Consider the following 63901-nt stretch of genomic DNA (forward strand, 5'->3'; position numbering starts at 1 on the left):
GCAGAGAGAGAGAAAGGGATGTAAGGAACTATTTCCCAAATGAGACATTGGGTAACACAGCAGACAGAAAACCAGGCATTTTCTCTACTCACAGCATTGCAGCCCATCCCCAGCTGCCTTACCTTATCCAGGTCGTAGTAGAAAGCCTGAAAGAGAAATGGCACAGGCTGAGGAGGAGAGCACCCGGATTGGCACCACCAAGGAGACCCTCACAGGTGCTGCCAGACCCACTAGGAGCACCCTAATTCACACTCAGTTAGCATTACAAACACTGACCAGTGGGCAGACACCAGGAGATGCAGCCCAGTAAAGGAACAGGACCCAAAGGGCACTGCTGGTATTGAGAATGAGACGTTTCAAGGTAAATTCTCACATCTGGGACTGCCTTGCTTGGGACATTTCTGCTCGTGCTGCTTTGCTGGATCCCACCCCAGGGTTCTAACTGGACAGCCCCTGGGAGTCCCGGGTGGGGGAAGGACCTGCTCCTGTGATTTTTATTTCAGTATTTAACACGGAAACCACCTTACCAATCTAGAGTTCCTCTTTGTGTCTTTGTGCCGCCCAGAGAGGTAATCCAGCTCAGCCTGGTGTGCTTCCAGGTATTCACTGGAGGGAGAGGAACCCATGTTAGACCCTGGGGCATCATCAGAGATTCCCTGGGGAGGTGCTCCAGCAGAACAGGCCATGGGGAGGAGAATATCAAGTTCTAACCCACTCAAATCACAGATCTGCCTCTCAGGGTTCTCCGACTGCTCCCAGCTGGCCCATTCCTGTGAGGCAGCAGAAAGGTTCATCTGCTCAGTGCCTGAGGAGGAGGAGGAGGCCACAACCAGCCCCAGCTCAGGGAGGCAGAGCCTCCCCACGGAGCCCTGCACGCCAAGCCCAGCTCACAAACCCTGCCCAGGTGAGGGGCAGATGCTGCCCAGGGCTTCAGCAACACAGCTGAAGGCTGTGCCGAGGCAATTCTTCATCCTTTTTCCTGGATGAGATCTCTTTTGCAAGGTGTGAAGCACTGGGTGCCAGCTGGCTCCTCCAGAGCTGCTTGCATGCACGGGCTGTGCCTTTGGGCTTTCCACAGGGCCTGAAGCCTTCTCAGCTGGGACTGCTCCAGCTCTGCTTTTAACACACAGCAGACTTAGGTAACTTTTTCCTGCAGTGTTTAAAAGGCACCAGAATCACCTGGTAAACACTACATTCTTAGCCACAGTCTCCAAGCAGTGAAAATAACTTCATTTTAGACAGCTACACTTCCTCACATTGGCTTTGATGCATTTCATTTTCCTGCTGTTCCACAAGCAGCTCCCCAAGACATCCCACGTCTCCAGCACTCAGCTGGGGCTCCAACACCTGCCCAGGAGCAGCCCAGGGCAGCAGCAGCCAAGGCTGGAGGCAGAAAAGCATGCACTCACCTTTCAGAAAAGCTTCATCGCTTTTAGCTTTAAGGCTGTTAAAATTATCAGCTTGATGGAATGGCAGCCAGATGGTTAACAGAATAAAGAGGCATTTTCTACAGCTATAAAGAAACAGGCACGTAAAATATGTTCTGCACTGAGAGCTCAAGTCACTCCAGCACCGAGTGGACTTAGTCTGCATTTACTTAAAATTTGGCCTCTGCCTTGCTATTTGATACAGCTGCTTTCTGTAGGTTGCTCAGTCAATTAGGCACCACTCACTGCTGGCAGGAGGCTGAGCATGTGGCACTCAGGCAAAACTGGGAACAAATTCTGACCCACTTTATAGTTTCTCCTCCCTAAGCTCAGATAAATTCTCAGCTCTGCAAAAACATTTGGTTTCCTTGTTTCTTTTAAATCTAAATCCTCTAGTAAGACATTGGTGGATATTTTTAGGGCGAAGACTTCATAGTGTTTTATTGGACTAAAAACGTGACACATCTGACTTTATGAAGTGTTTCTCCAGTGCATTTGATGTCCTTTGCTTAAGAAATAAAACCATGACCAAAATGAGGACAGTGGCAAAATGTGGGGGACAGCAGGAACCCACTGCAGGAGCTGTCAGGAGGGTGCCAGCACAGAGAGCTCCAGGGCTCACAAACCCAGGGAAAGGGATTTTATCTTCTGAGAGCAGCCGCAGGCTGTAAATGAAGTTCCTGTGATAACAGCCCCAGAACATTCTGGGGAATCAAAAAGCTGAAGTTTTCAGGTGAACCTGCTTGGACCTTTGCCTCACAAGGCACCCAGAGATCACAGGGTGATTTTGCACTTCTGAGTTTAATTCTATTAGGAGAGGGAGAAAGAAAATAAAGAAAAAAACCCCAGAAGACCCCTCCTAGAACAGCTGACTCTGTAATTAGTTCAGTAATTAGCACAAGCAGAACTGAAGTGCTCGATGAGCCAGGCTCCCCGCTCTGCCTTTGCAGGGCGCTCTCTTCCAGGCTGGGTTTTAAGTCAGCTTTTTGGGCAAGGCAAACACAGAATTCCCTCTCTTCCAGGCTGGGTTTTAAGTCAGCTTTTTGAGCAAGGCAAACACAGAATTCCCTCTCCAGAAGGAGAACTGAAGCGCTTGAGCCAGGCTCTCCCCTCTGCCTTTGCAGGGCACTCACTTCCAGGCTGGGTTTTAAGTCAGCTTTTTGAGCAAGGCAAACACAGAATTCCCTCTCCAGAAGCTCTGTGCCAGTCTCTCCCAGGTCTGGCTGTGCCGTGCCCACCGAGCCAGCCTCAGCTGCTGCCAGGAGATGGGCAGTGCCACTGTTCAGCCAGGAGCTGCCAAACCACAGAGCCCTGCACGGGGCTGAGAGGGAGTGAAATGCATTTCCCAGGGCTCAGCACAGTGCCCAGGGATGCCAGAGGGACACAGCACAGTGCCACACACACCTCAGCAGCACGACGGGAGGGCAAATCACAATATTGAAAAGGTCCTTACTTAAGTCCTTTCTTCAAAGCTTCAAAAATTTTCTTCACCTGCAGTGGCTGTGGATCCCAGATGAGTGCCCCCTTCTGCAGGGAATTGTAGGCCTTGGGGGGCTTCAGTGACACCCTGGACCTCACCGAGCTCCTGCTGAGGGACTTGCTGCGGGAAGAGAAGGAAACTCAGGAGAGGTGCAAAGGGAGCTCAGAGATGCCCGAGGCACTTCAGGGCACAGTTCCACCATCCCAAACACACCCACTCCAAACCCCCACGTTCTTGGGCACCTGGCAGAAGGAGAACCCCACAGTGCTGGCTCTGTGTGCCAGCAGGGCAGGGCAGGGCAGGGCTGTCCCCTCTGGGTGACCCTCAGAGCCACCCGGGAGCCCTGCTGACCCCCCTGCAAGCCAGACAACCAGCTGTGGCTGCCCAAGGTCCCAGGGCAAAGCTCCCTTACAGAGCCCTCAGGAGCTGCTGTTTCTGCCCCCTCCATCCATTTAAACCATGGCTCAGAGCATTGCTCAGTTTCCAAAAGCCAGGTCCAGATTGCACACAAAATATAGTTATCAAGGTTTCTTTTCAGCATCTAACACCTCATCTAATTACTTTTAAAAGCAACTGCAAAGTCAAAATTAAATGTTGTTTCTACCAGAAGTCCCCCACTTTTTTATTAGCAATTTTTGTGCCACCCTAAGGAGTTAGAACACCCTGAACCATCAGTTAGAAACACCTTTAAAGCAGAAAATGAGCTCTCTGCAAATAATTCCTGCCTGACTTCCCTCTCTCCAAAGCCTCCCCTAAGTGCTGGCTATTTTTACATAGGTTTGTTAATAATCCCTCTAAGTAAAGCCTCTGAAATAACATTACCTGCAGAAGTTTCCCATCTCCCAGAGCAAGCCAGAGCAGCCAGTTGCTCTCTGAAAAGCTTTCTACCTTCTCTACCATTTCCATCCTAAATTCTACTCACCTGGAGGAATTATGAGCTCCATCAGGCTCAACAGTTCCCCCCTGGCTGCTTTCAGTTCCAGGTTTAGCTGAGGCCTGAGGAGATTTTTGTGCTGGTGATTCAAGGCAGGCCCAGCACACCTGAGAGCTGTCCCCAGTCCTGTTGGGAAGCCCTTGAGTACCTCCTTTAATTATCCTTGTCCTAAATTCCCACTTAACTGCAGTTTTTAACAGCTGTTCCGCAAAAGATCTGATAAACTCGGGGTTGCCAAACACTGCTGGATACTTAATTTCTTCTGATTATCTTGGTTTTTTATGATGCTTTAATTAACCAAACCATTTGGAGCTCAGGCTCCCCACAACAAGGAACATAAGTGTTAAACATTAATATCACTTTACTGTGATAATGTATCTTTGGGAATTCCATGCAAAGTGAGAGTTTCAAAGGAATAACACTGGAAGGGGCAGTCTGACCAATAAGGGCAGTTGAAAGAGTCTCCTAGAATGCTCATTGCTTAAAGTTCTTTCATGCTAAGAAGAAATAGCATCTAATTCCAAGCTCTAGAGTACTCTAATTAGCAAGACATCAAATAGAAGAGACAAGATGATTTTGTTTTGAAATGAAAACCCCAAATACTCCTGGGTTTTGTTTCATTGTGGAATTTACCTCCAGATTTTTGGAGTGCAGACCCTAAATCCTGGAGGTGGCTTCCCTTTTACAGCACCTCAGTCGTGCACACAGGAGCTGGGATTTCCCTTTCTGCAGCCCATCTGAGCACTGCTGTTAATCCCATTTCCATGCATTTCACACTAAAGTGCAGGAGCTGACATGGCCTGCAGGGCCAGTAGCTAAAAGCTGGATGTTCTCATGCTGCTTTCCCTTGTGAACCTGGTCATTTCAGGATCAGATTTCCCACTTTCCAGATAACAGTAATAACATTTACTTCCTGTGGAGACCCTGGTGGGGGAATACAAAATCGTGTCTGACTGAGAGACCCAAGGGGAAGTTGCTGAAGAAAAGCAAAAGTATATTTAGCATGTGGAGAAGAATGTCCATGTGGGCCTGATTTGTGTCTCGTCTTGGGCAGACCTTGCACAGGGCCCCTGCGAGCTCCTGCTGAGCTTTGCAGCAGTGCCTGGGGGAGAGACAAGGCAGGAAAGGGTGATTCAAAACCTTCTGCTCTGTGCCAGGGCAGGCTCCCATGCTCACTGGGCTGTGACTGAGGTCTAGGGCAGAAATCTTCCCCACTGCAGTGATTCCTGAACAACGCTGTGTCTCGACACTCAAATAATGAAAAACAACATCCTAGAAGGGCACAAAGAGAGGTGCTTGGTCAGGAAAGCTTTGCAGCTAGGACAGCCCTAAGGACGTGTGAATTATTGTGTCTGCAGCGCCGGGACCCTGCTGGCTGTGCCTGCTGGAGGAGCAGCTGCTCAGCACTGCTCCTGTAGGTCCTTTCCTGCAGGATTGCTGCTCTGACTGCAGCTCCAGCCTGTCTGCACCATCCTCTGACAGAGCCTGTCTGCACAGTCTGACAGAGCTTTCCTGTACAGTCTGACAATTTGCTATACAATCTGACAGAGATTTTCTGTACAGAGCTTTATTCTATACAGTCTGACAGAGCCTTTCTATACAGTCTGAGAGCTTTTCTGTACAGTCTGACAGAGCTTTTCTATAGTCTGACAGAGATTTTCCATACTGTCTGACAGAGATTTCCATACAGTCTGAGAGATTTTCCATACAGTCTGACAGAGTCTTTCTATACAGTCTGAGGGCTTTCCTGTACAGTCTGACGGAGCTTTTCTGTACAGTCTGACAGAGCTTTCCTGTACAGTCTGTTATACAATCTAACAGAGTTAGATTTCTAACTCTTTTCTATACAATCTGACAGAGCTTTTCCATACAGCCTGTTTTTCTATACAGTCTGACAGTTTTTCTGTACACTCTGACAGAGTTTTCCTGTACAGCCTGTCAGAGTTTTTTACAGAGTGTTGTGCCAAAGTAGCATTGTGTTTTTCCTTTCTCTGATGTTCAGAGAATGTGAATCCCAGGGGTCCTTGGGAGGAACTGTGCCTTGCTTTTCTGTGTGAAGGGAAGCGTGGCAGCAGCTGCCGGGCAGGAGCAGCTCCCGTGCCCGGGGCAGTGCCAGCCTGCTGCCCAGGAGCAGGCTCTGCTGCTCTTCACTCACCCCAGCTTCCTGCTCTGCACGGTGCTGAAGCCGGTGAAGGAGCAGCTCCTGCTGATGCCCCCGCCGTCCCCAGGGGACACAAAGGTGAGCTTCACCGACATGGCTCCTCAGCGGGTCTGCTGCCTCCTGCAAGGGAGCACAGGCACAGATGAGGCTGGACCTGCCCTTCTGGTGCTGCTGCAAGCCGTGAGCTGCGGGGAGGTGGAGAGTCAAAACAACACACAGCAGAGTCAATTGGAAAAAAAGCCTTGTCTGCAATTCGCGTTTCCTGTGTTGCCATCCACGGTGCAATTCATAAAGGATTGAACAGTCCAAAATGAAATCTCTCATGCCCTCTTCAATTTCTGATTGATTTTACAAACTCACTGTGCAAAAGCCAGAATAGCCTCAATGCAGAGGCGCTCTACATTTCTGACTTTTTAAAAACCCTGTAATTGTCCCAGTGCTTCAGGAGAGGGGGCCAACCTGTGCATTTCCAAAGCAGGGTGGGTGCCAGAACAATACTTAACTCCAGCCTCAGCTGGGTCCCAAAAGCAGCTCCCTGCCTCTGTGCAGAGCCACACTGCACTCATGCTAGGATTGGCTGTGTGCTGCTTAAGCCCAAGGCAGAAGTCTGGTTTCTACAGTAAATTTCAGGTTCATGCTCCTCCTCTGGCAGGGTTTCTCTTGGATTGCTCTCTTGTTTTCCATCAGTCAAACTCTTTTGCTTTGTGGAGAATTGTGTTCTCTGCCATATGTCTACAGAATCCAAGTCCCAATATAAGTAACAGACACATCCTTCAAAGCAGCTGTAGAAAATCACCCAGACAGTTCATATACAGAAAAATTCCCTTCCTTTCCCCCTCAAGCTGGTGTAATGTAAACACCACAAGTGAGTAAATCTGGGTATAACAAAAAGCTGGAGGATGTGTTTGGAGGGAGAGGTACGAGCTCCAGGAGGGAGCTCTGCAGGCTCCATGCAGAGGTGTGTCCCCATCACAGAATGCTCTGGGGAGCACCCTGAGTGCATCAGTGGGTGCTGGGAGCAGCTCTGCACCGAGCCTTGTGATGCCAGGAGCCCTGGAGCTGCACCAGCCCAGAGGGGTCAGAGCAAGGCTCCTTCCTGGCCCTGCACCCACGTGGAGAGCAAACTCCTCCTGCCTGTCAGGGCTGCCTGCAAAGAGCTGCTCAGCACATCCCAGGGCTTTGAGAGTGCTTTGCTAATTCTGGGCCACTCTACAGCCCAGGGGATTAGTGCCAGTGAGCAGGCTTTGGGGACCATCACCCACAGCAGGAACAAAAGCTGTCCTGCACTTCCAGGAGCAGACATCCTGCCTCTTCAGAGAAGCCTCTCATCTTTCCTGGGCTGGGTTTAAACTCCCATCTCCTTGCCTGTTCTGTGGGCTGTGCCAGGCTCAGGAAAACACCTGGGAAAAGCAGGCAGAACCCTGCAGAGCAAGATGGGACAGTGACAACAGAGCCAGCAGACACCTGCTTAGCAAGCAGAGAGGGGCTGGGCATGGCCAGGGGACTCCAGAGCCTCAGGAGGATCCTCAGAAATCTGTCACACAAAATTCAGGTGCCTCTCCCCCAGCCTTAATCAAACCATACAGCAATTAATTGTCTTGCTTTGCAAAGGTCCCACTCAGCACCCTTCATCAGAGCTCAGACTTGCATCATATCACGGCTGAAGTTTCAAAATATTTTCCATCCTTCCCTCTGGATTTCAGATGTTTGTAAGTCTGTGAACTGTCACCCCATCAAAAGGATCATTAGCCTGAAGAAAGCATGCAACTTACTGAAAAATGTAATTGCATAACAAGCTGTTAAAGGAAGAAATGAAAGGAATAGCCTTGTGGTTATTGACCACATCCCTCATCAAGGCTCAGCCAGATTCCCAGGATCTATTTTTCAGCTCTTTAACCTGGGAAGCTCAGTTCATGGGTATAAGGGAGGAGGAGAGAGCAGCTGCTCTAAAGCCTGCCTGACATGACTCTGAAAGCCTTTGGAGCACTCAGATATGGAACAAGGCAGACCCTTGGCAGGGAACAGAAAGGGGAAAATGATGAGAAGACTCCTGAGGTAAAATCTGTGGCACTGAGCTCTCGATGTGAAGGACTCTGTGGGAAATGTACAGATCCCCAAAACTCTGAAATTGCCCAGATTGCCTGGACCTGACCACGTGTGTTTGTAAATCCAGGGTAATTCTGGATTTCCAGGAGATGCACTGCTGCAATTCAGAAGAAGCCAGAGATGCCTTGGCCCTCACATGGGCATGGCCAAAATCCTGTCAGCCCCTCTGGGGTCATTTGCTTTCTGTAACTGCCAAAGCTCAGCCCCAGGCCCTGCCCCTGCCCTGTCCTGCTCCAGTGCACTGCCCCTCTCAAAACATCCTCCAGCTCCCTGGGAATGAAGAGCATTTAAATAAAGCTCCATTCAAGGGGTGATTGCTTCAAAATAATGCCAACAAAGTCAGTGCCTCTCGATACACCCCTGCACACGGGTTTTTTGTGGTGACCCAGAAATCTTATGGCTCGTTTCACACTCCTGAGCAGAGGACCATAAGCTGGATGTCAATAAAACATTTTATTTGTAAGAAAGACTTATAAATGCAGTGTTTAAACAGAGGGTTTGCTAGCTGGAGTGTCTGTATAAAAGTGCTGAGCTACACAAGTGCCCCTGAGAAAAAGCATCTGGACCCATCTCAAACTCTACCCTCCCTTTAGGGGAGAAATAAATCAGATAAAGACCCTCAGCTCAAACCTGCCTCCCAACCTGAAACCTCTGCCGTGCAGGCCAGAGTGTCCAAAGCCCAGAAAACCAGGATTATACCCCAGGAGCAGAGGAGCTTCCTCCTTCCACTCTTGCCCAAGAGCAGGAAGGTGAGCACAGCAGTGAGCCAGGGCTGCACAGAAACTGCAGGGCAGGATAAAGGAGTTTATTGCCAGGGCAGCTGGAGCCCCGAGCTGCTGGAAGAGCCACGGGGTCTGGAGAAGGCTTTGCAAAGCTGCTGAGCCCTGGGCACAGCTGCCAGGGACTCTGGATGGGGTGCTCTAACTCCTGGGATTTGTGCAATTCAGGGCTCAGAAATGGACCTACAGTCAAACCAGAATTTTTTCAGATGAAATGGGTAGCTTTGTGTGGCCCTGTCTCCGTGCTCTGTTTCCAGGACAGATTTTGGTGTGCCCAAGTGTGCAGGCAGGCTGGGGCTGCCCTGGCAGCCAGGACACACCAACTGCCCCCTCTGCTCCTCTCTCTGATGCTCAGGGTGCTCCTCGAGCCAAATGACCTTCCCCTCCCATAAACAAAATCATGGTGTCTGTTTGTGTTTATGGCTAAGCTTTTCCAGCCCTGCTCACGTCTTTAATTGTTTCTGGGCACAATGGTTTCAACAATTTTGTGAGGAAAATATGACTCAGAGACTTGCAAAACGTTTCTGCTGGTGTTTTGTGCTTTAAACGAGTGGCCATGATTTTGTGCTGGCCTCTCAGAGAGGCCCACTGGGGAATCCCTGCCAGAGGAAGGAGTTCACGTGTCCCTGCAGTTTGTGATGCTCCAGCTGGGCGCGGGCAGTGGGCAGGAGGCACTTTCTCCTGGCTGTGTTTCTGCACAAGCTGCTCCAGCTGCTGCCTGCTGGGCTCCTGGTGGGCCCTGGCAGCCTGGGCAGGCTCAGACCTCACCAGTGGGCAGCCCTGCTCCTCACTGGCACCACTGAAGCCAGGCTGAAATCAAATTCTTGTCACTGCAGAAATGACACAGGTACTGCCAGCCATCAGCTGCTCATGGCTTTGTGCCTGAGGCTCCCCTTTGAGGCTGGTTTGTGATCAGGACAATGTGCCTTCCCCTGCCTGCTCAGACCTTCTCCTTCTGCCTTTAGACCCTTGTTATTTTTGTACATAATTGCATTTGTAAATATTGCACTCGCTTTGCTTGGAAGGACAAGAGAGTAATTTTATCTTCGAGCTGTGGGAACCAAAGAGAGTCCATTTCATTTTGTACTATCACAACATCATACTTCATTCAGTATCTGGGAACCCCAACAGTTCACTGGAGGGATGGAGCCTTCCTGCTGGAACCGGGCTTAGATTTGTGCCTGTCAGGAGACTCCCCGTGCACAGCACAGCACATAAGTTTGTTGCAGAGTTGCCACCTGGAATTTATGTTTTTACAGCATGGTTTTATAAAATTCTCTTCATGGCAGCCAAACAAAGGTGACACTGGGCTGTGCTGGGTCTGCAGCACCTCTGCTGAAACCCAGCTTTGAGTGCACAGAGCCAAAGCCAGCAGTGATTCAGTACAGGAGCACTTAGGGCCTTCAGAGACCTTCCCTGGACTTTAGGGATGAGTTGGGCTGTTTCAAAAAAAAGTCAATCAAAGCTGCTAGGTTTCCATTCTGCTTCCATGAATTTATTACAAATCCTAACAGAATAACAGCTTTGCTGCTGGGGTAATGGGATGGGATGGGATGGGATGGGATGGGATGGGATGGGATGGGATGGGATGGGATGGGATGGATGGGATGCAGTACAGGAGCACTTAGGGCCTTCAGAGACCTTCCCTGGACTTTAGGGATGAGTTGGGCTGTTTCAAAAAAAAGTCAATCAAAGCTGCTAGGTTTCCATTCTGCTTCCATGAATTTATTACAAATCCTAACAGAATAACAGCTTTGCTGCTGGGGTAATGGGATGGATGGGATGGGATGGGATGGGATGGGATGGGATGGGATGGGATCAATGGGATGGGATCAATGGGATGGGATGGGCAGGGATGGGATGGGATCAATGGGATGGGATCAATGGGATGGGATGGGATGGGATGGGATGGGGTGGGATGGGGCCTGGGTGAGGCAGCACTGGAGTGACCCTCTGGGCAAGCCTGGGGCTGAATCCCCTGGGAAAATAGAGCCTGAGTTCCATGTCTGCTCTCCAGCATTCCTCAGGAAAGCCATTGACCTCAGGAGCAATGTCTGCTGTGCTACATAAACATTCCAAATTTATCACTCAGACCCCTTACGCTTCAAGTGGTTTTGTTCAGCTGTTTGACAAACATTCTATTTATACAGCTATGGCAGAACTGAGGAAAATCATCTTGCAAAAGAAGAAAAGTAATTTCAATTAGGGAGACACACAGCGCCCTTGATCTCAGAACACAGCTCAAAATGGGCATTTTAACCCAAACAGGGACCTTTTCTTCAGACAAATCCAGGCTGTGGCAAGAACTCCCAGCACCAGGATTCCCAGCAGAATGAGAGCAGGTCTGGTGCAATTGCTGCAGCAGGGATTGTGAGCTGGGGCTGCTGTGAGCTCAGCTGCCCTCCACACAGGGGAGAGCCCCTGCAGGCAATTCCTGCAGCAGGGATTGAGCTGGGGCTGCTGTGAGCTCAGCTGCCCTCCACACAGGGGAGAGCCCCTGCAGATACAGCCACGGGAGGTGTGTGCTTCACACGGAGCTCTATCTGCCCAAACAGACTGCTGGAAGGGGAGAGAAGGGACACCCACAGCTTCCACCCATTCACCAGGCATTTCTGCTGGGTTAAGATTGAGCAATATGAGCAATTCCATCACAGCTTTGCTCTGGATGGAAGCTTTTGCTGCCCTGTGTAGCTGCACGTGCTCCACAGAACCTCCTGGCCTGAGCTGTGTAACTCAGATTATGAGATGGGCCCTTTACTCTGCACCAAACTCACATCTGCCAGGTCATACTCTGAAAATGTCAAATGATTCAGGAATATAATCCCCACTCTCAGGTACTTCAGGCCCTTAAGAGCTACTTCAATTGATTTTTAATACGAATTAAATCTGAATACGAATTCAGAGCTTGCATTGTTTAGAAAGACAGGGCTTCAGTGTGTGACTAGCTTTGGTACTTCTGCAAATTTTACCTGTGCAGATTCAGCTCTGGAACATGTATTTAAATACTGCACATCTGACATTCTTTCCTCCAGCCGTACTTAAGCCATTGAAAGCAAATCAGATAAACAGCTTTGATCCAAGTTATTGCTTTGCTCATGAGGCCCTCCCAAAGCTCCTTGCCAGCTTCTGGAAATGGCATTCTGGAGTCCAGGCTTCCCAGGCAGCAATAAATCTGGATATCACAGCAGTGCTCTCAGACAGCCTGTCCCGTGCTGGGGTCAGCTCTGGTGGCCCCATTTCTGGGGGCTTCTGTGAACACAGGACTCAGATTTCAAGTCCAGGGCGAGCTGCTTTCCAAGCCTGCACCCCAAATGCTCCTGTGTTTGCAATCACTTTCCATCTCAGCACGCAGCTCCAAGTTCTGCTCCCAGTGGCAGTGTGCACATCCAGAGGAAATTAATCAGCCATTTATTCCAGATTCCCAGCAGAATCCGGCAGCAGGAGCCTGACCCAGTTAATGACCTGGAAATTATTTTCCAAGGCACGATGCCGTGGCCTCCCGGTGCCTCCCAGCACCCAGATTCCCAGCAGAATCCGGCAGTAGGAGCTGGCCTGACCCAGTTAATGACCTGGAAATTATTTTCCAAGGCACGATGCCGTGGCCTCCCGGTGCCTCCCAGCAGCAGAGCTGCCAGGGAGCCCTGGGGAGCCCAGCATGGCTCACCATGGGCTGTGCCCTCTCCTGATGGAAATGGGGCAGTCCCAGCTGGCTGTGCACCCCCCTGTGGCCTTTTGGACCAGAAAAGCTGCAGTGAGTGCCCGTGGCCCAGCCCAGCCCCGCTCCGTGCCCAGCTCCCCGGGCTGGGAGCCCTGTGCCTTCCCTGCTGGGGGCACAGCACAGCTCCCACATTCCCAGCTGATCCAGGAGCTGCCCTGGTGCCAGTTTCCAGCTTGCTGACACCCTCCAGGGCTGCACTGGGGCTTCAGGGGGTGGCAGCTGCCAGGCTGGTGCCCAGAGCTGCCAGACCTGCAGGGCCAGCTCAGCCTGCCTGCCAGGACACTCCCAGCACCCAAACTGCAGCCTGGGGAAGCACAGGGAGCCAGGGCAGAGCAGTTCACAACGATGCACTGGCTCCTGTCTTTGGGACAAAGGAAACTCGCCTGGCACTGAATCCCAGCAGCTCTGGCCCTGAGAGACTCCTCCTCATCAGTGATGGGCCCAAGGTCCATCCCTGTGCCACACAGACCACACAGACCCACTGTGCCACACAGACCCACTGTGCCACACAGACCCCACTGTGCCTCACAGCCCCCCCTGTCCCTGTGCCACACAGCCCCCACTGTCCCTGTGCCACACAGCCCCCCCTGTCCCTGGTTTCCCAGCCCGTCCCTCACTGTGTGCTGCAAACCCTCCTCAGGTGTGGTCCTGTCTCCAGCCACCCTTCCCATGCTGGAGCCATCTCCGGGTTAATGGTGGCATAAGGAAGGTCCCTGATCTCAGCCTTAGGGCTGTGCGAAGTCCCAAGGCTCAGTTTCAAGGGCAGCACCACTTTGCACAGATAAATGCTTTGATTATACACTGGGAAGGGTGTTTAACCAAATCAGATGACAAACCTCCAGCAGGAGTGAGGGCTGATGTCCAGCAGCGTGGGGATGTAATTTGTTATCTCCAAAAGCTGAATTCTGTGACTCACAGCAGCCTGGTGCTCCTGAGGTGGGACACACCCTGTGTCATTTACCTGTCTGGCCAGGAGAACTGTCCCTTTTCTAGGAATTGAACCATCCAGCCACTTCCCGTGGCAACCATGGTTTATTCCCATAAACGTCACCAAGATAATCTTGTGCCACAGAAATAAAGAAGGTTAGGATCAGTATCCCAAAGAACACTGAAAAAAAAAAGTATATAAAATTTCATAGAAGAGAGAAATAGAAGGGACAAAATGTTTAAGCTTTAAAGACAAATATTTACTTGTGGAAAAACCCAAGAACTTTGAATGGATGTGGGTATATCTGTACTTTTTCCTTCACTTCTTCCCAGTTCCTAATACACATGCTCTGACATTCACGGCCCACATTTTTTACACTCTTATTTTCTGCTTTTATTTGGTTTGGGCTTGTTTTTAATGAGGTGAACTTTGCACAGCCCAGCTCTAGCTCCTATAAAATCTGTGTCTTAAATGGCCAGATTTAGTGATTTTTCTGTGGAGAGAAAAGCCCCCATCCTAAGCACACAGCTGTACTTGGAACCAGATGTCTGAGCCCCTCCAAGTGAGCTAGTGAGGGCAGCAGTGTGGGCAGGAAAAGTGCCCAGCTCCTGCCTTTGGAATCATGGCAAGGCTGCTGCAGAGCCTGATGCTCCCACGAAGGGAAGGGGAGGAGGATGGGAATTCCTCCAGGGGGAAAAGGCTGCACTTGCCCCCACAGCCCTGCTCACCCCAAAGCCCTCCTGCCCCTGAGCCCCCCGAGGGAGCAGGGTGCCCCAGGGGAGGGCTCTGCTCTGCCCCCACTGAACCCACCCACAGCCAGGGCTGCCTCTGCCCCTTTGCATTCAGCAGCTCTGAGGGCACTCAGCTGCTGCTCTCAAGACTTCTGTAAAACCTAAAGCAGACCAGTTCTTGAGGATCAGAGGCTGTGACAACCATAACTCCTGATAGAAATCTGACTTAACAAGAGCATTTTTTAAACTAACTCTGCCCAGCAGTGTGTTTTTGAAACAGACAGAGTCCCCTGCTGCTCGTTCAGAAGGAGATAAGATTTTCAGGACCATCACTCCCCTGCCCAGTCTCGCTCCCTCAGAGCCACTGGGAGCACTGCCATCACTTCAGAGATGATCAACAAGACCTTGGAGGTCATGACTTGGCACTCAGGCTGGAAAAATACATAAGTGTGGCTTTTTTTTCTTTTTTAGAAAAGCTGCATCAGATTCTCCCTCTGGTGCTTAGCTTAAGCTTCTTTAAACCATGATTCTTGAGTTGGTTTTATGTGCTCTCCATCAGTCCTTTCCCTGCAGTGTGGAGCAGGTCCCTTGCACTGAGCACAGCAGCAAAAAGGAATCTTCTGCTGAATAAACTCTTGTGAGACTCAGTTATTACATGCAGAGGAAACTGGGTTTAGTGGGGCCCTGGTTCCTCTGGGGACTCCCATAATATAAATTATTAATAATAAAAATAAACATTGGCTAGCTTGAACTTCTCTTCATTCCCTTAGAGCTTATTTTTGTGATGGAATTAGCTAAATAAAGCCCACTTAAAAGAACGTTTAATTGCAAACTATCCAAGGAAAACAAAATGGAACTAATTGGTTCTTAGATATTAAACATTCAAAAGGAGATGGCTTTGGAAACAGCTGAAAGACTAATGTGCATTAGGATACAAATAGTGCACTGAGCAGCTGAGGAAAATGCAGTCTAAACTGGACTACATTTACTTTTAAACCAGATAGTCAAGTTTAGTCAGTCTGGCCCTGCCTAGAAGAAAGCTTTGGATTGTTTCAAGCCTAAACAGAATTACAGCAATACTCTCTGGAAAGTTATAAAATCAGAGGGGGCAAACTTGTGTACTGACTTCTGGGCATCGCTTGCTCTGGAAACTCTACAAAATCCGCAGGGACTGCCTCTTCCCGGAGTGCCCCTTAAACCTCCTCCAGCCTCAGGAACATCCTAGCAAGGGCTGCTCCGTGTGGCCTTTCTGAAGGAGCTGTGCTCCTGCACGTCTGGAGCAGCTGTGGCACACATCTGCAGGGGAGGGTGGCTGTGCTCCACCTGGTGAGACCTGCCTGGCCTCCACACCCCTCCCTCAGCCCTGGGGGTGTCACTGCTGCTCCAGCCAGGCGCTTCACGGGCACAAAATGGGAAGAATCTGTTCGGTGAGAACTCTCTTTTCATACTCATTAGAAGTTAAATAATGCCACACTCATTTCAGAAGTGTTTCAGCAAGACTAGGAAGCGATGGCTCTAATGTGACTGAACCCTCTACATGAAAAGGGAGCAAGAAGTAGGTAAGTCATAACAAGAATCATAGAGCAAAGACAATTTTAACAATTAATGAGTGGCAGAAGGATGTCTCTCTGGAGGAGCAGTGTGCCATGGCATCAGGCTGGTGCTCAGCCACTGGAGGGGCACTGTCCCATCAGCAACATGTTTACTTTGCCACTTATCAGAGACTGACAGTGACAGTGACGGGGCCCCTGCCAGAGATAACAAATTCCTGGAAGTGTCAGGGCCCCCAGAGCACCCAGCCCAACACACGAGAGCTGCTCCCTGGAAGAAAAAGGCAGACACAACTGGAAGGGCTAAGCAGAAGTTGCTCAGCAGGATCAGTCAAGATCAAACCACTTCAACATTTAGGCCAAAAGCTCGTGTAATTTAAGGTCCCTTGAAATGTTATGAATACCATCAACAAACACAGCGAGAGTCACTCATGAAAGTGCATTTCAGCTTTGTGCACAGGGAAATCAATCAGCTCTCTGTCTCAGACTTCTTCAAAGCCTCTGAACCCAATTGTTTGCTCCCTGAGGACCCAAAGCTTTTGCTGCAACTAACACATCTGCTTGCTGTTTCCTATTTTTCAGCATCACAAGGAGTTTTTCTTAGACCTTGGACTGGTTTACTCAGCATCTATGGGTCAGTGATCCTCTGAACTCCCACTGGGGATCCTGCAGAGCTGCCCTGGGCAGGGCACAGAGCAGGACCTGGCAGAAAGGCACCCTTGGGTTACCTTCCAAATTCAGAAAGGGCCATTCAGGTAGAAAACATATTGACAAGGCATTCCAGCAAGACACTAGTGCAGAGCCAGGACTAAATGCAGCCTGACACAATTACAGCAGCAGGGGCAGGCAGTGCTCGGTGTCCTGACAGAAACGTGCAGCTCTCTCCATATGACTTGGCTTCCTCAAGACAGATATTTTACAAGAAGATACAGTTTTACTGTACTGTAAACATAATCTGACAATTACAGGTCACTTATTGCTTTAAATGAAACTAAAAGTAGTCAAATTCTCACATACACACATGGGGAAAAGATTCATCATGTGTTACTACAGCCCTGGGGAAAACAGCTCAGAAATGATGTCTGGACTGGAGACCTTAGCAGAAGATGCAGTGTGTGTTCTCACCCAGAGCCTTCTCCTGCAGAGCATGTTCTCCTTACAGTTGTGGTTTTGTTTCTGAAGAACCCAAGCTCAGGCAATTTTGAGATACTTTGCATTCTACTTAAATGTTTTGCACTTCTGCTGTTTGTTTGCAGGCAGCTGGGATGCCCGGACTGATTTTCTAAGGTTATTTAAATTCTTCTTTATTCGTTAACAAATGATGTTGTTGCACAACACATTGGCATGTGAACCCTTCAGAGAAAGGGAGAGGCACAGCTCGGCCTCGGTGGAATTAGGAAGGAGCTGCAATGACCTCAGCAGAGTTACACAAAGGGCAGCTCTATTGTCCCAGTGCCTGCTGCGCCCAACTGGAGGAGCATTTCTGTATGTCAGGGCTCTTCAGAGGGGGCCTCACCTTCCAGGTCAGCGTCTGGGGCTCCATTTCAGACAACGGTGACACCTTTCCATCCATCTGGGCACTTGGTGCTGCACTAACAGCCCCAAGAATTGTGCAGTTACATTTACAACAAACTGACACAACGCTGTGTGTCACTGCAGCACCCAAACCCAGGCATTTCCACACGTGGCCCACCCAGTGTAAATGCTCTTCTCTTCTCTGCCGTTCTAAAAACCAGCAAGCTAACTTGCTACGAAAGACTCACCTTCAAAACTTCAGCAAAGCCACTGAACTTTCTGTCCAGACTGAGTCCCAGCCACATGGCCTGGCTGCAGTGCTGGCTCACACAGCTGCTCTGGGAACATCCCTCTGGAAAAGCCTGGCCTGCTGTTTTAACTTTACAGAGCTCATCAAACAAAATCCTGCCTTACAACCGGCAGAAATCTTCCAAACTCTCTTTGAGAAATTTCAATTACGTAATGGAAACATCTCAGAAATTCAGTGCCCAGGGAAGGGGAAGGTTATGGAGGTGCTGTTTCTTCTGCACTAGTAAAAGTGCAAACCTATTCACACCAACATTAAAGCAGAAACATTCAGATTTTAAAGCACACTGAGGCCTTGGAATTGCCTCCCTGTTTATCTGTTCAGGCCCAGTATTGGAAAATTATATTTCCCTCTTCAAGTCTGTAGCAATTTCAATAATAAAAAAGAGGTTATATAAGTGCAAAGAATTATGGAACAATGTAAGTGGAAAGTACATGATTTTAAAATTCATTTGAATAACTCAAATACAGCTGAGCTGACATTATTCACACTTTCCAGTCTTAGTCAATACTGGATTGAAACCAAGCACAAGACATTTCAGGCCCAAAGGAGGTTTTGAAGAAAATTACAAGTACCTATATTTCCAGTTTACAGTGCCTGTCTGGGAAAGCTCCACTGCCTAAGGAAAGAGCAAGCTGCTTCTCCTGGGATCAAACAGCAGAGATGTAACTCACTGAGGGCAGCCTGGCTCTGGCTGTGAACTCGAGGGTGGCTGCAGAGAGCTCCTGGGGCAGCCAGCTGCATGCAGAGAGCTCCTGGATGCAGAGAGCTCCTGGCTGCAGAGCTGGGGGTCCCAGGGCTGCACAGGCACAGCCCAGTTCCCTCTGCAGGCTCAGCTCTAAGCTGGGCACACAGCAGCTCCAAGCTCTGCATTCCCCCCACGCCCAGCGCTGGAGCTGAGCCTGCAGGAGGAATGCAAGAGAGAAACGAGTTTCTTATCGGCCTGGCAGATCTCGCTGGGTGATGTAGATGCCTGTGGAGCTGCCAGGACTCCAGTGTGGGACATGGCACTCAGCCTAGCTCCAGAGATCCGAGGCTGCAATCCAGGCTCTGGCAGGACACTTGGAACAAGGTAAAACTGCTTTCTAAAGCACAAGCAGCTGCTCCTGACTCGGGGATACCTGGATATATTTCTGTCAGAAAGAATTTTCATCAAAGGAAAAGTGAAGATCTCAGATTTGTATGGGAATGAGTGAAAAAGAGAATAAATTGTGCATTTCCAGACTCAGGGGCAGTTGTAAGTCTGGCTATAAGAAAATAGATTTAACAATCCTAACTCTCACAGAGGGGAATGCTAAACACACAAATAAGGACAGGAGGCTTCTCAGGATAACCCTGTGTGTCCATTCCCTGCCAAACCACGGGCAGCATCATGCACACGACTGCACATGGCAAATCTTTCCATCACTCCAAAGAGACCCAAACTTCTCCTTGGCTTTTGGTAAGATAAACCTTCAGTTCCACAGCCAGCAGTATTTCAAAATGTGCAGGGACAAAGACCTCCCAAATGCACGAAGCACAAAGAGCTGTGGAAACAGGGCTCTTTATGTCTGGACTGTGGCCTTTTTAAAATTTTGCCAGGGCTGGGACCCTCCTGGATGTTCCTCCTGTTACTCTCCCCAGACAGAATGCAAACCTGCAGGAGAAAGCAGTTCTGCTGTGGTCAAAAATGTCAAAAGGACATGTTAAGCTAATTCACATTGCATTTTGTTCAGAATTTTTCATATTATTATTCATGTTATTTTCGTAACAGCTGAGAAAAGAGTGTGTTGAATAGAGCATCCACTGGTTTGAGAAAAAGAAATGCTAGCTAAAATCAAGGGCTTTGGCTACTTTAAGGCTTCCTAGGCAAGATTAAATCAAAATATTTCCTGTAAACATTCCCTCTTTTCATCAGCATGTCAGTTTTGGTAAGGAGAATGTGATCCTAATTCTCAGCATCCAAATCTGGGATAACTATAAAGTCAACTGTTTTCTCCCTTTCACAGAAACAACTGTGACTGGAAATATTTTGCAAAGCATGTTGCAAGTGGAGGTAAGTAAATCCGCTAGCACACAGCACATTTTTAAAGAAAAAAAGTTTCTAAAAATGAATCAGGATTTAATAAAAAATGTCTCTGAGGTACGTAAGTCATGCCCATAATAGAATATTTTTCAATTTTCAACCCTGTATAGAGAATTTTAAACCAATAGCAGATGTACCAAACAAAAGCAAATTGTCCCTCCTTCTCTGCTGTGCACACACAGATAGAAACAGGGAAACCAAGGAGAGGCTCTCAAACACTTTCCACAAGAAAGACAATTTGCTCACAATTCCTTCTCCCTTTAAATTGTTTCTGTGGCAACACATCTGGTGCTGTAATTGTGGGCCAGAGCATTAACTATCCTGCAAGAAGAAAGTTTTGTTGTTGTTCTGTCTGCAGGAGCGTGGAGCAAGAGGGATCTGTGAGCACACGTACCCAGCTCACCCCTGCTCCTCCCCAGCACACACAGCATCCGCTGTGGATATTCATGCAGAGATTAAAACTGCAATTTTAAAGCATTTCAACAATGTTTGGAGAAAACTCTCATGAAAAACACAGTCTATAAGCCAGGGTTTTTAAATAAAATTATGGGTTCTTTGCTACTGCTGTCCTTACTGTGTGAAATAAATAAATTATCCATCTGAGAGGAGCAAGGTTCATCCCCTAATCATAAACACAACGTGCAATGGATCAAGACTGATGTTGATCTCTTATCTCCAGCACTGCACAAACCCTGCTGCACCATCACCATTTCACACCTGACCTGCCAGGAGCACACAGGCCAAAACCTTCAAGTGTCTGCAACACTCAGCTGCCCCAGGATGAGCAGCTGCCCCTCCCAGAATCCCAGAATCACCAAAGTTGGAAATCCCTCCAGAACACCAATCCAAGGTGGGACCTTGTCCCCACCCCCAGGAATTCCCTGGACACCTCCAGGGATGGACACTCCAAACCTCCCTGAGCACCCTTCCAGTGAAAAATTTTTTCCCAAAACACTCAGCCCTTCAAGCTCTTGAGGACCAATAGATTTTGCATTATGGAAATAATGGAAGTAGATTTTTGCTACTTCATCAAGCAGATCAGGGCTGGATTCATGGAAAGAACATATTGGATGAGCAATAAAATGTCACTGACACTGTTACTGTCCCGATAATGGTTGCATATGTTCTCCATAAAATAGTTTTTATTATTTAATTTGAAACAGCTAAATTCACATCTAGAGCAGTTACATGTAAATCTGTTTGCTAACTACACTTAGGGTATTTCTGTATTAATGACAAGATCATCTCAGTGTTCTGATCTTCTGAATTACTGGTGATTAAACGCCTTGTCTGTCTGAAAACCAAGTCTTTGCCCTAAAAAGTTGAACTGAATAAAAACAATAGTTTTCAGGCATTCTATCTTTGAAGACATACTGGTTTCAAGCAGTCTGTCCTCAGGGAGAATAAACTGGCAGCAGAAATGGAAAAGTTGAAAAAAGTGGATAAAACCTGGTATTCCATAAATATGTATGTCCCTTTTGTGCTTCTGGAGGCAGCACCCGAGGATGGGAACTGAAGCCAGGGCCCCGAGCACCTGTAGCCATCAAAGGCTGGCTGATGTCCTGTGCACAGCCCCTGTCTGTAATTCTGGATTGTCACCAGCCAGTCACCTTCCAAAATCCAGCGCTGGCCAACAGCAGTCTGGACAATTCAGCTCTGTCTGCTCCCTCTTTCTCAGCCTTTGGCTAAGATCAACTGTGCAGATTCAAATAATATTAAACCTACTATTTTACAGAAATGATCTCCTTCAATCCCAGTCTTTCTATTTATTTCATCCAAATGGAACAAATTAATAACCCTTCTGGGACAGTTCCCCCTCCCTTGCTTTGTCTTGGGTAAGTTTCTACAGCCAGAAGCTCTGCCTTGTCCTGGTGCTCTGCAACCCCGCATGGTCACTCCTCAGACCCCTGAGAGACACGAGGATCACAGTGAGGATCACAACTTTGCCCTCCCCACAGACTGAGCCTGGTTTCCCTTTCTAGCCAGGGTGGCTCCAGTCCATTTCTCAGACTCCTTGTGAGGATATTGCACAGGAGCGTTTGTGAAGGAATCATTCGCTTGGCAGGGAGCAAAGTGGCACTGGTGGATGTGCTGTTACAGGACCCCAGCTCCCTGCCTGCATTGCTCCACAGGATCCCAGGGCTGGGGAGAGCACTGCAGAGCAGCTGTGCAGCTGCTCCTTGTCCTGGCAGAAGGAAACCATCCCATCCTTCCCCTGTCCCCTGGGAATCCATTACATAACCCCCTTCTGGCCTGCCCGTGCTGCTGACAGAAGCCCCTGCAGCCGCTGCCCGCCTCCAGCACAGAGCCCTGGCTGGGGATGAGGACCTGGCAGCTCAGGGGAGCCCTTCCACTCCCCCAGAGCGTGTCCAGGCTCTGACTGAAGGAGAGTGCTGCCAGGTTAATGTGCAGCTCACTTGTGCTGCATCTCCCACGTTTCTCTGCAGACCTGGGGCATACAGAGGCTGTGCCTGCCACTCCACAACAGCTCCAGCTCGTTTTGGCAGGGTCTGTGCAGCTTTTCCTGCACTGCTGCACGTGTGCTTGTGTCAGTCACTGTGAGGGATTCAGAGCAGCAGCAGGGAAGGGATGAACTGCATGACACAGGAATACAGCAGAGAGGAGCTGCTCCCTGCACACTCCTTCAGCCACAGCATCCTTGGTGAGCCTCTCCATCCAACATGCAATATTCCCTCAGACACGTTCTGCACTGTTTACTACCCTTGCAAATGATCTTCCTCTGCTTTCCTTGTTTTTAATTAAGGACTTTCCAATAGGTGTAATTCCCATTTTGCAGCTGTGAAAACACAGGTATGGACAGATTAAGTCTTGATCCCAACAACGGAAATGACTGAATCAGGAGTTTGAGTACTGGTGCTGGTTCAATACTCAAGCAATGGCTCCAGAAATATATAACCTTATTTTTCAAACTCTTTCAAGTTTCTTTGGTTGATTAACAACTCTACTTCTATATGGCCCAACTTATTTAAAACACTTTTTAAAAGGGGAAATTAAACTCTGTCTGAATCAAAATGTAACTGGGCTGTGACCCAAAACCTCAACTTGTATTTACACGAATAAGCAATAAAAAAAAAAAGAAGGCAAATAAAATGTAATCTTTGCACAGACAAAGAGAGTTAACCAAAACACAACCAGCTCATGCAGCAACACCTCCAAAAGGCAAACTCTACGGGATGGCACAAACCTCATCCTGCTCCTCTCGCTGTCCCACTGCCCCCGCCCGGTGCGGTCCTGCCGGGCTCCGGGCTGTCTCCTGCCGGGAATGCCTTCACCCCGGACGGAAAGCTACCGAGCCTGGCTGCGCGGCTGCAGCTCTGCAGGAGCCTCGGCATCCTTTGAGCCTTGCCCTCTTACTGCTCTCCTGCCCCGCAGGTGACCGCATCCCACAGAGGTGACTCCATCCCCCTCAGGTGTCCGTGTCCCCTCCAGGTGATATCCCTGCCGGCACCGCAGCTCTCCCCTGCGGGCGGAGCGGGTGCCCCGCGCCCCCCCAGCCCCGCTCCGTGCCCAGCTGTGCCCAGCTGTGCTCAGCTGTGCCCAGGTGTGCCCTGTGCCCTACCTGTGCCCCCCCTGCGCTCGGGCCGGCGGGCGCGGAGCGCGGCTCGGCTCCGCTGCCGTGGCGGCTGTCGCGGCTGCTGTCGCGGCTGTCGCGGCTGTCGCGGCTGTCGCGGCTGCTGTCGCGGCCGGGAGGGCCGGGAGGGCCGGGACAGCCGCCGCTTATCGCCGCTTATCGCCGCCCAGCCGGGCTCCGCTTCCAGGAAGCCGCGGCTCCGGAGCGCTCGCTTGCCGCTGGATGCCGAGGGCTCCGCGCCGCTCGCTGCTTCCCTCCGCTCCCCTCCCTCCTTCCCTCCCTCCCTCCTTCCCTCCCTCTCCCTCGCTCCCCCTCCGAGCCCCCTGGCGCTGGCAGGGGCTGGGAACGCGGCTCCAGCACATGCCGAGCCGCGGTCACGGCCCGGACCCTGCGCTGCTCATCAGGAGCATCCCAGGCGCCCTCCTCTCGCTGCGGGTCCCGCAGGGCAGCCCCGCACCCGGGACACCCTCCCTGCAGCCCCGGCATCGCCCCGCTCCTCTGCCCCAGCTCTCACCCCTTCTGCTCCGGCCTCTTCTGCCGTGCCCGGATGCCGCCGTCCCCACCTTCCCCAGCCATTGCTCCCTCCTCCTCTGCCCTCACCCCATGCTGCCTCTTCACCGTCCCTTTAAAGGTCCTCTCCTCTTGCAGCCCTCGGTCATCCAACGCTAAACATCATCATCATCATCATCATCATCATCATCATCATCATCCTTCTCTCACTGCCTCCTGCCTCTCCCATCCCGCCCTTCCATGGGCTTGCTGCTACTGGGCAGATGTCATTTGCTCTCTTTGATTCTCTGTTGAACAGTCCTGCTCCAGTCCTTCCTGCTGCACCCACTACTGACCTCCTCCTTGTTCCTGCGGGCCGGCACTGCTCCTCGGGCCGAGCTCCCTCCTGGCAGCCCTCGAGACGCCTTCCAGGTAGCGCTGGCAGGAGGTGAAGCTGTCATGGGATCTCCCTGTTCCTTGTCTCACCCCGGGCTCCCCCGCACTCACGCCTCTCTCCCAAACAATGCCTGGCCGGGCCTTTTGCAAACACCCCACACAAAGCTGTCCCTGCCTGGGCAAGCACCTTGGCTGCTGCTGTGGCTCACCCACCTTCCATTTCCCCTGGTTTCTAGCAGCACTTCCCCGTGCTGACTGACTGACAGCCCAGGCAGCCAGACACTCCCCACGGGGAGAATGAGCTGACTGCATGGAATGTGGCCATGCCCTTACCATAACTTCATTAGTAATGGTGTTTTCTTCCCTTTGGACCATGCTCTGCAGCATCCAGGTCATCTCAGACATCCTGAAACCCACCCCACTGCAGGAGCTGAAACACAAAGTGAAGCTCCCAAAGCTCCACTGACCAGAGATCCCATACAAGAACCTCTCAGGGCAGGGTTACTGCTTTCTTTCCCAGATCTTTATGAAGTTGGTCAGAATTTGTATTTTCTGTGCACATGTTTAAAGGAAAGTCTGGAAGGAGGCAGAGGAAGATCTCTTGAACGTGCTCGTAAGGAGAGGCATGAGGGAACTGACACACATGGCAGTGAGAGCAGTAAGACACAAAACCAGATGGGCAGATGGAGTTGCCTGAGCCAACAATTCGAGCACCCTGGGTTTTATTTGTGTTAGAAAGAACTGTGCTGAGACAAAGCCAAAGTGGGTTTCACACCAGGCCTTCAAAATGCTTGGGGCTTGGAGCCCTGCACAGGGCAGCGATGGTGCACCATGGATGTCACAGCTGGGGCAGCTGGAGCACAAGGCAAGGAGATGCAAATACCTGGGTTTGTACAGGTGAGTGCATGACATCCCAGGCATTGTAACTCTACTAGCTCCTGGCCTGATTTCCCTGGCGTTTTGGGGGGTTGTGATCACACCCACTGAGTGCTTGGAGGATCCTCCCCAGCACATGCAGCTGTCCTGTGCTCTGTGGGGTGTCCAGGCTGCCAGGCAGGCAGCAGTGGCTGTGTGCCCAGCCTCGGCAGAGGGGCGTGCCACGGCAGCTCCTGCAGCTCAGCACAGGGCTGGAACACTGCAGCAGGTCCCTGTCCCCAGTGCTGGCCCCACAGCAGGGTGGAGCACGCTGGGACAAGCTGAAATCAGCTGGATTTGTAGGAGGACATTTGTCACAACACCAATCTCTGCAGGAGCCCTGCTGCCCAAAACCCCACCACTGTTAATGTCATTTCCTCCTGACCAGGAGCCTTTTAACAAAATCCACAGAGCAGCCCCTCAGCAAACACCAATGACCACGCTTCCCTCACTCCTGGTGCAGATGTCCCCATCTACTTCAGCTGAGGAATGGCTTTTTGTGTTTTTATTCCAGTTTGTTTTTTATGATCTTCATTTGCTGTGTCTTCATCTGGTGTGTTTATGTGGCTGGTGCTTGGTTTTCATTATTTTTAACTGCATTTCAGATCATTTGCTCTATGGTTTTGTTCACATTCCCCTTTTCCACGAAATTCTAATAAAACACTTGGCTACAGATTTCCCAAATTGAATACTGATGTTTAGTGCAGCTAATTATGCAGCAGGGTTCAAAGTGAGTTCTATAATGTAACAATTTACATATTCCTGAAAACAATGGACACAAACCTACAAATTATTGCTACAAGCTAGTTTCACATTCTTCTGGAATTTCCTTTAGAAATACATATGTTTAGTATTCTCACGCATATGAAAAGCAGTAAATACTGCATTGCTGGCACCATTATAATATTTACAGGGAAAAAATAAAACGCACTCTGATGTGTCTCAGACCTAATGGAACATAAAAAAATGCCAGTATGTCTCCTCCAAGATCTCAGCGTGCTTCACAAAAACCCTTCCCAAATTCAGCCACTCAGCATCCATCACTGTGAGCCAACGATGCACAAAGATCATTTTACAGCAAAGCTGCAACAACATTACACATTTAGTGCTTCAGCATCACCAGAGTTCTGCCATAATCAGGTTAATCATAACTTTGTTGTTTAAATCCCGAATAAAGTAGGGTTTTTTTGTTTTCTAAATGGACCAGATTACAGGCAGCCAACCAGCAGAGCAGCCCAGCCTTCTCAAGAAGATCCAGACTAAACTGACTTTTAGAAAGGCTGCCGTAAACCAGAGCTCTGTTTATAAAAGCAAGAGCTGACAACTCAGTAGCTGGGCCTGTTGCTGTGATCCTTTGCACCAGGCTGACTCGCAGAGACAATAATTCTCCTGCTCCTAATGCAAGCAATATGTATGCCAACATTTGCCTGTGGCCCCACCCCACCCCTTTCTAGTTTGTATTTTTTTAATTTTAGATGTTACTTACATCTTCACAATGTGCAGTGATGTGCATAGAAGTGGATTCTCCCCAGCTATGGATACACTGACCAGGCACTTTCACTGCTGTAACACAACAAACTGCAGAGCCCCAGCAACCCCCTGCACAGAGCATTGCCTCTGAGCCTCTGAGGGGGTTACAGTGAGACTCGACTGTAAATGCACATCCCAGCTCCAAGCACATGATTATTTTTCCCTCTTTGTGCATCTATCTGTGCTGGAGTTTTTAGTTCCTGGTGTTATAGCTGAGGAGGGAAGCTAAGAGACCTGCCAACAGAAGCAAAGAGTATCTTCTAAAACCTCAACACAACTGGGACAGTGGCTGAACTCACAGGATTCAGTATTTCCAAATGTGACATGCATGGAAAATTTGAATTACTTTTCAAGTCTCCTTGGCTTGTACTTTTGTAGTTTTACTTAGGACCACTGCCCCAGCACTATCTGGTTAATAAACAGGGGCAGTTCTGTTGCATTAATGTGTACACACCTGTCTGTTTTCTCTCTGGGGACTCACAGGGGGTTGGCTTGTTTGTGTATGGACACATAAACATTGAGACAAAAAGGCCTAAATTAATCTGATCCTCTAATTACAATAAAAGTTTCATATTTCCCTAAAAAATTGTTCCTTATAATTGTCTTACATTTTCCTAAAGTGTTGGTAACTTCACTTTATGATTAAAACATGAAGTCTATGACAAATCAAAGAAATAAATGGGTGTGCACCATCCCTGGGAACGTTGTCCCATCCCGGGAAGTGCCCAGGCCAGCTTGGACGGGGCTTGGAGCAGCCTGGGTTAGCAGAAGTTGTCCGTGGCAGGGGCTGGAGTGGGATGAGCTTTAAGGCCCCTTCCAAACCAAGCCATTCTGTGATTTTGTGTGACATTTAGTGATTTTATGTGACATTTAAAGCACGGTAACAGCAATGTGATACAGCCATTACAAACACAGGTAAGGCTATGGGAGCAGTCAGTGTCCTGGGCAGCCTGGTGCAGCCGAGGCCGCTGTTGTAATTAATTAACGGTGTCATTAATGAATGGTGTAATTAATGGCGTAATTAAGGGTGTAATTAACGGCGGTCGCTCCGGTCGCAGCGCCCCGGTGACCGGGACAGCGCGGGCACAGCGCCCTCTGGCGGCCCCGCTGCACCCGGGGCGCGCGGCGGCGACAGCGGCGATGTCGCGACAGCGGCATCGCGACAGCGGCATCGCGACAGCGGCATCGCGACAGCGGCATCGCGACAGGAGCCCGGGTGCCCGCGCCACGGCCAGCCCGCAGGGATTCCCTTGCCAAGGGTCCGGTCCCTTCCCTGCCAGCTCCGGCTGCGCGCCCCGTGCGCGCTCCTGCCCGCCTCGTGCGCCATCCGGTAATTCAACCTCCACGAGCAGTGGTTCGTTACTCGGTAAAAGCTATCCTTAATTTTGCTGTCATTACGTACGCAGGAATCGTTTGGGAAATGCACTCACTGTCCCAGTGGGACACGGAGCTGTCCCTGCCGTGAGCTCCCTCCGCAGCGCTTCTGTCACAAAAGCTGCAGCAGCCCTGGCAGGAGGCACACACACACCGTTCAGCTCAGGGAAAGGTTCCGTGCCAGGCTTCTGGAACAGCACCACCAAAGCCTGGGGCAGGAGGGATCTGGCCATGGGAGCTCTACACAAACGCACAAAGGGAGCCCAAAATGACACGGCGTGCTCAGCCAGCACACCTGGGGGACAGGGGACAGCCACAGCACCGGCTGGGACACCAGGCACTGAGCAACAGGAGCTGTGCTTATAAAAGATTAAACTGGGAGTCCACACAGGCTGCTGCACTTTAATTGTGAGGTCTATCAACCGTTCATGTAAAAATGTTCCTTTGTGGCAAAAGGTACACGTGCTCCTTATTCAGGGCTGGCACTTAAAAGTGTCACTTTTGTCACGTTTACTGTGTGACAGTCACTAGCAGAGGGCAGAGCTTTCTTCACAAACAGCTGTAATATGTTTTCCAGATAAGCTTAACAGCAAAGGCTTTATTCCAAAAGGCTCATCAGGCAGAGCTTTTTATCTAAAATATGAAAAAATTAAAATCCCAATCTGTACCAAACGAAGTTTAAAGTAAATTTTGCAACAATTATTCATTTGATTTGCCCTTTCTTCCCCCCTCTAAAATTCTAGAGCAGGAATAGTCAGTGAGTAGTGGAAAACCAAACAGGAAATGTGCACGAATTCTTTGGTGTAAAGAGCCCCTGAAGTGCCACCCATTGGCCTGGAGAGCTCAGCCCCAGCTTCTCGGAGCTCTTCAGGAGAGTTAAATCATTAAACCCCACACACAGCGCGAGTGTGAGTGTCAGCTGGGCTCACAACTGCCCTGCTTAAACTAGGGGGAATTCCAAAGGAATTCAGACTCACTGGACACAAATGGATTACTAGGTGAAGGGGGAAAAAGAGCCTTAAAAGCTTTTCTTTATTTTAGATAGAGACCTCAGAGAATTTAAATTAATGTACCAGTATCAGCTTTTGATTGCTAGGAAAGTATTTTCAGAAAGCTTCATGAGTTTATTGCTGGACCTGGTTTATAACTGGATTTATTGCACACCTGAAACAAATGTTTCTTTCACAGGCAGCATGGTATGAAGACAACCTTTCCCATAAAGCCAGAAAAAATAAAAGTACAAAACTAAATAAAACCCCCCAACCCCAGGAAACTATAAATATTTTACTGGAAAAGATCTCATATATGAGCTTTAAAAACAATCAATTCATTTTGTCACAGACAGGTAAGTAAATATTGCATCAAAGTAACAACTAAAGGTTCCTGGAGGAGGAGTGGGGAAGAAAAAAAATGCTGCTAGTTTTCCTGACAGGAAAGAAGAAAGCAAAGGCAGAAACAGAACACAAAAACTCATTACTATCCCAACTATTGTTTCCTCCATCAAAAAATAACATTTTAAAAACTCAAACAAACAAATAAACCAAAAAAACACCCCAAAATTAAAATCCTATAGCTGTCACAAATTCAGGGTAAGCAATACAATTTTTATTACACGAGTGCTATTTAAATACTCCCATGATTAAGAAAGCAGCTACGCTGCCATGCCCTGGGGTTCACTGCTGAGCCTTACTCCTGTTTCTGTAGGGCTGTTGGTATGGAGTGTGTTCCATGGAGATAAAGTGGACACACTCCCCTTCTCAGATTCCTCCTCTCTGATTTGTGAACTCACGCTTGTGCCTCAGCACCGGCCCTCCCAGCAGGAAGGTATTCCGTGTACTTCCCTGATTCACGGGGACACGGGAGTAGTGCTCTACAATATCTTTGCCTTTGTGAGCATCAGATGCCTTCGTGGGCACTGGTTTGTCTGCATCCCTCACTTCCCAAGGGGAGGGCAAAAGCAATTTGAGGTCACGCTGGTCCCCAATATTCTGAAAATGGAGTATCCAGTGCATCCACTGCTGCTGAGAATGCTTCTTTGTAGGGAAATGTAACACAAGATTAGTGGATCAAAATTGCAGAAGGTATCAAAGCCTGTAAGTACAGAATTTATTTTTTAAAGAAAGCAGGACCTTATTATCATTTTGAAAATAAAGTTTCTCTTTTTCTTTCTTAGTTTTCTCTCCCCATCAAAAAACTCTGCAGTCTCTCATCAACTCCAAGACAAGATCAGATTACAATCTAGTACATCTAACAATCACTCCTCTGAGCTGGCACTGACAGTGTAAATAAAGACTACTTTATGTTAAATATAAAATCAGCATAAGCCCTGAACTATGCAATGAAAGATTAGGTGGATCATCAATAACAGTCCACCTATGCTGACAGAAATTTTCTGTGCTTTATTCTTGGAAGTACTCTGTGAAATCCCAGGAGGGCGGTATGGAATACATTTCCACTTAAAATGTGGGAAATCTGGGACAGGAAAGAAACATCACAGCACAGTCTCACTATACTGCACGGTGGACCTAAGTGATGGAATTTCTACACCAAAACAAACAAAGAAAAAAAAAAAGGCCTCCCAAAAAAAGCTCCCCCAGCTGCTCAGAGATCAGGAAACCCAACCTGTCTTTCAACTTCACAGAAACGGAACGTGCCACGAATAGCTTGATCAGGTCTGAATCACAGGTTGTCCAGAACTTGTGACTAAAATAGCTCCATAAGCTTACCTTCCAAAGGCACAGAGAGCCTGCCTGGCTCCCCACCTTTATCTGAGATCAAACTGTTTATCACATTCCTTCCTCATACGTCAGCTCCTTGTGATGACAGCCAGCCAGTGATTAATACGTTTTATTAGGTTGGTTCCAGTGACTTGAAATGAATTTGCCCTGACTCCTCAGGCTCGCTCCCACACCCACTGCCTGGCACTCCAGCCATGCTAGGAATGCACAATAGAAAACAAATTATCTTAGGCGATACCTCATAAATCTATAGCAGTAAAATTAACTGCACGACGGCTCCAAGCAGAAATCAGCTTCAGGAGGTTTTTCCTCCCTTTCTCCAGGAGAAAAGAGCCAACCCAACAGCCTTAAAGCCCCAGAGAAATCACTGTTCCCTCGTCTCTTGCACTCTTCTCTGTGCTCAGCTCATTAAACAGAGCTGTAGAAGACAGATATGGAAAGCAGTCCAAACTGTTTTCAGTGTTATAATTACAAAGTGACAGAATAAGAGGTTTTATCCTGGTCTTGCTCTCTTAGCTGTAATCTGCCTTCTACTGCACCAGGACCACAGATTCTATCTGAATTTACAGGCTGAGTTCTCCATGCGTCCTTCTGCAGTGTAAAACCAACACACGCTGGATAAAGGACTTGAATCAGCCTAGACACCGTCTGGCAGTAAACTATACTTAACTATTAACAATATCCTCTCTGCTAATTACAGCTTGTCTTGGCTCGAGTGAGAGCTGCAATTCCTTTGCCTTTGGCGTGATGGGAGGAAGATCAACTGCACAAAAATCAGCACCGTCTTAGAAGTGATTCAGCACTGGATGCTTTTTATTTAATTACTGATTACCAAGTGAGCCTTGAGAACTGACTAGACGCCCGCGGCGTGCCTCAGTTGCAAGGCATTGTTTGAGCTCCCATCACCGCCATCCACACAAGATCTACGTGATGAAACCTCACTCTGCATTCTGTTCTACCAGTTTATAGATAATGGAGAGACCTGTAATTCAAAGGTCTGTTGATATAATGAGATTAATGTACATGTGTTCTTCTTGCCCATGCACATGTGAGAAGTCTTTTTTTTCCAGACTTTACAATCTCTGGGTTTTGTACTTTTGTCAGGGCAGCTTAACTGGCCTTTAAATGAAATTGATCTGCCTCAGAATGAATACAATAAGGAAGGTTAGCTCTGATGTTACCACATCCTGCAATCTTATTTGTGACTAAAATGAAAACAAGCTCCATGGACACCTTTACAGGTGGCCACATCCCAAGAGGGAGACTTCACACTTTTGGCCTGACCAAGGTTTATTTATGTAATACGCAAACATCAACTAACACTGGCATGATTTGTGTGTTACATCCGTGGGACCCCGAGACCCCTGAATCAGAATCGCTGGGCTGGAAGCGATCTTTCTCCGGAGATCGTTCAGCCCGTCCCCAAGCTCGATGGCTCAGGGGCCGGAGCCCTCAGGGCAGCCTGACCCGGGGGCTCCGGGGCTGCGGAAGGGCGAGGGCGAGGGCTGGCTCCTCAGGGCTGTGGGAGGGTTAGGTGAGGGGCGCGGGCCGCGGGATGGCGGCTCCTGGGGCTGCGGGAGGGCGAGGGCGAGGGCTGGCTCCTCAGGGCTGCGGGAGGGCGAGGGTTCGGGCTGGCTCCTCAGGGCTGTGGAAGGGTTCGGGTTCGGGCTGGCTCCTCAGGGCTGTAGAAGGGTTAGGGCTGGCTCCTGAGGGCTGTGAGAGGGTTAGGATTCGGGCTGGATTCTCAGGACTCTGGGAGGATTAGGGTTCGGGCTGGCTCCTGAGGGCTGTGGAGGACCCGGAGCTCGCCATGGAGGCTCCTGGGGCTGTGGGAGAATTAGGGCAGGCTCCTCAGGGCTATGAGAGGGTTCGGGCTGCTCCTCAGGACTCTGGGAGGATTAGGGTTCGGGCTGGCTCCTGAGAGCTGTGGAGGATTAGGGTTTGGGCTGGCTCCTCAGGGCTGTGAGAGGGCTCGGGCTGGCTCCTCAGGGCTGTGGGAGGGTTAGGGTTCGGGCTGGCTCCTGAGAGCTGTGGAGGACCCGGAGCGCGGCATGGAGGCTCCTGAGGGCTGTGGGAGGATGCGGCGCCGCGGGATGGCGGCTCTCCGGGGCGGGAGGTGCCTGAGGAGGCAGCGGGAGCCGAGCCGCGCTCCAGCCCGTGCGCGCACAGCCGCGGCCGCTGCGGGATAACGGCTGAGGAAGGACGGCCGGCACCTGCTGCGGGAACAGGAGCACAGAGCCCCGCACCGCTCCCGCACCGCCGCCTCCATCTTGCGCTGCGGCGGCAGGTGCGCGGCCCCGCCCGCGCGCGGCCCCCAGCGAGAGCAGCGGGCGCCGCGACCGCGCGAGGCATGAACCGGGCTCAGCGCGGCGCCGCGGGCAGCCGCGGCCTGGGCACCATGGAGGTGAAGAGCAAGGTGGGAGCTGCCGCCGCCGGAGGGCCGCGGGCGCGGGGAAGGACCGGGCGGGCCCTGCGGGGCCGCGGTGTCGCTGCGGGTGCGGGGACAGGCACGGCTGCTGACTCACCTGCCCGAGGGGCGGCCGGGGCACGGCCCCGCCGGGCCCGAGCGCTGCGCAGGCCCCCGGGCTGGGCGGGCGGGCCCCGCGCTCCCTCGGCACCTGTCCCCCTGCCCCGGGCCGCGGCTGCCGGGGCTGGTGGGGGCGCTTGCTGGGTGCGCTGTCTGCGGGGCGAAAATATAAATGGTTTTGCAGTGGTTTAAAACAAAAAAACAAACCAAAAAAACAAAACAAAAAAACCCCCCAAAAAAACAGGTAAGCGGAGTTGGCCCCTGAGTTTGTGGGCAGATTAAAAGGCGTACAGACAAATATGGGCTGTGGGGAAAGTGTGGGATCACTGGGCCAAAAGGGGTGTTTGGAGACATACTTGGGGAGTGGGCTATATGATCCCCAGAGAACCCTTCCAACCCCAAAAGTTCTGTGATAGCTCCCAAGCGTCAAGACCCTCCCTTTGTCCGAATTGCAGCGAGTGCGTTTGTTAGTGACTGTTTCTGTAGTTACCTTTTATTCCCTGATGATTATGTCTTTCTGTAGCTTTTTGGGCGGTACAGCGTAGGCTCACGGCAGAGGTGGAGGTGAGCCCTGGCTAGTTTATCCGAAAGTGGAGTTTGCCTTCTCCCAGAGGCCCCGAGAGACTTTTACCCGGCAGCGTGGCTGGAGTGTGTGCCTGTGTGTTCCCGCAGACATCACCCGTGCCAGGGGCTCACAGCTTTGCCCAGCTCTGTAAATACTCCCATGCGTGTATCCACACCTCTTCTATTTTTAAATATATATCTTTTTATGGTTAGGGAAAGTTTTTCTGCTAAAACTTAGATATTCTGAGAGAAATTATATATTTTTAATCTGCTTTCTATTTGTAGTAATTTCCAATTATAAAACTGCTGGATGTACAGTATGAGGTGGAGTGTCACTGTTAGTTAAAGGAAACTTAGATATTCTGAGAGAAATTATTTTTTTTTTAATCTGCTTTCTATTTGTAATGATTTCCAATTGTAAAACTGCTGGATGTACAGTATGAGGTGGAGTGTCACTGTTAGTTAAAGAAACGTTGAGTTAAAGTCCCTTTTTTGTTGCCTAGGCAGATTGTAAGTGCATCCACGTGGGGATATGTTTTCCATTGGTGGACACGCAGATCTCTTGGGCTGTTATTTAAACTGGGGAGCAGCCTGTGCTGGAACTTCTGGAGAATGTGATGATGGTCTCTACATCCTCATTGAGGGTTATTTCTTTGAAGTGTTCATTTTTCGTGTAGCCTAAACCCGCAAGCACAGGAGTATCTGGTAGTTGTTATCTCAAGTACCAGTTAAGTTAGTACTGTGATGGTGAAGTCTTTTATTTGTGCTCTTATAAGGTTGAGAATGATCAGTATGATGTGCTAACAAGCCCCAAATCACTGTTTCCTCAGCCCAGAACTCTAGGGTTTACTGTTTCCCCCGCTGTGTGTTTTCCTTGGTTTAAAATCTACCTGGGGAATCAGCTGTGTGATGTGTTCCTGGTGTTTGTGCAGAGAAGTGTAGCCCTAATGAATAGGGATTGTCCCTCAAGTGCGTATTATGGAGCAGGATTCAAGGCATTCCTAGAACTACTTGTTGCTCATGCATTATTTAACAGCACCTCAATTTAATATCGCAGAGGAGTCATCTTCCTTCTATGAAAATGAGCAATTCTGAGGAGAAAGAAGAAATGCCTGTGTGGGAGGTGGAGGGAGCCATTCCTGTGGGGTGGCCTGGCCTTTGAAGGCTGCTCCGTGATGCACAGCTCTTTATTTAGATATTCCAAATCAATAATTGTGCCTCAGCTGACGAGGCTGGGCCAGCACAGCCCAACTGTGGCTGCAGTTACATGAGCACAGTCCTTTTGTTAGTTTAGTTTATTCAGTTTGGGTAACTGCTCTGAGCTTGTCCTGGCGATTCCCCTCTTGAATCCCAACCAGCCCATTTTCTTGTCATGGAAAATAAAGCTTTATACCCCAGACCAGAGTTCCTACTGATGGTATAGAAATCCCAAATAATCTTCTAGTTCTCTATTAAAATTTGTGTTTTCCCCCTTTCTCATGACTTGGAATAATATTTTTCTCTGAGTAAAATCTTAATAAGTGGTAAGCCAGAGAAGGTCACTGCAGCTCATGTTCTGCAGTGATGGAGACTTGCATGGAGCAGCTCTGTGCTGTGTTTCAGAGGACTTAAAAAGGTGACCCATAAATGGGTGTTGAGTGAGCATCCCGGTGCCTTCCTGGTGCTGCCATGGCTCCCCTGCCTTCTCCCGGGGGAGTTACAGGGGAGCAGCACGGGCACTGAAGGGCTCAGGTGGCAAGGAGCCTTCTCTGCTTAAGTTACTCCTCCAGTGTCTCGCCTCCTCTGGAACATCTAGTGCAGTCCTGTTCCATGGCATGGAGGGCAGCACCTGATGGAAAACGCAGATATTTCAGGGATTCAAAGAAGGGAATTGCACACTTGCACTTGTCTTTTACCTGCTTTCTAATAGTATTGAGCAAACTGTGTTAGGCAATACGAGTGGGTTGTAAGTATTTTGGTATTTGCACCAAATATGTATAAAACAACATGGAAAAAATTAAAATCACACGTTTGAAAATCTGGCCCTTTGCTGGCAGTGGTAAGATTCAACATTTATTCCAACCTGAGGGTGAGGTTGTTGGCTTTTTCAAACTTTTATTACTGAATTGTGTTTAAACTATGTAATCCTTGAAAGCCAAACAATTTCGATTGCTGCCATGCATGGGCAGTTGCTGTGGGGCTCACTCCTCCCTCAGCTAAGGAAGGAGCTGAGACAGGACGAAGTCCTGCACTGATGTCACCATTGAGCTCTGCTGCCTCTGACGTGTGGGAGTTCCTCCTGTGGGCTGGGCTTTTGTTTGTAAGCAGCCACGAATCATCCCTTCTGCCTCATTAGTCAACGTTAGGCTAATTGCAGGTTTTTTAGAGCAGGAATGTTCCCAGATAGTTTCTTCTTTTGGAGCTTTTGGAGGAAGGTGGGGTGTGGAAGGTGTAGCTTGTTTTGAGTTAGCATGGTGTTAACGTGCTAACAACGAGGTCCTTGTCTCCTGATTTTCAGTGCTTTGTTTGTATGTGAGCGCTCCAAGGCTTTTATTCTCCAAAAGATTGTAATCGGGTGTGAGGTACAGTGCACCTCCCCATCTCCTGTGTGTAACACACACCCAAGCATGTGATACTGAGGCTCCAACGTGCACTCTGAGCGTTTTGTTCCACGTGTGCTTCTGCTCTGCTTAAAACTCGCTAAAGAAATTATTTAAAGTCTTTATTTTCGCTGTATGTCATCAATAAAAATTCACACAAAAAAGCAGCCAACTGAGGTTTATTTCATTATTTATTATCCTTTTAATTTGTATATAATCTGTTCTGGTTTTTGTAACCTGGCTGCTGCTATCTCTGAATTCCTTTTGACATCTCTGGTATGTTGTGTATGTGCATGATAAGGAGGATTTGGAGTCATTTTTATCCAATATTCTGTTTGCTTTGGGTCCTGCCCTTATTAGGCAGAACACCAACATTTTACTAGCTATGTGTGGTAAAAACCACTGTTTGTCTAGTCTACATCAAATGCTCATCCTTTTCTTGGCACACAGTTGAGTCTCTGCCTGCCCCCACTGTATCATTGCCTTAATAAGCAACGTGTTTTAATAAGTGTTGGCTTTAGAGATGATTTAGGAGACTGAGCTTGAGTGGTTTTGTGAGCTGGGTTTTTTGTTGAATGATTATGTTGACTACAAGCAAATCCTACCCCTGAAAGTAGTGTCAGTGACTAATTTTAATATTTTTCCATATTTTCTGAACCTTGCCAGATTTGGGAAATCCAGGTTCTGTACCCTGGATAGAACGCTGATTTAAGAGACTGTTGCAATCAAGATTTGAGCCTTGCTCATGCAGGCGAATGTTCTGCCCTTGAGGGCAGTGGCTGGTTGTCTCTGTTCTCTCCTGGGTAGGAGCAGAGTGAGCTGAGATCAGCTCCCCAGAGCGGGGCTGCACGTGGCTTGTACTGAAAAGCAGCAGCAGTTCTTTGTGGTCTTCCCAGCCAAGGGGCATTTTCAGTTCCTGCCCGAGCAGCCGGGGCTGTGAGGGCTGCTCAGCCTTGCTGGGTGACCCACAGTTGTGTAACAGTCTCCACACGCTGTTCTCAAGGGCACCGGCAGTTCTCAGAACCAAATTCCAGGTAGGCACATAGCACAGGATGTTAATCACGGTGCTGCTGTGATTGCCACAGCAGTGCTGCCCCTGCTCTGTGCCTTGTTGCTTCGTGAGCCTGTGAGAGTCTGCAGCAATCCCTGCTCTGCTTTGTCACCTTAGTGCTCCCGCTAAATGGAGCACTGCAACAGCCTCGGCATGCTCAAAGGTACACCAGGCTTCACCAGGTACAAAACTAGTTATAATCTGGGGAAAAAACCAACTGTTTTCACTGACTGTTTTATACCATGTCAGAATTGTTTGTTGTAGTTTTTAGTGCACTTTTAATTCCCTAATGTTTCTGGTTTAACATAAAATAATTGTAACTTCCATATTAATGATGTAAGGTATATTTTGTTGTAGTTTGGGGCAGAATTTCGACGATTTTCTCTGGAGAGATCCAAGCCTGGAAAGTTTGAGGAGTTCTATGGATTACTGCAGCACGTGCACAAGATCCCAAACGTTGATGTTCTGGTGGGATACACGGACATTCACGGAGACCTGCTGCCTATCAATAATGATGACAATTATCACAAAGCAGTTTCTACAGCCAATCCTCTCCTCAGGATTTTCATTCAGAGAAAAGGTAAGAGCACCTGAAGAATGTGAATAATCATCTGTTTATCCAGTTACAGTGTGATGTATGGAGGAAAAAACCCTTCAGTCCTATTTCTTCATGTCAAATTCCGTAATAATTATGAGTCATGAAAGGTATTCACAGCTTGTCTCTCTTGCAAGAGCTTCCTCAGGCAACCTATTTATACTTTGTGATGTTTTGCTTATATTTAGTTGAGTTAAAGTCAAGTTAAATCTTTAGCAAATGCTTCTTTTTGGTTTCATGTAAGCAAATGAAAATAAACTTTTAACCTCTAAGCTTTTCTGCTCTGTATGTTGGACACTTTTCACTTAAAATTCCAATCTTGATCAGACAAGAGGAGAGACCATTACAGGATGGAAAGTAATATTAAAAATGTTATTACATTAAGTATTAAATGCAATATTAAAGTATAAATTCAAGACTAACTTCATAATATGCTAATCTTATCACACTTTCCTAACAAAACATTTTGAAGTTTTCAGCTGACAAGATTGTATCAGTTAGCAAACCTCAGGAGTGAGGGCTGCTTGCTTTGATGGTTTGCCTTTAAAAGTAGTGTGTCTGCTCTGGTTGTGTGTCCCTACTGTCTGCTTTTGTTCATGCAGGGGAAAAAATCCAATTAGAAGTTTGTATTTGTTCTTGTGGTGTTGTTCCTGGTTGTTGCTAAGACAGGCATCTTTTCCTTGGAAAATGCTTGGGCATCAGAACCTTTTATCAGCTCCCACTTGAAAAAGTGAACAGCTCCACAAGAGCCTGACACAAACCCAATATTCATAACCAGCGTGGCTGCTTGGCAGCTGCTGAGTGCTGGCAAAAAGTTTGTTTTGTTTGTGTTGATAGTATGGACTGGCAAGGCCTGAGTTCTCAGTGCTGGAATGCCAAAGGCATGAAGCCTTTGCTTCAGCAGAACCTGCAGGGAGACAAGGCCTGTGATTCCATCTAATCCCCTACAGTGGCCATATGACAGGAAGGGATAAGCCACTTTGTCACACTGGGATTATTGAGTTTATATTTTAACACCATATGCTTTTAGATTGTTCCTACTGTGACAGGTCTAACGTTGCCTGTTCCTAGTGCTGCATTTGTGATGCTTCTTTAGTTTCCTACAATCATTTACCTTGATTTGATCAGGTGGATAATTTGTTACTCTGGTGCCAGGAGCTGATACAATGCACAAAAGTAGAGGATGATTAATCCATTTTAGTTTATCAGAACACAAACTGCTGAGCAGGAAAAGCTGTGTAGGAAGTACCCAGGTGTCACTGCCTTCCCTTGGACACGAGAGCCTTCTGCCTGTGGAGTTTCAGGGAATAAAGAGCCCAGGCTGGCACCACAGTCCCCCTGCACTTTGCTGGGCTTTAGTTGTGATCACACTGATCACATCTGTTGATGAAATTGAGGCTTTGCCTTCACTGACATCAGAGGAGGTGTTTGTTTGATGGAAAACACAGAAATAACTTTATTCTGTGTTTTATTTGTGATGCTTTGCCTGTAGCCAAGGCTGGATGGGTGGAGTTAGGGATGGTTCATATTTTGTGCAGCATGATTTAACTGTCCTTAATTTTCAGATTGCAGCAACCTTACTGGCTCTGCCTCTGGAATGGAAAGGAAATGTCTTAGCAAATACCTGCTTTGATCTGGGCTGGTTTGGAACTATAATAAGTGACACAAGTTACTTTTCCACCTGCAAGGCTACTTGTGGCTTTCATGCATTCTCTTAAATCAGCTGAAAAGTTTTTGTGGGTTTTGTAATGGAACTTGGACTTATTTTGTATTTCCAGCAGCAGTAGTTGGGAATTTAAGCTCTTTGAAAAAAAGCCACTGTGGGGAAGAAAGTGTTTTGATTCCTTATAATGTACAAAATTTTTATCATATTGTCTTAACTATTTAGAAACTACGTGTAATTTGTGCAAAGCTAACTTGAGGTATGAGCAGACTGCAGTGAAATCTAATGTAAATAGTATTAACTTCTTAGTATGTTGCATGCAAGGAACACCTTGAGGGGTTGAAATGGGAGCTGCAAGATGATTTTGCTTCTATTAACAAGCAATGGTTGTGGTAATGGAACTCCAGAATTTGGAAAATATTATGCCAGAGTAAGAACTTTTCTCTCCTGTTTGATTTTGACTCTTCATTTCTGAAAGCTCTGTTTGTCCTGAATGTTTATGTGGCTTGGTTAATGTGGTAAAAAACCTAGAGATCCTGTAATGAAATCACAAATTGTTCCTCTTGGCTTCCTCTAGTTGTATTTCACAAAATTCCTTTAAAATGCTTTATAAACTGCTCCAGTGCTAAAATCTAAACTGGGGGTTGATGTTGCACAAGTCAGGATTGGCTGTCAGCTTGCAGAAAACATTCCTCGCTGGAATTTCATTCTGCAGTTTAACAGATTAACAGGTACTGTTAACATCTGGTATTTAAAGGTTAAACTGATGTATTGTGATTAAATCCAGATGTATGGGAGTCACTCTGTCTGTGAGAAAAACCCTTCTGAAGAGAAGATGGAGGGGAGCAGTCTGCCCAGGCTGAAGGGCAGCTTGATGTGGGGAACTTTGCATTGTAAATACCAGAACAGCAGAGATAACAGAAGATACATTTCATTATAACATCCTTACAGTCCCTCGAAGGATTCTAAATTAGACTATCCAACTCCTGCAAGTTCTGCAGGGATGTGGCTGTATTTAGTGAGAAGTGGGTTCTTTGGTTAATCCACTTGTGCCTCTTGAGAGACACTTTGTCACTGAGAAGCTTTACTGTGCTGAGAAGTAAGAGCAGTTGGCTTTTTAAACAGCTCTTTGTGGACTGGCCTACTATTCTGAGGCCTCTTCCTAAAACACAGGTTGGTTTCCTAAAACCATATTTTGTTATGTTTTGTGACTAAATTAGAGACTTGTTGGGTCGTATTTAAGAATGCTAAATTGCATCTCTGTTCAAATGCACTAACTACTTGGGGGCTTTGAAAATTTAATTCTCAACGGGTAACTCTACATTGATTTACAAATGGGTCAGGAAAATATTTCAAAAATCTGTCTTCAATAACATTAAATTGAAACCAGATTTGGCATTTGTGGGCTTTTGTTTTCAATTTCATGTAATAAGTCTGTACAGATTGGTGCCACCTTGAGCTCGAAAGTGCTGGGGGGAGAAATCCTTCCTGCACTGTGTGGACGTTCTCCTTCACACTATCTGTAGTTAACACCTTGTCCTTTGGCTTTAGGCCAAAATATTTTTGCTGGGGCTTTAAACTGATTAGTGAGGTGCCAGAACAAAAATGCCTTTGTACTTGAGAGTATTGCTTTGAAAACTTGTTTAGCAGTGCAAGAGAGGTTACCCAGAGTGTGCTGTTCTGCTGAGATTTGGGGAGATGAGTTTATCCACCTTCCACTATTTTTTTCCTCACAAATTCTCTAACCTTAACTGTCTATCTTAAGGTTCGTGCTAGTTCTGAATTATTTAACTATTAAGAGCAGATATAATGAAAAAAACTTTCCCTCTGGCTTGTCAGAGTTTCGTAATGTTTTGACATCTGGCTTGCAATTTTGGGATGCTTTTATTTCAGCCATGTGTCCTGTAACTTAAGAAAGTTACTAAAAACAAAACCACCAGCTCAATTTAAGATTTCTGATTTGTCTTCTGAAAGAGACTTTTAAAGTTCCTTTCTTTGCCAAGAAATGTTTTTCTGCTCTTAGTTTTTGTTTAAAAAGTCCTTTGGAATCTGTTATTTGCAGACAGACATTTACATAATATTTATTTCAAAGCCAGTCCTGTTGCAGCTGATCTTCGTTTCTCTGCTAACTGGAAAAATTTGATTTGGACAGAAGTTGCCAGCTGATAGTTGTGGAAGGCAGGCTGGGAGGTGGTTGTCTTTGATCATTTACAGGACACGATAGAGCTGCTTGGATGTAGTAAATGTGTTTGTATATCCAGTTTGTGCCAGACTTCCTGCAGGGTGTGTGTCCTCCCATGAAGGTGAAAGAAGCCTTATAGCCAGTGTGGCAAGCTGGGATCTTTGAATGCTTTACAGGTTTGATATACAGAATAGGTGAAATACCACAGAGTCTGTCTGAGTCTCTGAATGGAAGAAGAAAACCCCATCAGTTGAACACCTTTTAACGTTGCAGTGCACATGGGAGAGCACTCTGACAGAATCAGTCCTGACCAAGCTTTGCTGTCCTGTTTTCTGTCTCTCTTTCTAAACCAGCTGTTGTACTAGAGCAGCAGGAGGAGTGCTTGAGTGGCCCCAGTCTGTTGGACCTGTGTCCTGGGGCTGTCATCAGCCACTTGCACTTCAGCGGGAATGAGTGCAAGTGTTACCTTGTATTTAAAGCAGCAAGAGGTATTTGAAGTGAGACCTGTCTAGGATCTGATTTCACAGTTGCCCTTTCCAGGTTGTTTTGTAAACAATTGTAGCTCTAAATAAAAAAGGAGAGGTTATTGCACCTCATTGAATTGCAAAAATCCTTTCAATGAAACACCAGATGTCTAACTGGAAACTGGTTGGATGGGTTGTCAGGGGAGATAAGGACAAAACTTCTCTCACTTTTCCTTTGATCATAAATTTTTAGCAAACATGAAAAGAATTGTTCCATGCTGTCTGAAAAGCCAGCCTGTTGTCAGCAGTGGATGGAGTACAGGGGTTTAACCAGCTGATCTTAGTCAGTCAGACATTCCAAAGGGCCAAATACAGGGAAAAGGCTGAGTTTGCATTTCTGTAGGTGTTTCACTTCAGACACTGTTCACCTGTTAAAATGCTTTGGCTGGGGAGATTGAATTGGGTTTTAATGCACCAGCTCTTCAACACAGCTGACCTAACATTCTTAGACATGGGAAGATTAGATTTTAGGCTATTTCTAAAGCCTTTGTGCTTGATGTTAAGATGTAATGTTATATTAATTAAACCTTAAATGACAAAGTAACTGAGATTGCTATAGAAGTGACTTCAGGCCGTAGTAGGGCTGTGTGAATCACATATCTTCAGAAATAACTCCTGATTGTGGGAATTCAATTGTTGAACAACTTCAGCTGTAAACATCAGTGCAAAAGATGCTCTGTGTTTAGCAAACAGCTAAGCAAAAGCTTTGCCTTTCTTATGGTGTAATTATTCCTTTAAAACAAAAGAAATAAAAAAGAAATGTAAATGAGGCCATCATCAGGACACATTTTTCTAAAACATGTTGATGCACTATTGTGTACACACAAGCCACGAGCTGACAATAAATCCTGTTGAGGTTTTTTTGTGGGCTAATTTAAATTTGTTTCTTTTCTTCTTGTCCTTTATCTTTCAGAGTACCAGGTCCAAGGCTGCCTTCCTAGAGCAGCCAAAGGACTGTTCTTGTTTCCAGCAGCCCTAAAGGCTGGGAAGAGAGGGAGGAGTTGGTGTTACATGCTGCAGTAGTGTTAGCCTGTTGCTCTAGGAATACTTTCTCTGTTCTGTTTTGCTTGAAGCATCTGAGGAGTCCAAATCTGACTGCTTCATGTCTGTGTATCTCAGCCTGAGAAGCAAGTGCACTCGTTGATTTCCTCAGCAGCTGGCAGCTGTCCTGAAATGCCACCAGGGCAGCATTGCCACAGTCAGCCCAGTCCACAGACTGAAATGTATAGCCATTCTTCCACCTTCTTGGCTGTACCAATGGCCTCTGAATGGGATAATACAAAGAAATCCCAGCTTCTCTGGGTCCTGGGGTTAGTGCAGTTCAGTTCTGCATGATTATTGGGCTTTTCCCCTGTAGACCAAAGATGTGTGTGATAAGGATGAGTGTAAATCTGAGGAAGCTCAGGTCTGAATGTATTTAGGTTGATTCTTTTTGGTGAATTACTGCATATTAAAAAGGAAAATGGAGCCTTTGGTAAATAAGCATTTCAGAACTCAGTATTGCTTCCACAGAACATGTTTTCTTGTCCCTTACAAGTGGTTGTAGGACTGATATGTTTTCTTTTGGATTTTTTTGAGCTCTAAGCAGTTTGCCTATTCCTGTATCAAGTTGTGGCAGTTACAGCATTGCTTGCATGAACAGTTTTGCTTGAAGTATTTGTGTGCGAGGTCTCTTTGTTTCTGCTCCACAGCCATTTTACCTACATGGCGTGGGGGCAGGGAAGAGTGCAGAATGGAATAAGCTTTCTGGAGTTTGAATCCAGGTCACTTGGCTGGCTCCCAGTAACTAGGCAATAATAGGCATGCTGGCTGCTTTCCCTTTTTCATTCTTTCTTTTCCAATGATCTGAAACCTGAGGAGAGAAAACTAGCAAGTGGAATTACTCTGAATAAAATTAAAATGTTTCTAGGAATGTACTCACTCTTTCCATTCTACCCTTTCTCAGGCAGCTGTAGCTCTTTTGTGTCTGCTGCTGCTAACTGGTTTTCATTTCTTTTCTGCACACTCTTTCCCTTGGTAATAGAAAACCAAAAGTATTCCAAACTTTGTGTTTCATAACATTAAAGCTTTTGTTTCATGCGTAGAGAGAAATTCTTCTATGACAGTAAGGCTAACACCTTCTTTTGAGCTGTTTGCTGAGCTGAGGCATGGGAGCAGTGTGCCCTCCTGTCTGCAGGCTCTAATCCCCGTGTGCTCTGTCTTACAGAAGATGCAGACTACAGTGCCTTCGGGACGGACACCATGACGAGGAAGAAGAACGTCTTATCCAACGTGCTGCGTCCGGATAACCACAAGAAGAAGCCCCACATTGTCATTAGCATGCCCCAGGACTTCAGGCCCGTGTCGTCCATCATAGACGTGGATATTCTGCCCGAGACCCACCGCAGGGTGCGGCTCTACAAGTACGGCACCGACAAACCGCTGGGCTTCTACATCCGCGATGGCTCCAGCGTCAGGGTCACCCCGCACGGGCTCGAGAAGGTGCCGGGCATTTTCATATCCAGGCTGGTCCCCGGGGGGCTGGCTCAGAGCACGGGCCTGCTGGCTGTCAACGATGAGGTGCTGGAGGTGAATGGGATAGAGGTGTCAGGAAAAAGCCTGGATCAAGTTACAGACATGATGATTGCCAACAGCCGCAACCTGATCATCACGGTCAGGCCCGCCAACCAGAGGAACAACGTCGTCAGGAACAGTCGGACTTCGGGCAGCTCCGGCCAGTCCACCGAGTCCAGCCTTCCCAGCAGCACCCCAAACATTCTGGGGAGTCTGCTGCAAGGAGAAGAGGAGAGCGATGAGGAGGACATTATTATTGAAGACAGTGGCGAGCCACAGCAGATCCCAAAAGCTGCGCCTGCCAGCGAAAGCATAGAGTCCTTATCACAAATTGAACTCCTCCACGAGTCCACACAAAATGGATTCCTTCCTTCCAGTGAGGTGAACTTGAATCACTCAGCAGGCAGCATTAGCATGGAGTATGAAGTCCCAGAGCCAGGGCGCAAGTCCTTAGAAGAAGATGGAACAATAATAACACTATGAAATGACATTGGTGTACTTTGTATAAGTAAGGATGCCATACGTGTTTTAATTGGGCTTAATATGTAACACATTTTATACCTCTCCATCTACCAAGCACTGCAGTTAGATTAAAAGGAGGGAAAAAAGTAAATTCAAGAAATTCAAAATTACATAAGTTGACTAACTTCATTAATTCTGCACTTCAATGTAAATAATTCACAAAGCTGGATGATAATTGATAAATAGCTGAAATTGAATGAGGAAAATTTTAATTGAAAATGAAGGATAGCTAAGAGATGGCTGTGAGCTTTCTTGTAAAGGTACTTGATTTTTATTATTTTTTATGCTGTATACTACTGGTTCTATAGAAGTAAACTTCCTGGCGTGTGCAGCTGCCTGTCCCGTGGGCTGTGGTTTCACATTCCTCTGAAGTGCTGCTACGTGTGATGGAGCTGCTGCAGCCCCCTCACTCCTGTCCTGGCTGCTGCTCTGCTGGCAGAGCTGGGAGAGGGCCAGAGGTGGGCTGGGAAGAGGTGGGGGTGACTGGGCTGGTCCTGGCTGGCACAGGGACAGCAGGGCTTTGGAGGTCACTGTTCCTTTGTGAGTGAATGTGCAACCACAGGCGTGTTAGTCAGGCACCATTACTGGTTTTAATGGCCAGGCAAGCTTACTTTTAATGACTCTGATTTTGAAATTCAGATGTGAAAGTCTTAACACTAATGCGTCAAAGACCTGGTCTCATTCTAGTTGGCAATATTTAAGGATATCATTGGATTTAGTTACTAATCCCAGGAAATTACAAACAAATCAAATGTAAACAATGCTATGGAAATAGCATAATGTAATCTGTTACACTTGCAGTCCTAGTAGAAACTGTAATGATTTCTACTAGCAAAGGTTTGTTGGAATGAGTCTGGATTATATACAAGTGACTTTCTTCAAACCTGAACAAGTTAGAACAGTCTTGTTAAATCCCTGGATTAAAAAAAGTTTTAAATCAGAATGCTTTACTACACCTTGCTTGAGCCATGTGAGATTAACTTACTCATTCCTAGGAGCTGCTCTGTAAGTGCAGATTGCTTGTGCCCCTGGCTGGGTGTTGTGGCTATTACAGTGTTGTCTGTGTGGAAACACTGCTGCCAAGTCCTGATGCTGCAAGAGCAAAGGTGTGTGTGTAACCACTGCACTCCCTGGGACAGCTGCAGGGGAGGCTTCCAGCATTGTTTTTATCCTTCCCCTTTCTGTATCTCCTGCTTTACCCCTTTGGCCCTTGGTTCCCAGCCTGGCCCTCCCCTAGGAACAGAAGTTGTGGTAGGAAAATGAGCTGGGGGCTAATAGGACTGGGGAGAAGGATCTCCCCAGGGGTGCCATGGCCTCTGTCAGCCTGTCAGGAGGAGTGGGGTGCTGCCAGTTCTGTCCTGTGCTCCTGTGCTCAGCACTCAGGTGCTTGGGAGTGTGTTCCACCCTCTGGGAAGATGTGATGAGTGGGAAGGGAGACTGACCCCTTTCTTTTGTTCCCCTCAGTCTATTTGAGGAAAATCTACCTCTGGTAACTTTACTAACAGGAGACCAACTCAACTGTAAGTTTAATGGTAGGGCATCTGTAAAAGCTGTCACAGAGTGTCCTGTGTTTGTTTCAGGTTTTTGTGATGATGCAAACACTGCTGCAGAAGCAAATCCCTGCTGTTTGATGTTACAAAGTGCACATTGGAAATTAGTATCTGATGAGCAGTAGTTTCCTCAAACCTCCACTGCCAATGGAGTCCAAGATACCTAGAGAGGCATTCATCCCCCTTAGGATTTATGGAGAATAGGCGCAGCAGGCAGTGGTACTCTGCAAATACAGGTGAGGGCTCTTTTGTTACACTTATTTATGGTTTCTGTGTGTGAGTGTGTGGAGAGCCCTGGAATCTTTTACAAGAGCAAGATCTTTCAAGTGTTTCACTTGTTTTGCTAATAATTATTGAAAATGAAGTAACTATATCCCCTTAGTGTGAAATGAGAAAAAGAAATGTTCATTCTGCAACACGGAGACCTTACCTGTGCATGTTTTCTCTCAGTGCTGCTCTACACTTCCTTTCTTTATGGAAGATTGTTTACTTTGAAAATATCTTTATATTCCTTTGTCAGAAGACTTTCCTTCCTGTATGAAATCACCAGTGGAGGGTGAGACTCATTATTCTGCTAGTTTGCACTTCTGTGCCTTTGGTTTACTTGAATGTATTGTGAATAATCAAAGGAATAAAGGCACTTGGATGGCAAGAGGAGAGAGGTGCAGAGGTACAGAGAATGAACTGGTGCACTTAGGGCAGGTGGAACGTTTCCATTCCATGCAGATCCCTCTGGGGCTGCTGTGGCCCCTGAGGATTTCACAGCTGGGAGCATGGAGGTGCCTGGGGGGGTTCAGCCTGGCCAGGAACCTGGGCAGGTGCCAGCCCCGAGGCTGCTGTGCTGCCAGGCACGTGGGTGGGTACTTTGAATAATATTTATGCCAGTATTAAGGACTTGTAGAAATTTAACTGAGGTCCTGCTCTAAACTGCATGAGACTTCATCGCTTGGGACCTCTCCTGCAAACTGAGTAATCTAAACCTGAGATAATGTTCTTTTTGACATAGATCATGTTCTGTTTCACAGAAATTTGGCGACATGTAGTAAAACTAAGCATTTGGGACTTGATAAAAACTTAAAATAATAAAACTGAAGAATATGTATTTATAGGTACAATGACAGACTGCACAGCATGTAATTGCTTAATGCTGCAGTTACCACAAACTTTCTAAAGTTCTTCCATATCTTACTAATACATACACTGTTAATTACAAAAGATTTTTAAATTGCTACTTAGGGATGATCAATGGTTGATTATGAGTGGCTAAATTTAATTTTATAAATAAATGATACTGGGGTTCAGTATAAGGTTTTTTAAAATATGCTGATATTGTTAGCCTTTCATTCACTACCTCCTAAATTTTTAACATCTATACTGTTTTCTCCCTGGAAGACAATACTTAAAGGCTTGACTGTTTTATATGGATTTTATCTATAGCTAAAAAAAGGAGAAAAAAAATCCAGCAGTGATAGTGAGGACGCTGCGCATGATCGACAATATTACGCTGCTATTGATGTAATCTGTGTGTTAAGTATCCTGTGTGTGTAAATTGTATTTTCAATCCAGATTTTATAAATTAATTTATGAAATACCCAAATTATTTCAGAATGGAATGAAAAACTAAAATTCCTTTAACTAGTGTTATATGTTGTGTACATGCACAGAGGGGGACAAGTGATTCCTCCCTGGTGGCTGGGAGATCCAAGTGCACCTTAATAGGAAGAACAAATTCTTAGTAGAATTAAGATGCATTTACTTTAAAGTTCTGCTGTGGTACTGGAAAAGTCAAGCCTAACTGTGAATCATATGTTTTTTTCCACACCTGAATTAAATTTAGGACAATGTTCTCACAAGCTGTCTTTAACATGTGTATTTTTGTGAATATTATGTATTTTCTAATTAAATTTTACTTGCAATGTGATTTTTACATGAATGAACTTGTTTAAAATGTCAAATATCAGTATTTTTCTTACAACTTTAATGTATAATGTACATTGGTATCTCACCGAATGAAGACTGATTTTACAAAAATCAAGCTAGATGTAGTTGTATATTAGTCTTATATTTTTACAGACCAAAATAATAAATGGATCTAGAAATGAAATGTTCTTTTCCCAATTACTTTGTCAGATAAATCAAAATGAGGAAGAATGTATCCTTTTTCTCAGGTGTGACAACAGCTGGGCTTACTATTTCTCTCCTGGCCAGCGCACCGGGCACTTCTCCTGGCAGTGCTCTCCATGTGCCCTGCCCTGGAGCAGGGCTGTGCCCCTGGCAGTGCTCTCCAGGTGCCCTGTCCCTGCCCTGGAGCAGGGCTGTGCCCCTGGAGCAGGGCTGTGCCCCTGGCAGTGCTCTCTGTGCCCTGTCCCTGCCCTGGAGCAGGGCTGTGCCCCTGGAGCAGGGCTGTGCCCCTGGAGCAGGGCTGTGCCCCTGGCAGTCCCAGCCGTGTGTCCCTCAGTGCTGCTGCTCTCTGTGCTCTGCTTGCTCCTGCCGCAGGGACTCCACTGAGGACTGCTCCTGGGACAGGTTCAGGCCCCTGCTGCTGTCACCTGTGTCCGGTGCTGCTGTCACTGCTGCTGTGAGTATCTCTAAAGTGTCCATGGGACAGCTTGAACTCAAAGCCATTTCATTTACAGCTGTTTCCTCCCACCTCTTGCCGTGGCAGCCCTTGTCAACATTGACCCAGGGAGGAGACTGGGGCTGTGCTCAGCCCTTTGTGTGTGGCTTTTGTTTCTGCTGCTTTGGGGCTGAGCACAGTTCTGCCCTGCACCTCCCTGTGTCTGCAGGACTGGTTTGTTTGTGTGCTCAGGGCTTTCCATCCCTGCAGACAGAGCCCTGAGAGGGACAGCAAGGCTGGGATCAGCACTGACCCAGAACCAGAGAACCCAGGCTGCTGCCCTGGGCACTGGAGACCGAGTGCCTTGGAGCTGGGGGAGTTCTGCTCTCTGCACAGGACACTTGGGAGGCATGCTGGAAGCAGAGTGGCATTCCTGGAATGGTGTGAGCTCTTCAGTGCATCCTCTGCAGTGTTCCTGCCTCAGCAGGGCCCTGGGTGCCCCAGGGAGGCAGCAGGAGCAAAGGCTGAGGCGTGTCCTTGGGAATGCTGTGAGAGGATGGAGTGAGCCTGACAGGGCCGGCTCTGCAGAGGGGCACAGCACAGAGCTGGGACTGCCGGGGAATGAGGCTGGAGTGCTCTCAGGTCAGCAGTGCTGCTGCTGCACAGCACTCTTACCCACAGCCGTTTTCTTAAAACTGAGGAACTTATTTAAAGGAAGGCTAACTTTTCCTGCTGCTGCCTCCTTGAGGAAGGAATGCAGCTGTTAACTGCATTAAATCCAGGAGCATTCAACTTTTCTCAAGTGATGAGCTCTTAAGGCATTAGGACTTGGGTTGTTTTATGAAATTGAAAATTCATGCATGCTTACAGATACAGGATTTTCATAAGTAATCCTACTCTCCCTGGTATACACCAGGAGAAAGATTTATACTAGTGCTAAATACCCCTTTGAAGTGTTTTTGTTATCCTCAAATTGCCTGTGGCATTCTACAGACTTTCCAGAAGTCTTCTGAGCATGTGTTCCTTGCAATACACACTCAGATACTGGGATGTAGTTGCACATGGTAATGCTAGAGAGGAAAAATCAGCTTTAAGGTACTTCATAAATGGCCTCCAATGCTAACACAAGGGAAGATGGTAACAATATTCTTGGATGCTGTAGAAGTATGCAATAAATGGCACAGCTGGTCCTTGGGGAGGCGAGACTGCAGCGAGATGTGGAATTCAGACTCCTTGTGCAGCTCTGACAGAGCACTTGTGTACTTTTCCTCTCACACAGGAGATAAATCTGTCTCTGGGGACTTGATGTCGTGTGCTTGATTTAAAAGTGCTTTAGAGCCATGAAGCACAAAGCGATTAAAGAAGTGCTGTGCTATTAAACCAGCAGTTCTTATACCCAGTTCAGAAGTGTTGCTAATAAGATACCATTGCCTCTCTTTCCAATTAACATTCCTTTCTGCTGAACTGCTATTTTATTACCTGATAGCATAAGGAAATACCTTGCATTTCATCAGTGAGAGACTTGTTTCAGACTCAGGGGTGTTGTGTTTAAGGAGGTGTAGAAGCGTGTATTTACTGTCCCCACATCAGAACGTGGTTCTTGTCCTGTGAGGTGCAGTGACCTCTCCAGAGTGCCCTGGTGAGCTCCTGGCAGTGCCCAGGAACTGATAACGGCTTTGCTGTAATCACAAATGGAATGGCAGCAGTCAGAGCTGAGGAACAGAGAGCAGCAGCAGAAGTGAAAGGAGCCAGGGAAGGTAGGACACCACCCAGTGCAGGGCTCCTTTTATAAATGGCATTTTGCTGCTGTGCTTACAACAACACACAAAGCTGCTGTGTATCTGTCTGTCCTGTCTAAATCAGGGCTGGAAGTGGCCAGATACCCACAGCTGCAAGAGAAAATGGAGAAAAAATAAAGAGCAGGAAGCACATAGGAGATTAACTAATGAAGGAGGTGAGAGTCCCACGCACTGCAGAAAGGAATACTTAATTCTGCAATGGCCACAAGTCAGTCTGTTCCATGCAGCTCTATGAGCTGGTCAAAGAAAATATCCTATCTATCTGCAAGCCTGGTCCCTTCAGATTCTTACAGTATGAGCTGGTCAAAGAAAACATCCTATCTCTATCTGCAAGCCTGGTCCCTTCAGATTCTTACAGCTGTAGCAGTAAATTCTAGGCATGAGAAGAGTATTCTTCTTGTGAGACACTGGAATTTTTCAAGACTTTTTGCTTTTTTTCCCCCCTTTTGCTTCTTTGCTATTGTTCTGGATATTGTCAATTAAAAAGAAAAGTGGGATTCTTTTTTCTGTTGGAGGACACAAATTATTTCAAATTCTGAAAATGCTGAGGAGAATGAGTGGAATATAGAAACAGATTTCTCTGACTTTCTGAATGCTGCATGAGGTTCTCTCAAGACTTTTTGCTTTTTCTTCTTTGCTATTGTTCTGGATATTGTCAATTAAAAAGAAAAGTGGGATTCTTTTTTCTGTTGGAGGACACAAATTATTTCAAATTCTGAAAATGCTGAGGAGAATGAGTGGAATATAGAAACAGATTTCTCTGACTTTCTGAATGCTACATGAGGTTCTATAAAATGCTTGGTGTTGTAATTCTGAAATTTAAAAACCTCACTGCTTAAATCTTGTGAAAACCTTGTTGCTTAGTCAGCCATTCATACTCTCTGTCCTGTGCAGCAAAATGAGAAAAGTAGATCTATTTTTGCAAACTCATGAATTTTTAAATAAGCTAAAACTTAAAGCAAAACACTACTCACAAAAGATCATTTGGGTTTTATTAAACATGCTATTAACTGTCTTTCAAATAAGCTCCAGGTGGTCAATAACTGGATCTCTGGAAAGAAAGGAAAGGGGGAAGGACCGGACCTGGCTGTGAGCTCGGCACGGCTCTGACCTCAGATCCTTTCGAAACCCGCAAACGGGGACGGAGAAATCCCGAACAGCCTGGGGCTACATTTTCCTCTGCAGCCCTTTCATTTCCCGGTGCCTAAAACCGGAGCCGAGCCCGCCCCGCGCCGCCGGGTGCCGCGCTCGGCGCGCTCAGCTCGGCCGGGAGCGCTCGGGGGGCACCGGGAGGCACCGGGATGGACCGGGAGCGCTCGGGGGGCACCGGGGGACACCGGGATGGACCGGGGGCGCTCCGGAGGCACCGGGATGGATCGGGAGGCACCGGGATGGACCGGGGGCCCTCGGGAGGCACCGGGAGCGATCGGGATGGACCGGGATGGACCGGGAGCGCTCGGGATGCACCGGGATGGACCGGGGGCGCTCGGGATGGACCGGGGGCGCTCGGGAGGCACCGGGATGGACCGGGGGCGCTCGGGATGGACCGGGGGCGCTCGGGAGACACCGGGATGCGCATCCGGAGCAGCCCCGGCCCCGGAGGAGGTGTTGGGGTGCGGAGCTGGGGGCGCGGAGCGGGCGCTGCCTCCCCAGCCGCTCCCACCGGGGGCACGCACGGGGGGCTGCAGGTGCGGCCGGGGGTCCCGGCGGGACGGTACCGAGGGGGCTGGACCGGGTCCCGCTGCAGCCCCCGGGGCTCCTGGGCCCGGCCCGAGCCCTCGGCGGGGCGGTTCCGCCAGGAGCGGCCCCGGCCCGGCCCATGCTCCGTGGGCTGCCGGGGATCCCTCGGGATGAGCGGAGACGGGACTCCGCGGCTGGGATGCAGAGCTGGCTAAAGCCCAGCTGCTGCTGGATAAGTATTGGCATGTTTTTGTTTGTTTCCCATTTTTTTTTCTTGTCAATTGCTGCGCCTCCGCTGGTTGTTGGGATCTATCTCAAAAAAAAAATGGAAACTTGTTCAGTTTCATTATTCAGAGAATTTTTTCCCATGCCTCTTCCTTGACATCATCTTTTCATATGTGGTTGTCAATGATTGGCAATAATCAGACCGCTTACACATGTCCACATCTTGGGATCTTTGTTTTGGTTTTGTGTTCAGCATTTTCAAGGTGATGACACAACGCTTTGTCCAGGATACCCACATCATTTTCATGTGGTTAAACCACTGACAGTGTTTGTCTTACTTCTGTCATCTACACATCTGCAGTGGGCAAGACACAAATCTCCTTAATGCTGTTTACATTTGCAAAAAAATTAATAATGAATTTTCAAGCTTGATTAAGATGATGTTGCAAAGTGAATCACTTAGTAGGGAACAAGTTTCGTTCAAGTATTAGTTCATATCAGCTGGAGTCTATTGGTTTAGTCAAGTGCCACTTGTGCTGGTGTTAAATAAGAAATAAAGAAGACACAAACAGCTTTCCAGTGCAGTGCTGTACAGCAAGTGAGTGCCTGTTAGTTCTGATGCGAAATACAGAAATAATTTATGTTCTTTGCTCCTTGGAAGTCATTCTGTTCCCTTCAGACTCCTCAGCTGAAATTAAACACCTGTTTTAGCGCTGACCTCTCTTGATCCTCGCACATCTCGGTAGCCTGCTCCAAGCAGCCGTGTAATTTGGTGTTTTCCTGCTTGGGAATTGATCTCAGCTTTTGAGGCTGCGTCTTCTTGAGTGTCTCCTTGGCCCTGCACCTTCGAAATGGGAACGGGGCTTTCGGCTCCTTTGCATGGAGTTGCCTTACAACTTAAAAAGGCGTTTTTCACATTTGCATTTAGGATTAGCACTTTCCTCAGTGCACAGCTTCTACCGCCCGTTCTGCTGTTTAATTTCGTGCAGCAGTTGTAGCACGTGAAGCCGCACTCCCGGTGAGCTTTGTGCGGGCCTGTGGAAGGCTTGGCCCAGCGGAAGCTCTCGCGCCTCTGCCGCAGGACATCGGTGTGCCTGACAGGAGTGCCCCAGCCCTGGACAAGGCTGGGACAGGCTCTGTGGAGGGCTGGACAGGCGCTGTGGAGGTGCCCCCGCCGTTCCGCTGGCTTTGTCCCGCTGCGGCCGGGGCAGCGCTGGCTCCGCGGCCGGGCCCTCAGGGCCCTCAGGCGCCATCTTGGCCGCGGGCGGCGCTGCGGGGCCGCCGCCGCCAGGGGACGCCGGGGCGCGCGCGGGGCCGCCTGAGGGGCGAGGGGAGCGGGCGGGCCGGGCCTGGAGCAAACGCCTCGGAGCTGCCAAAAACCCCTAAAAATACCCTAAAAACCCCCTAAAGCACCCCGGCACAGCCCTGCAAACACCCCGGAGCCTACTAATACCCCTAAAAAACCCCTAAAACACCCCGGCACAGCCCTGCAAACACCCCGGAGCCTACTAATACCCCTAAAAAACCCCTAAAACACCCCGGCACAGCCCTGCAAACACCCCGGAGCCTAAAACACCACTCTGCACCCTGGCACAGACCTGTACAGACCCTAACACAGCCCTACAGACCACAAGATACCCTCTCAGACCCCTATACACCCCTAAAAATACCCTGAGCCCCTACAAGTACCCCTATATAACCCTACAGACACCTAGAGACCCCTACAAATACCTACAGAGACTTCGAGACCCTTGTGGACACCTACAGACCCCTACAAACCCCTTCAGACACCTCAAAACCCCTGTGGACATCTACAGACCCCTACAAACCCCGTCAGACACCTCGAAACCCTTTTGGACACCTACAGACCCCTACAAACCCCGTCAGACACCTCGAAAGCCTTGCAGACCCCTGCACCCCCATACAGATTCTAGGAGCCAGGCACATTTATTCTAAGTGTGGCACAGGACAGATGGGTTTCTTTGCCCAAAATCCCCGGGGTGCATTCTGGAAGGTGCAGATTGCCCCGGTGTGAGGGCAGCCTGCTCTACCGCAGCGCGTGGAATCACAGCTCCCGCTGCTGCCTGGACTCTGGCCGACTCACTGCTGTGTTTATCCACTCAGCTGGGCGCTCACACTAAGGTATTTTATGTTCCTTGTGCTTTGTGCCATCAGTCAGCCGTGCACATCGCATTTCTAGCTCCACTGAAGGGTCCTGGGTGTCCGTGCTGCCTTTCTGGAGGCTCTGCAGGACATCCTGTAAGGACACCCCAGAGTCTGGGCTGCAGTGCTGGCACCAGTGGTGCAGGGGACACTGTTGGTTTGTTTACGGGAGGAGGCTTCTGCTGTTTGGTCTGCTATTGCAGAACACTTGGAGCACTATAAAAGCACTTGATCTGCATTGATCTACTCCTTCTGGTAATAAAAATACCATAAAGTCTTACTAGGAGTAATTATATATTATATTGTTTTGTTTATACTCGGTTGTTAAAAAACGCAACTACCTAAAATAAGCAAAGACACAAATGAGTCACATTTTGTGAATAATGTGACTCATGTGCGACTTGGCTTTTTTTTGGAAGTAAAAATGTACAAGTACCTGTTGGAGTAAAATGTGAATGTACAAGTAAATCAGAAAAATGTACAAGTACCTCTTGGAGCTTATAAAGCTTGATCCATGGATCAAATGACCTACAGTGATCATTTATGCTTTATTTGAGAATCTAGATTAAATACCTGAAAATGCCAAAAAAATTCCTGCACTATTTGCCGAGTGCCAGGTTCTCTCCATTCCAGCTATAAGATCCTCACTCTTTTCTGTGTGATTAAAGAATTGCTCCTAGCTCCAGGCAGCCCATCCTGACCCCAGCCCTTCCATTCTCACAGGTGCCACTGAGCACTGGGCACAGCTGCACAAATTCACAGCTCTGCCAGGTGCCAGGGCCAGCTCGGGGAGCTCCAGCTGCAGGAGGAATCCCGTTCAGCTCCTGCAGGCCCAGGGCAAAGAGGAGCTGCCAGGGCAATAATGACTGCTCAGTGTGGCATGCAGAGATGGTGCACACTGAATTCATCCTCAGCTGTCAGACTCCAGTGAACCTCCAGGAAAACACAGTGTATATAGAGTAAAGAATTCAGTAAAGAATTGTAAATTGGCCAAATTCAGTCATGTTTTCCTGGAAATGGGAAGATATGTCCCAGATGAAGGTAGTTTTCTGCCAATTTAAAATCTCTGCTGTAGCTTATGAAGGCATCGGGGCTTTTCAAAAGAGCTAAACAACACATACTTTTCCTTAATTTCATTAGCTGAATTGGTTTGGTTTTATTCCCTAAAAACTTTCCAAAGTTGCTAAACCTGCAGCAAATACCCCATCTGGAAAAAAGACCCAAGCTGGAGGTTCTGCAGGGCTGGGCTGCCCATACAAACAATGTTGTGTAACTGGGACACCAGTAAGAGCACGAAGGCCAGGCTGGAAACACAGAAACTTCCTGGAGTTGGGCTTGAACAAGCACAGTGCTTTCTTTTCTGTTTTTCTAATAAAAATGTTGAAATTTTGCATAATGGTGTATTCATGCTTGCAAGCACCTTGAAATGATGACATAAGTGAAGAAAAGAGAAAGGGATCTAATCTGTAGGAAAAGTGATCAGGATTTACTCTCAGTGTTTGGAACAACCAAGGTGGGCTGAACACAAAGGACCTTGTACTAAATATAAACTACAAACATGGCTGGTTGTGAGAATAAAGCACCTCCAGAGGGAGCAGAACAGGGGAAGGAGCCTTCTCTTGTGAAGTTTGCAGCTCTGTGGCAGAAAAGCTTTTCTGCTGTAGAGCTTGAACTTCATGTGGCAGAAACTGTAATTTCAGACATTTTTCTTCAAAGATGTTATCTGTGCCCTGGCTGAATGGGGTGCAGCAGTCAGAGAGAAAGGACAGTAAATCTATTTTAGAGAACTTCAGCATGTGGAGTTTAAAGAAGCCACTCATATCTTCTGATGGAAGAAAGCTGGGCATTAGCAACTCTTGCTGTTTTCAGAAATAAATCACTGGAGTAAGAAATCTCTCCTATGTGGAGACTTTGCACTTTTAAACTTTTGCAGATCATCCTTCAAATGTAACTCGAGGGAGGTGTCAGCCTCACTCTTTGCTGTATATCAGCAGTTTCTCTTCTTGAAGACTCCAGAGCAGCACATATTGCAATTTCTGTTATTCTTTGCCACTGACAATGTGTGATCACATGTATGTCACACTACTTTGTGTGTCCTAATTTACCTCACAAGATAATATTTGGTGTTTTCAAAGTGCTATGAGATTTTTATGACAGTCTTGAAGAAAAATATTTGTTGAATTGATATTAAACCATACCAGATGGGAAAGATGAGAGGAGGGAAAATAGAGCAGAATATTTCAAAACTGGGGGTGTACTATGTTAATATTTAAAGCTCATTAATTTTCAAGTGGTGAGTACTACAGGCCATTTTTTTTAGTAATGGGGAAATAAAAAAAAATCTAGCATGTGCTTAAATATGCAATGTTAAGAACTTTAGGGGGATGTTCAGTTTATTTTACCTGCAGCTGTGCTGGAAGTTCATCCAGTTCCATTGTGACCTGGACTGATGCATGAACTGGTTTGAGAGCCCTCGCTGGTTGTGCATTGAGAAATAAATCGGTTTAAAGTGGTGACATTGAAGGAAGAGGGTGCAGGAGGCCCAGCAGTCCAGATTTCAGCTGTCACAGCGCTGTGACAGTGGCAGTTTGCAGTTCTCACGTGGACAAGAACAGAAGTCAGAATACAAAAGTACTGAATGGATTGTGTTGGACTGCACTCCCAGCAGTGTCAAAAGGCTTTGCAGCAGATGTGTCCTTGTCACCCTGCCACCCTGCCGGGCAGGACAGCACAGGCACAACCATCAGCAGCTACGGGGGACACTGCAGAGCCACCACTGCTCCAGAGACAGCACCTGGGCAAAGCTCTTGTGAAAACAGGTGCCACTGGTTGGGGACAATCAGCTTTTCATTGAGCCATCATGCTGCAATGGCACCAGGGAAAAAATGGTCTCATTTATGTGCAACAAAGAAGTTAAAATAACAATCCAGATTCCTTTTTTTAGTCAGTGCTAAGATTGGCTTCTGACTTCCTGTTCTCTAATGGGAGGGATTAGGCCCTTTATGTTTTGAAAGATACGGAGCCAATTCTTGTTACAAAATTCCAGTACTGAGATCAAATGAATGAACAAAAACAACTAGAAAAAACTTGATTTGTCAGAGAGGCACCTTCATTAGTGCTCTCGTCTCTTTTCTGTCATAGGAATTGTTTTTAAGCTATAATTGGATCTCACTGACAAAAGCTTCTGGCTACATATGTAAAGATTTGTAAAATGCTGCCTTTCTGTAAGCCGGCCTGATCTGTGCCAGAAAATAGGAAGCAGAGCTCCTCCCCCGTGTCAGTGCCAGGGACTGTTGGTTAGTTCAGCTTGAAATGCACTCTGCAGCACACGGCTGCTGGCTCTGAGGCTTGCTCTTGAAAAGCAGGGAAAATCTTCCTTGGGCAGCGTTTTACATACCACTGCCCTGTGCAGAGTTAAAGTGAATTACTCACAGAGCAGGAATTGCTGGTGCCAGGCAATAGCAGGAATTGTCTGCCCACCCCAGTCCCTCTGCTGCTCCTGGCAGGAATGCAGGAGCAGAGCTGCTGCTCACACTGCTGGGAGTGTTTGCATGTTCCACTGCAGCAGAGCTGCTCACACTGCTGGGAGTGTTTGCATGTCCCACTGCAGCAGAGCTGCTCACACTGCTGGGAGTGTTTGCATGTTCCACTGCAGCAGAGCTGCTGCTCACACTGCTGGGAGTGTTTGCATGTTCCACTGCAGCAGAGCTGCTCACACACTGCTGGGAGTGTTTGCATGTTCCACTGCAGCTCTGCAGGCCTGGCTGCTGGTGCAGGGGGGAGGTGGCTGCAGCTGCAGCAGCGTTGCTGTCTGTACTTGCATTTCTGTCTGCAGTGCAGGCTCAGTGGCACATTTACACCGTCAGACAGGGCTGGGTGTTACAAAACAACGTGTGTGAAACACATATGGGTCAGGGCTCCTCTTCACAAACCTGGGCTGGAACTTTGTTACAGGTGTGCTATTTATACAGCTGCTGTTAAGAGAAAATACCCACATTTCCCAAATATTGGAATTCCCTTCCTCGGGAAGGCTGACTCTCTTTCCTCTTTCAGGGTTTCTTTGGTTATACTGTTTTTCTCAGTCTGTGCTCTACCAGCTACACGTTCTATTCCAGCTGAGATCAGGGAACATCCTGCAGATTGGATGATGTTAGAGTAAAACATTTCAAATGGATTTTGTTAGTACACTGAGAATTTCTCTTTTTGCCAGCGATAGTTGTGGTGAGTGTGTTGGGAACTTTATTTTACCATATTTCTGTGGATTATTGACTCCAAGCACTTATGCTGCTCTCCTTTCTGCTGTAACCATGTAATAGATACTTCTGGAACAGTGTCCCATCACAGGAATGTCTGTGGAAATTGTGGTCTCAGTGTGACAAAAGCAAAAATCTCTCTGTTTAATCTGTTCCTATTTTTATTTCTGCACAGGAAAAAAAAAAGCTATAAAATTATTATCTGTTTACAAACATTTTACTTTATAAAAACAAGTTCATAATTTATAGTCAGGATTCAATTGGGGTTGAAAATCACTGCAGCTGTCTTCATGCAAGCTGTTCTGTCTCTGAGCTTCCAGTTTAATATATGCAGTCTGCCACATTAATTCTTGAAGTGGCTCTTAAGTGGAAAGCTGTAAAAGGGGTGATCTTGGACAAAGATGCTTTTGAAAATAGGAGACACTCATCTTTGGTTCCTCGTGTCCAAATGGGCTCAAATAAATAAGCCATTTTATAGTAGCCTTCAGAATCATGAAAGGTGCTCATAAAACCTCTGCAACTTTTTGTAGTACAGGGAAAGCTGGTCATAAAGTGAATTCAAGTCTCTGGAAAAGGGCCTTGAGGAAGACAGGGAGGGCAGTAATACTCAACCATATGGGTTTCATTAATATGGGAACGAGTGAAGTGTTGGAAAGGGAAAGTGATTCAAGAAACACCTGGGCTCCTTTGTGCAGAGGGGAGAGCTGGCCTGGCACTAAAAGGGTGTGGGTGTGAAGGATGAAGGATCCGGGACCAGGTGGAGCAGTTTGCAGTCTAAAGAAGTCCTTGTGCTCCGGTGTTTGTGGCATCACTATGTCCTGCTAAAGCCCCCTTTTCAGCTCTGTGTGACTTTTGGGGCAAAGCATTGATCTTCCTTAGTTTCCCAGGGAGTGAGGAGGGGCTTGTACTGCAAATCTAATTTTTGCAAAGAATGAATTTAACCCATGCCTGTTTCCCAAAATGGAGCACATTCCATCACTGGTCCCGTGGCCTCGGGCACTCTGGGCTGGTGTCTCGATGTTCCGGGGAAGGGGCTTTGCTGCGCGGCAGCGGCAGCAGAGTGTGCGTGCCCGGGCATCCCTGTGCTCACCTGCGTGTCCCTGAGCATCCCTGCGCTCACCCGCGCATCCCTCTGCATGCCCGCGCATCCCTGCGCTCACCCGCGCATCCGTCCGCATGCCGGAGCATCCCTGAGCATCCCCGCGCATTCCAGAGCATCCCTGAGCATCCCCGCGCATTCCAGAGCATCCCTGAGCATCTCCGCGCTCACCCGCTCATCCCCTCGCATGCCGGAGCATCCCTGCGCTCACCGCACATCCCTGAGCATCCCTGCAAATCCCTGAGCATCCCTGTGCATCCCTGAGCATCCCTGCTCTCACCCGCGCATCCCTCCGCATCCCCGCGCGTTCCTGCGCTCACTCGCGCATCCCTGAGCATCCCCGCCCATTCCTGAGCATCCCCGCGCTCACCCGCGCATCCCTGAACATCCCTCCACAGCCCCGGGCATCCCTGAGCATCCCCATGCTCACCCGCGCATCCCTGAGCATCCCCGTGCATTCCTGAGCGCCCCCGCGCTCCGCCCGGCCCCGCCGCTCCCGGCCGGTCCCTCGCTGCCCGCGCTGCCCGCCCGGGCTCCGCTGGCTTCTCCCGGTTTCCCGGCGCCATTGGCAGCCCGTTTTACGCCGGAGCCTCTGCGCTGAGCGCTGAGAGAGCGAGGGCTGTGCGGCTGGAAGGAAAACCCAGACAAGGCCGAGTTCGTGGCTCGCTGAGGCCGGGCTGTCCCCCCGCGCTCCTCGGGAGTCTCAGCAGTCCCATCTTCTCGTGCGGTACGAGCGCGGCCGAGCAGATGGCGAGTGTGAGCTCAGGACTGCGGCGCTGCCGGAGCGGCAGCGGGAGCGGGCTGGCGCTGCCTCCCGGTTTCCAGGAGTGTTTACAAGTTAATGGACTTGTTCCACTCGAAATGACCCGTGGTATGTGCCGGGTTCGGCGGTCAAGAGGTCCTTTAGGAGTAATCGAGGAACGCGGGAGTTTTTTAGACACTGAGCTTGTGGGGGTTTTTCTTATGATTGATTTTAGCACATTTATCCTTAATATGAAACTGCAAAGAAAGGCAAAAGGAACAACAGTGGATGACAATATGCAGCCTTCACCCGAAGGCACCAACAAGAAAGATGGAAAAGGACTGCTTAAAAGGGCCTGGAGTGACAGGACAAGGGCAATGGCCAGAGAACAATGTTAGATGGGATGTTGGGAATAAATTCTTTCCTGTGAGCGTGGAGATGCCCTGGCACAGGATGCCCAGAGTCCTGTGGCTGCCCCTGGGTCCCTGGCATTGTCCAGGACCAGGCTGGACAGGGTTTGTGCAAAATGTTCCTCACTTCCATAGCAGTTTATTCAAACAGGACTGGAGACCAGGTTCCTGTGGGGAAAGGGAAGGGCAGAGTACTCAGCTCACCTTTGACTAGAAATGTAAGGTCACAACTGCTGGGAAAGACCAAAGATTGCTCTGAATGTGCACAAGAGTGTCTTTAACACCCAGACGCTGATTTACTGCACATTTAGGAAGGCTTCTCTCCAAGCAAAGCGCTGTCGTGTGCCTCGGGATCGGGCTGAGAGCACAGCGGCTCCTGGGGGAAGGAGCGGCTCTGCTGCAGCCTGGTGTGGCTATGGGGCAGTGAGCACGGGGTTACACTGTGGTTACACGGTGTGGTTACATCGTGCTTGCACCCTGGTTACACTCCGCTTACACCGCGGTTACACAGTGTGGTTACACCACAGTTACACTGCGGTTACACAGTGTGGTTTCATGGTGCGGTTACATGGCGGTTACACCACTGTGGTTATACCCCGGTTACACAGTGTGGTTACACCGTGGTTACACAGTGTGGTTACACTCCCCTTACACCGTGGTTACACAGTGTGGTTTCACTGTGGTTACACTGTGCGGTTACACGGCGGTTACACAGTGTGGTTACACCGTGGTTACACACTGAGGTTACACCGTGGTTACACTCCGGTTACACCGCGGTTACCCCGCGGTTACACAGCCCCCGGCCCCGCTCCGGAGCGCGCCGCCGCTGCCGGCAGCTCGGAGCGGAGCCTCCCAGCCCAGCCCGGCCCAGCCCAGCCCAGCCCAGCCCGGCCCTGCCCATCCCATCCCAGCCCAGCCCAGCCCGGCCCAGCCCAGCCCAGCCCGGCCCGGCCCGGCTCTCCGCTGGGCTCGGGCTGTGTGACATCACTGGCAGCCAATCGGGAGTGCTCAGGGCAGAGTTGAAAGCTCTCTCATAACACATTTATAGTCAGTGCAGATATTCTGGGCTCCCGCAGCATTCCTGTTGTCGCAGAGCCCGTGTGTCAGTACGGCTGGGGAAAAAGCCAGGTGTGGGCAAGGCACGTTTGCCCTCGGCCGGGCACGGAACGCCGCGGGAGCCGCCCTGCTGGCAGGGCATTCACACTCGGGGTGCCCTGGGCACCTCCCTGCTGGGCTGTGCCTGCCTGGGCACACCTGCAGGGATTGCCCAGGAGCAGACGTGCAGGACGTGTGTGTCTGTCTGTCTGTCTGTGTGTCCGTGTGACCCGGGGCTGCCCGCGCTGCCTGGCCGGGCTGGCGGGGCCAGGATGGGTTTGGGTGCCCTGGTCCCCAGCCCTGCTGTGCCCTGCTCTGCCCGCTGACACAGCTGAAGGAGAACTGTTCCCTGCTAGTGTCTCTTCCAGAAAAGTCTGGGTAACCGCTGCAGAGCCCCACTGTTCCTGCTGAACTCTTCCCTTTCCCGAGTGCCCTCTGCAGCAGGACTTTGTGGCACTGCAAAACTGCTCTAATTTCCAGCCCATAAGAGAAAACATTTCTTTTTACAAAAGAAAGGGACAGAGGCTTGTATCAGGGGAGGGACTGTCTGGGTGTTCTCCTCCCACCTAAGCACTGTGGCTGTGCTCTTGTCAGGTTGCTAAAAGTCACATATTCAAATATGTTCCATGATGGCCCTGCAAAGTGTAGAAGTGCAGTGCTGGCTCCTTCATCCTCTTGGCATCACAAATATTTTCCATGCTCCTGAGCTAAGAGACTTGGGAAGAAACCTTTCAGGTGCTGCCTGTATCTCTAGCAGGCTGCTCAGTGTTCAAAAGGATTTAGAAGATGAAGCAAACCATGAGGTGAGAAAGGTTGTTGGCATGGCTATTCTG

At 48.3% G+C, this 63901-nt stretch overlaps 2 protein-coding genes and 1 long non-coding RNA gene across 8 annotated transcripts in view; 2 read left to right on the forward strand and 1 right to left on the reverse strand.

Moving 5' to 3' along the window:
* RIPOR3 (RIPOR family member 3) overlaps window positions 1-23380 on the reverse strand; it is a 40426-nt gene extending 17046 nt beyond the window's left edge. For 2 of the 6 annotated variants that reach the window (XR_005628680.1, XM_039719374.1), the window contains exons 1-5: window positions 23282-23380; window positions 5997-6122; window positions 2881-3027; window positions 528-606; window positions 123-146 (exon numbers count right to left, since the gene is read on the reverse strand). Coding sequence is in view for 4 of the 6 variants with exons in the window: in XM_039719374.1 (XP_039575308.1) it covers window positions 123-146; window positions 528-606; window positions 2881-3027; window positions 5997-6097 (351 nt within the window). In the remaining 2 variants the exon portion in view is untranslated. Of the gene's footprint in view, window positions 1-122; window positions 147-527; window positions 607-2880; window positions 3028-3729; window positions 3762-5996; window positions 6188-22906; window positions 23062-23281 lie in introns of those variants that run through there. The other 4 variants (XM_039719375.1, XM_039719376.1, XM_039719377.1 and 1 more) reach the window with 4 other exon arrangements.
* On the forward strand, window positions 17587-22900 carry LOC120507104. The gene is made up of 3 exons (XR_005628681.1): window positions 17587-18708; window positions 19625-19671; window positions 20381-22900. It is a non-coding gene; the product is annotated as an uncharacterized LOC120507104 (long non-coding RNA).
* Window positions 23381-33056: 9676 nt separating the features above from the next.
* On the forward strand, window positions 33057-49149 carry PARD6B (par-6 family cell polarity regulator beta). The gene is made up of 3 exons (XM_039719372.1): window positions 33057-33151; window positions 37814-38036; window positions 44627-49149. The coding sequence occupies exons 1-3, from the start codon at window positions 33086-33088 to the stop codon at window positions 45454-45456; spliced, it is 1119 nt and encodes a 372-aa protein (XP_039575306.1). The 5' UTR covers window positions 33057-33085; the 3' UTR covers window positions 45457-49149.
* The last annotated feature ends 14752 nt before the right edge of the window (window positions 49150-63901 follow it).

This window comes from Passer montanus, unplaced genomic scaffold, assembly GCF_014805655.1.
Source record: "Passer montanus isolate IOZ18808 unplaced genomic scaffold, ASM1480565v1 scaffold41, whole genome shotgun sequence".
Lineage (NCBI taxonomy): Eukaryota > Metazoa > Chordata > Aves > Passeriformes > Passeridae > Passer > Passer montanus.

What these genes read in the sequence shown, in the direction of transcription:
- PARD6B (XM_039719372.1), top strand. Translation starts at nt 33,086, where the DNA reads ATGAACCGGGCTCAGCGCGGCGCCGCGGGCAGCCGCGGCCTGGGCACC. An exon ending in CCATGGAGGTGAAGAGCAAG is followed by an intron (nt 33,152 to 37,813) that starts GTGGGAGCTGCC and finishes ATTTTGTTGTAG; the next exon opens with TTTGGGGCAGAATTTCGACG. An exon ending in GATTTTCATTCAGAGAAAAG is followed by an intron (nt 38,037 to 44,626) that starts GTAAGAGCACCT and finishes TCTGTCTTACAG; the next exon opens with AAGATGCAGACTACAGTGCC.